A 53130-nucleotide genomic window follows, 5' to 3' on the forward strand; every position below is an offset into this window, starting at 1 on the left:
TGTTGAAGTTGCCTGTTTCTTGAAAGATAGAAGAATCAACTAAAAATAATACATCTGCAGGGGCCACCTTGCATCTATCTGGGAAGAACAATAGATATGATTTAATTACGTTGACCAAGTAAATTATTTTCTTTTAGGTAATTAATGTTGACATTTGGGTTACTGCACTGAAAGCATCGCATAGCCATAGATTTAGTAAAACAGAAGTCGTTAGAAGGAACAAACGTGGTTTTACTTGAGTCATGTGTGTGTGTGTGTGTGTGTGTGTGTGTGTGTGTGTGCGTGTGTGTGTGTGTGTGTGTGTGTGAGAGAGAGAGATAGAGAACTGTATCTGTGTGAAACGTCCGTTTGACGGAGGACCGTATGTGGCATACACGATCTGCATAACATTGGAAAGGCCCAAGTTCCCAATATTTTCGGAGAACAGAACTTATGTTGAGGCTCAAAGTTTAAAGTTTTGTTACAATCATAAATATTTCAGGATCTCCTTCGCCATTGTTCTTTATTTTGATTTTTAGCACATGTATGCCACATTTCAAGTACGAAGGTGTACTTAAGGCATCATGTCTGTGTATGTCTGTATCTTTAGAGAATACTTGGCCAGGTCCCTTATTCTCGAAACATTTTGTGCAGGAAGGAAAAGCTCAAAGCTTGAAACTGTGATAGGGCACTTATAAAACAAATACAAAATGAATACAAAATATGGAATCGATGCCTAAGATTTTCTGTGCAATCACAATGTCCCTTGACGAGTTTTCACATAGTTAAGGTCCGACTACGAAGTCGATATAACACGGGGAAGCACATATTTTATCGTGTATACGTTTTTCCAAGGTCACAATAGGTCCTTTTATGACATGTTCTATATATAAACAAAATCATCAAATGACAATCGATATGCAACTATTGACAATGTAGTACTAATTCAATGAAGTCGAATCATTTATTTAAAAATATTATTTTTTTAAAGAGGAAAGTAAAACACACATTTCCTAGCTCTGTAATATCGATCCATTACTTTATTTGCCCATTTTCAAATCCAGTGACATCACCCTGTCGTATGAAATTAAGAATGAAAATAAAAGTACACCCATAGTTCCTTTCTCTGAAATTTTGATAATGAAAACAAATCTTCACAGTCGATATTCAGGTATTGACAATGTTAAAGTAATTCAGTGAAGATAAATCATTTTGAAAACTCATTTTTTTTCTGAGAAGGAATAAAAACGCAAACCTATCGTTTCTCAGTTTTTGAGGATCATTCTCAAATCCAGTGGGACCCCATGGTATCCTGAGACTGACAGAAGGAAAGAAAAAGTAAGCGCATCCCTTTAGTGGATGTAGCTTCAGTGTGCTTGAATTTATTCATGTTTTTGCCAAACTAAGTTTGAAATGAATACATACCTGTCATATATAGAAAACATGCAGAAGGTAGAATATGATGTTCGTCCATTAGGTGTCGATGAGGACTATTCAATGCCATCGATTTACGGGGGTGGGTCCTTAGATAGCTGATCAGTCCGATCCGGGCCCGGATGAGCCTGTTGCAGTGAGGACATGGATGTGCAGGATGCTGACTGGGAGTTGCGGAACTGCTGTTCCTGGATTTGCGTAGATCACGTTTCTCAGCTGCGTCCAGCAGTTTTTTCTGCTCAAAGGCTGTCGTACCGGGATTGACTTAACTGCGCCAAGCAGATCGATCAGCAGTGACACTCTCCCAGCTGTCAGGGTCAATGCCTAAGTTCTTCATCGAGTCATTGAAGGTGTCCTTGTACCTCGTTTTTTGTTACCACCGTGAGATCTCTTGCCTTACTGTAGCTCTCCATAGAAGGCCTTCTTTGGTAGGCATTCTACCAGCATGCGGACAACATGGCCAGCCCAACGGAGTTTTGCCTTGCACAGCATGGTGTGGATGCCTATCCTGTTGGCCTGAGTGAACACCTCTGTGTTCGGTACCTTGTCCTGACATCTGGTTTTCATTAGTTTTCTCAAGGAGCTCATATGGAAGTGATTCAGTTTTTTCAAAAATGGCGGCTATACACAGTCTTGGTCTCGCAAACATAGAGGAGGGTAGGGAGAACAACCGCTGCGTAGACTTTGAATTTGGTGGCCAGCGTGATGCCTCTCCTATCCCAGATATTTGAGTGGAGTCTGCCATATGCTACGCTGGCTTTGGTAATCCTGGTGTTGACCTCATCGTCTATGTGGTTTGCTTGTGAAAGGGTGCTGCCGAGTTATGTGAACCTGTCTACCTTGTTTTAGCTTTTGGCCATTGACAGTGATGGATGGTTCCAGGTAATCTGCTCCAGGAGCTGGCTCACGCAGAACCTCGTACTCACTGGTAGAGATGGAATCCGAAAATGGTGCACGCTGTGGCAAAAGGTCCATGCTCTGTTGTATGCCTGTTTCAGTGATGGAGTTGAGGGCACAGTCATCTGCAAACAGGAAGTCGCGAATGTTCTCAACCACTGGGTTTGAGAATACCAATTGTCAGGTAGAATATAATAGACGGGGGAAGAAAAAAACAAAAGTGTCGTATAGGAAACTGGCAGCTTCAGGATGTCTTCACCTAAAAATGTCTCTAAACGCTGTAGATTACTATTAGAGACGTCTATTCTGCATATTGATGACTGTTGATTTGAACTAGTCTTGCTTGTACACAAAAAAGTCTTATATATCTTAGTCACGGAAGTTATGGCTGTATGCCAAATGATCTGTATTGTTCACTCTAGTAAGTGATTTGATAGAATAACTGGCTTCTTTTCGATGCGACTGATCAAACAGCAAATGTCATATTTAACTTTCTAAAGGTCTCGAAATAGTTATTTATAATCGTTTAACGGAGAGTTTCCTTTGCAAACCGAAGTTTATTCTGAACCGTGTATTGATTATTAGGCTTATTGTGAGTGTATGTTCGGTAGACAATTCGATTATCTAATACTTTGTGTTGGGCGGTAGTAATTTACGATAGTAATATATGACCGCATACAACTCATCTCTCTCTCTCTCTCTCTCTCTCTCTCTCTCTCTCTCTCTCTCTCTCTCTCTCTCTCTCTCTATATATATATATATATATATATATATATATATATATATATATATATATATATATATATATATATGTTCCTCTCTGATTGATCTTCCTTGTCCTGCAGATTAAGACTGGGACTGATGAATGATGTAAACTGTAGTAGCTCACGCTGGCAAGGAATGTCCATTTATTTCCCATCACACGTGTATCTTCTGCGGCTGTCTCCATGATGACCTCGCCTACCTTTCCTATCATATGCTTCACTTTGTCGTTTATATAAATGGGAACGACAAGTAATTAAAGTAGGAAAATTAATGGTTAAAGGAATTAGAAATGACACTTAACTGTTTGAAAACAGAACACTAAACGTGTACATACAGTTTTTCGAGAACTGCAAAAATACCAGCACGTAGCTCTTGAGGACACGCATATGGAGACACTAACGTAAAAGGTATACTTATGGACAGACATAATATAGATGTGTACATTGATAACCCTTTGACCAGTGAAGATGCATAAAGTAGAGCAAGATATTGATGTCACTCAGTTACTAGCACCTTCGTAATAGTAAATGTAGACCTCAAACATTATTTACATTTCCTAAGCATTACAAAGCCAGAACCAAAACTTTCCATTAAAAAAGCACGCATCCGAAACAAAAACATATGGTAATTTAACTTTCGATATCTTCTGGAATGGTAACACAATGCTTCGATACGAAACGAACATTCGTGTTTTCGATGCCGTTCACAAATTTATTGAAAAGTTAAAATATTTACTAACTCGCATGCGGTTTCGAAGCATGATGAACAGATGTAAACATCAATTTTCCCATTTTTCCAAATTAATATAAATCACTTCGCAAACTACTCGATCGAAAAGAAGTACTGTTCACTCTGATCTCGTCTTTTTCCCCTTTTTATTTATGTATAAGTTTATTTATTTAGTTAGCTTTAGTTTCCTTTCTTTCCTCTACTTCTTCTCCATCTGACATATTTTAATTTACAATCTCCCTTGTATTTTTCCCCCATTATCCTCGTTTTTCACCTACTCCCTCATTGTCTCTTTTCGTGGATATAATGCCTTGATTAACTGCTAAAGTTTAACATAACTTGCTATAAAAATTTACTATTGTCCACCAAATATGCATACACACACACATATATATATGTATATATATATATATATACATATATATATATATATATATATATATATATATATATATATATATATATATATATATATATATATATATATATATATATATATATATATATAAACAAAATCAAAATAAACCAAACAGGAAGCACACAAAGTACAATCTTCACTGTCTTGCAGCGTTGACTATATTGTTTGATTTTTGAGAAATACAATACAATACAATATCTTGTACGTGTTTTAAGGTAATGTGATGGGCTTCCAAAAAAATTGAAGACAACAGTTGCAATTTCAAAATAAACGTCAACAGATAATGTTTTTGCACTAATTAGGAATATTTATTGCTGAATCGTACAACTTTCAAACGTGTTTAACGTAATAGACTTTCCAGGTCCAATTAATATGGTTGTTATATAATTTAATACCTTTCATCAACCGCTGTCCTATGCAAAATAGCAACAGATATACAACAAACTGTCAGCGTATTGACTAAAATATTATGCCGACGTCAGGAATGGAATAGACGGAACCAACCACAAATTTTTATTTATTTGAAAATCTGATTCTTATTGTGGGGTTGTTGTCTTTTATATTTGGGCGATGGTCAAAATCAATTGGAATAAATAACATATATTCTCACCTACCTTTTCATATGAAAGGATAATAAAGGCAAAATAAGGAAAATATTTTATTAGTCCATGTTTTACACGACGCTAACACATTCGTATTTGAATAAAGCATGTTTCCATTGTCATCGGTTCAAACTTGAGCTGAAAAAGAAGCGAAAATACAGCAATGAAAGAAAGAATTAACTGTAATTACGGTGTTTTCTTGCAGTAAGTTGAGGCTCTGATATATCATATAGTTAACTCATTCACATTTATGTGTCAAAAGGTTGTACTCAACTTCAAGCACTGTGCAGAAAAATTGATTTACAATACTATAAAGTGGCTGGTATGATATAAAAGTAAACAGATGCAGCTCTGATATGATACTAAATAATGTATACTTTAAACTGCATTACAAAATTTAGTCGAGTAGACCCAAATTTTTTATACAATATATTTCCACTTTTCAGAAGCGGAGTTTGTGTCTGGATGTTAGACCTTTTGATCATGAGAACTAAAAATGACCGGTTCGAACTGCACTCGAACAGGTGAACCTTTGCAAAAGGAGGCTATTTTGAGATCTGGACTTAAAGGTGGAAGGGACACGAAAAGGATGGGTGTAATACGCAACCTGCCCCAACTTAAACAAAGCAAAGACGTTCAAATTTTACCCTTCTGCAGATCCAAGAGCGAGTTAGTAAATCGAAGACAATGCCTTTTATAGACCTAGGCATCCGGGTAAAAGCAAATATGTTAGAAGCAGATGTATTTGAATGTGTTAAGAAATAACCCCCGAAATGTGTTTCCTACTCCTATTTCAGACGAAAATGAAAATAATTTCTTAGACGTTAATGAGTTAATGCGTGAAGGTCGAGGCCATCAGCGAATTTGAATATTCCTTGCGACTGTGTTTTAATATTGCCAAATATAGACAATTAACCATTCCATGACAATTTGCACGATCTTTCTGAAACGTTTGTTAACGAAGTATCCAATATTTCTCTACTTACGTAGTGTATATCATGCGTACATCACATCTTTTTCGATGTTTTGTTTGAACATTCTTGTCCGTTGACCTAATTACCCTTTTCTGGACAAGAGTTATCAGTAATAGCAATAAGAACGTGAAGACAAATTTTTAACAAAATAACAGTCACACGCTGGTCGTCTATCGATACGTATATGTTCGGCGTTTCCTTTGAACTAGTCCGTGTAAGAGTGAGTTAGGTTCAGTGAATAGCTACCCCCCCCCCCTTTGGCAGTCTCTCGTTTGTGTGGACAAAGTAGCCTATGGCTAAAGGAAAATATAATATATCTGAAGTACCTAAAGCTATAAGGAGGTATTTGAACTAAAGCATAAATTGTTGCAACACCATGAAATATTTAACGAAAACGTATAACAATTACATAGCACTGCACCACACGAGCTGAAACAAAGGAGGACCAAAACTCTTGAAAAGATACCTTTATGAAAAGGAGACTGTAAAGATACCTCCACTTTTGGAAAAAAAGAAACAAAACAACATATTCTCTTGTAATTAAAATGAAAAAAAAATTGAAGCGACATTTTCTTTCCTAGTTTATAAATAATTAGTTTTGGTAATGACTGAGGTGCATAGGAGGTTCATCTTACGGAACCTACAGTATAAGGTCCGACGAGATAAGAAACAACAACAATCCAGTCAAGAGCAATTACAATGTTGATGTTCATGGTAGAGTTGTCGTGTAGTGCAGAAAAGAAAGTAGGACGCTGTATTTAACCCAGGTGTGATTCAAATTTTATTATAGCCAAAGACGATGTAAAGATCTGATTTTGTCTGTAAGTACTTACATCCTTCAGAATGTTTGTACGTCCGTCCATCCTCTCTGTCCAGCTGTAGCTTGGGACTTATTTGACAGCTGTTACATGTTGTACAATTGAAATGGAAGAGGGAATCATGTGCTATCCAAGTGTCGAGACTGATCAAAAGCTATACTCACCATGTCGACATTCACATCGATTATCAATGCAGTGGCGGGTAGTGTTGGGAGGGCATGTTACAGTATGGCAATCCGATCTTTGATGACAAGTTTTCAATGATATGACTGTAAGGAAAGAATATTATAACCTCGATCAAAACTGGGACTGAATCAAAGGAAAGGAACTGCAAGATGTTGACCTATATCACCATTCCTTCTCTTAGAGTGTTATAACATATTTAAACCACGCAAACCAACCTTATCTAGTTTTAAAATAGTCGTATGTGTAATATATATTGCATACAGCTCGGCCAGCGTCACATCTACTGGAGATGATACTGACCCAAAATTTTCAATTATCGGTTATTAGGAACATTGAAAAATAGTAGCATTATCCGGGACAACTTATGTTGAATGCTTTATATAATTTTAACATTAACCACGTAAAGTATACCGCATGACGTAGAATCAGCTTATATATATAGTATGTACGCTGTATCAATGATATACCAAGAGATGTATCATTTTTTCATTAAAAGGAAACGAGGCTTGCCCGAGTTTCCTTTTAATGAAAAATTTATACAACGAGTGGTATATCATTGATACAGCGTACATATTATACATATATTTTATTTATATCACATACAAAATACACATATTTGCACTTGAAATGGAGTTACGATATGCTCCTGACAACTGTGTATTGACCAAGTGAACGAACTCATCCATCCGCGTGTGTCCGCTACAAAATGTAGTTCTACGATTTTTCTTCTTGTTCACAAGCACATATGCAAATTGATAAGTTGATTATTTTCTTTTTCAGTTTCTAAATTCATTCATATTTAGTAAATCAATATAAGACACACTCATGATTTAAACATGAAATATGTTGTTTTTTTATGAAGAAAGTAGTGTACTGCAAGCACGGTTAGCTTCTTGTACACTGAACCTGTACTGTCAGGCATTCACGTAGTTGAGTATGGAAATTAGCGTCGAATAGAAACTAAGTGAAATAACGAACCAAAAAGAGGTAATTAAAATATTTTAATATATTGACAGTTCATCTAAGTCATTATACTGTTTTAATTAACATTTCTAAAGACTATAAAATTCTCTCTCTCTCTCTCTCTCTCTCTGTCTGTCTGTCTCTCTCTCTCTCTCTCTCTCTCTCTCTCTCTCTCTCTCTCTCACATTACCATCATAATAATGGTACGATAATCCAGAGAGACGGGTGGGGGGGGTCTATCATTTGGGCATTTTTATTTTTGATAATTACTAATCAATTTTTAGAACATTATAATAGGTTTAAGAACCAACAACAAAGGATTAAAACAAAATACAGTATGTGTGCCTCGTGACCGACAAATTTAACATATAGGCTTAGTGTCAACAGGCTATTGCAACTATGTATCATTGCTATTATGAACACTGTAGATAGATCCCAAGGAAAGCGTAAACATACCGTTACGACGAACCAGATTATTCTAGGTTAGTTGGTACAAGCTCACTTTGAATGTTTTCGTCCAGCGCAATATGTTTTTCTCTCTCACTCCAGATTTGTGCGTATTTTGTCATTTGTGCACGAGAGGGGAATGGAAAAAAGAAAGGATTCCGATGAAATTGTGTGCCATTTTAATATCATTTAGAAAACATGGACTATTAATACCTTTTATCGTTATTTTCATATTTCATTTATGATTAATGAATGAGTAGAAATTCGTCATTGATCTATAGGCCTGCGGTGGAAAGAATGTTTATATATTTGCATTATTGCGCCATTGGTGGATCACAATTTGATATACCAATAGTATTGGTATATACATTTTCTTTATACCAACATTTTAAGTGCCATCTTATTATATATATATATATATATATATATATATATATATATATATATATATATGAGGTTGTCTCCTAAGTTACTATTTTAAAGCAAAGAATTAGGTAAATATCTTACGCCCATTTGAGTCCCGACATTCGCATGCGCCCAGCCAGCATTGGACATAGAAGTGAATGTCAAGAGGGCAAGCGCACTCTAGATGCTCACCGCACCCTGCAGGTAAAACAAAGAGACAAATTAGGATATGGTAATTAACGTGACAATGATTCAAATGTTTTTATAACCATCTTCAATTACGGACGGTGTAAATATTTCATTGTGTGCATTTGAAGATGAATCTCTCAGTTTCTTTGTCGGTCGTCCTTTCTATATGTCCTGTTGTAACGTTGAAACTTATTGCATTGTTGTTATATGGTGTAGAATTGATGTAGATTGAGTGAACATTGTGTTATCCAAGAGTCATGCTGTCGAAAAGCTATACTCACCAGGTAGACAAGAACATACATTATCCTTGCAGACGTGGACGGAGAAATTATGACACTCTAAATGATCGCAGTCGTTGTATTTAGTGCAATGGTGTTGGGCAAGTGCCACCCCTGTAAAAGCAGAAATGTATATTAGTCAACTGAAAGCTGTTCAAACATGCAATATATCAACATTGCTCCACTTTGCTATAAAATGTGTAAACTACGCAAACGATGACTGAATTTTGTTTAACGGAAACCTTTAGTTTCATATTCCTCCATAGTCGTTACAAAATCGTCTTTATGTACACTCTATTTGTTCAATATTATCTTTGTGTAACTTATACAGGCTCTCGTTTTTCAGAATAGTCCACCACTCGATTCATTACAAAGTGTCAGTGAAAGCATTTCCTTTAGTATGATATCGATAAACGGGTTGAATGTCGACGAAGGATTTAAAATTCATGGAAATTTTAATGAACCCTAATTTATAAGTCTTGCTGCCAAAAGATTTGATGGAGAAAGAAAAACAAACAATAGCAGAGGATTCATTTTTGAAGGTATGAAATACTTCACTAATCGATATATCCATGAATATATCAATGTGCCTGCCCACCTATTCGAAGAAAGCATGCTTCAACGATGCAAACAAAAATAATTATTTTGATAGCATAATCTCAGTGCAAATTATTATTATTTTCAAATCGTAAATTATCTATGTTGGTAGAAGGAATAAATGTGATGGAAAGTATACCAGTAGAAACACACAAGAAAATCAGAATAGACTTCATTATGGACGTCTGTGATGTTTTCCTTCTTAGTCAAGATGTATGCTGACTGCATTTTATCCCTTGACTTATATCCAAATTTCGGAATAAGCACATCTGTAAATTCCCACCCTTCCTCGCCTAATCTCGATTTGGGACCTATGTCCACAAAGACGACCTTCATGAACAACAAGCATAAGGAACATGTGGTCAAGCTGTAAATGTATGAATTACCATTTAAAAAGTGTTCCAAACAATTCGTGTTAATTATATCCTACTATGAGAAATATAAACTTTTCAGACATAATTAAATTAACATAAGGTAACGCTTAGCTGACATGAGCACCATTTAGAGAAAATTTAAATCAAAAAGATCTCCAATCCTTATCTTTATCCTCTGCAACTTGTCCTTCTTTCAACACATATAATCACGTTTTTCATACGGAAATGAATTCTTTATTATTGGTGTTACATATTTCTTGAGCGGATTGATACAGTGACCTTTCGTGGGATGGGGTTGTTTTGGAAAGATGACAGACCGAACTTTAGAGGGTAACGTTTTCAAGGAAAAGATTTTAATGATTGCTAGTTTTGTTTATATCTTCATTCATAGTTGAATTATATGACTTTCACAGGCTTTTTTAGTATACAGGTGTTGTAAGAGATGTACTTCCAAAATGTAAGTACGTGTGACATTTGTTACTTGCAAACACTGAAAACACATTGAAATAAGGTGACCGTGTAATCAAGATATTATATATTTTGCACTCAGGTATAGATTGTACCTTTAGATGTTAAGAGTGCCTGGAGATTTGCATATGACCTGTAAATAAATGTTGTCATGTTTCTAATAATAAAATATGTAGACATGTTTGGGGTAATTTCTCATTGGCTGGTGAGATCAGATGGGTTCGTAGAAGAATTAAATTATTTACCATTGGATGGGCAGGTCACGTGAATAGATATTGTGAAATTTAATACTGAGTAGTAAGCACTGTCATGTGGAGTATTGTCCGACATATATTCATAATAGACCATCGGAGATGTATTTAAAGAGAGGAGAACAGAGCATATAATTCATCCATATTCGTATATTGGAGTCTTATTTCTTATGTACTGGTTATAACATCGGTATGCAGACGTATGCAATGTTCTCTTTAGAAATCATTTGAGAATAAGCATGTGTTTGGATTATTCATCGAATTACAAGGTGCACATTAGACTAAAATAATATTCTGGGACTATTGTGAATTATTCAAAGAAGTTCTGCTACTATAAGGTAAATACCACACAAAACCATCAGCACCACCCACACAAGGTAGCATATATTGATCAAAAGCAAAGCTAAACGAACAGCAAAACAGAGTCGACGTTTCCTAACTTAAAATAAAAGTCTAGGCAGACCCAGTTTTCGAATTTTTTATGAAATCTCTCCACTTGTATTTCTCATATCAACAAACTAAACAAAATAGCACATAGAACTCTATTCAAACTTTCGTCAAGACGACACCATTCAAATCTCGGCCCGCCACCCCCACCCCACACTCTGTAGTCTTTGAATACTGGATTAGCAAACAAAGGGGAACATTCTGAAAGTACCACGACGCAGCGGGTGTCCGTCTGGGAGTGTAGCGGGCCAGCAAAGAAGACAGAAGTAAATGGTGAAAAGACGTTTCCGGACGTGCGAATAGCATACCTATGGCGTGCATCAAAGGAGGAGAAAATACCGATACAAAGGTGAAAGGACCTCCTTGGCATTGCATCACACATGACGACTGGAATAGGATCATCCTGCCCGAAGGATATCTGGAGAAGATGCTGAGTCGGACCTCTTCAGTGGCGGACTGACCACAATTTCCTGACTTCGTGGAGGGGGGGGGGTCTTTTGACTTTCGTAAAACCGCTTTTGATAATATTCTTTCAACTCACAAATCTGACCGGTTTTGAGTCCCAGTCTAAAATACAAAGCAATAATTATGAACTTGTTTGCCTGATAATAAATTAAAATTATTAATTTTCGGTTACTGATTGGATATTTGTTTTGAGAGATTGATGTAGAGTATGTAGGCAGATTTCCAATTTGACTGTTAAAATTTAATCTTTTTGTAACTTGTATGTTTGCCCTAATAAAAATGTGGCTAACATTTTATTAGTTGTTATGGAATGCCCGATTTATGTAAAACTGGGCTGAAATGTGTAACTGCTTGAAGTATGTTTATAATCGCATCGGGTGGAAGCACCGGTTTATCTTTCGATGAGGAACTTAAACTGGAACACAATTTAGCCCCTGTCTAAAATGTGTAAAGATACACGGTCCAACTGCCGCACATGTCAAAATTAGTGGAAAGGATAAAAGAAACGTCTTGTCTTCTATAGATAACTTGAAGATTGGAAAATTAACCGAGGCCATGTTGCTTATGCAAAGTATAAGACACAACTTAATTAAGAGACAAATTGAGAAGAAGACCACAAGATTCCTCAAGATGGCGCAAGACCTCGTGGAAGATGCCCTGCGAGCGAAGATATTAAATGATAGAGAATGATAACTGGATATGAAGAAAAAACAGAAGAAGCAGAAGATAGAAGAGATATAGATGTTTGACGAGTCACATTTTAGACTCACCGTCTTCGTCAACCGTAAAACACATCACTCGGACGGTATGTCCCCATGTTGTCGAGCTGGGCTTGTCAGCTGTAGTTGTGCAGGATATAGATGATTAGCGATCCAGGACACAACCCACGATAAGAGGCGATCCTGTTCAAATGTTTTCCCAAATTTTGTTTGTATGATTCGTGGGTATTGTTTGCCTATACACTATTCTATACTTGCCTTACTTGTGTGCAATAGCGTGTGTGTGTATATATATATATATATATATATATATATATATATATATATATATATATATATATATATATATATATAATGCCCGTTCTTTTAACATCTTACGTTATACCCACTTCTTTTGTAGGATGGTTGGTTTGCGTACTTTTTGAAATAATATGTGTAAAGCATTCATGCGTGTAATTGGCCTGTAAGTGTTGGATGGAAGTTCTGAGAAAATACGCCCTGTTGGATAGCATGAAAAGGGTCCTGGCTTGGTACCAAAAGTGGATGTTATATACTAATTAAAAGGCGGTGTGTTGGATAGTAATTACAAAAGTTCAGTGTTAGATACTAATCAAACTTTGGTGTGTTGGTAGTACTCAAAATTGTGTTGGGTACTATTTAAACTGAGACCTTATATTTTTATATCATATCTCTCCTCAATGTGAACCTAAGGTGCGTGATGCTGATTTAAATTCTGCAGCTAAAAACGTCTGACATGTTTTAACTTATGGAGTACCGGTAGAGTAGAGGTTCCAAAAAAGAGGTGGTGGCCGAAATCAAGGTTGAGGGAGCTTCTCAGCAGCAAAAGGACATCAGAATACAATATTGTACTTATTTCCTTTCTTTGTATAATTCTGAAAATTGCCTTGTGGGTCAGGAGGTTCTGTTGATGGCTATATTAGGGTCGGGAAAAAATGGACCAGTATTAATGCATTGAAGGTTATATCGCTTTTTCATATTTCACTGATCTACATTTTCTCCAGACATTACAGAACTTGCCTTGCGTGTTCTCAGCTAAATGTTTGAAGTTCAACTGCCCAGTCTATTATAGTAACTCGCTGATTACCGTTTTTATTCATTTGTTTACTTTAGCGGGGCTTTTATTCTTCAATGTTTGAAAGCATAAACTCAATCATCACTTTTTAAAGTCTTACAGGTTACTGAGGTAATATTTTTTTCATAACTTTTTAAGGTCACTGAGCCAGCAGTTGCTGATAATTTCTTTATCGTCAAAATGTTAAACCTTCTAAAATTTGTCGCAAAGTTCAGACCCATTTTTCGACCGCATAACTAATTTTTGAAACAGCTGAAACAGTTTAACATAAATTTATCAACTGACAGAGTTTGACTGTAAACCATCTTAAGTATCATCATTGAATTATTTATTTTTTTAAAACCTGGAATTACTATTTTAGTAACTACGGCTGCACCAATAAACATTATTAATAATTTAAACACTATGAAGATATTCTGCTAAATAGGGTGCGCATATAAACAACAAAAAGGTTATTGCAGAAGTAAAGACGCGGCGCGTTTATATATTCGCAGACAAGGGTCAATATACGGTCGTTGTTGTACTATAGAGCCCGTATACTTAAAAAATGATTACGTGGATGTCATCTGATGGTCGCTTTGGGGCAGTCATTTTAAACTAATCTTCGGCGCCTCGATATTCTTACAATCCAGGGGTCTTTACTTGACCGAGCGGTGTCAACCCTGGCGCGATTAACGCTAGAAGTCATAAGTTTACCCCAAATTTCCAAAGACTTCCATACAACTTCAGTTGTAAATTAGAAAGCCCGACGTGTCTATTCTGTACATCAATTTTACTCTAATCAATGCAAGATCACTGATCTCACAACCTGCCAAATATATATCAACCGCACATCAGCATGGTTTCTCTTCGTTAGGTTTCCGGACCGCCAGCAGTTCACGCCGTAGAAACTATACAACTGTCCTTTAACACAGGGAACTATTTTAACTACGCCACCTTAAACCAGTAAAACTATGGTTTCCAGGCACAGTTTGCCAGTACAACTGCATCACATTTGCCACCATGGCGACATAAACGGTATCTGCCGAGTCCCTTCTAATTTATTTCATTGTGTAATTTACCGGTTTCCTACCGTAAATACTGAGACTGCAGTCACATCACCCATGTACACCACTAGATTTTAGTAGTGACTTGGTTATTCCAGGGACAGTCATTTGGTTTTAACCTGAATTCATAACTAGTGAACCATAGCATCATGGAAACTCACTAACACTTTATTCCGTGACGTTTGCTTCAGGTAACTGGCTAATTATTTCGGGCAAATGAATATTTATATTGTACCGAATTCCAATAATAAGACAATTATTCAGAAAAATCTAAGAATTCCTTAAAACGGAACGCTATAACCAAATACGTATACTCCAAATTTATTACAATATGATGAAGAAAGGAGACATATGCATGGAACTAGTGAGAACAGAATATATATGGAATAAGGTAGTCAACGCCTGATCTAGTAAAACCATTTACTTAATATGTATCGTAAATGACACAATTTGCTTTTGATGTGTCCATTTTGAAGTATCTCAAATTGCCGAGTCAGATTGTACTATGACAAAGCTTAATTAGAGTTTAATTATAATGCAATCAGCAAACTCTCTTGCAACAGACAGATGGCTAGGAAACGGAGGTTGTCCATGCTGTCTCATTTAATCTTTCTTCCAGCTAGGCAAGAAATCAAACGAATTGTGAATGAAGTGAAGACATAGTCATTATTACTTAAACAACAACAGAAGAAAAAAGAACATAATATAGCGACAGCTTTAATAAACGCATACACAAATATAGATGTATTCACGCAAGAGTATAAGCCATCAGAAACCTTTAATTAATTATTTTTAAACAAGTTGAACCATACTAATGGAAAATAATAAGCAAAAAAGAAAACAGAGATTCAAGAACAGTAAAAGTACCAATTGATTTATCTACTAAACTCCAAAGAGAGTTGAGTGCGAAAGATTAATTTCTGTGCTTTTTGTAAATTTGTATGGCAGAACAAACATTGCAAACACAATTAACAAAAGCTGAATGTAAATTTAAAGACATGTTGAATGAACCACAAACAAAATGTGTACAGGAAATATATGAAGATAGAAGATATTTTAAAAGAAGTAAAACATTACCTTTCAATTTGGACGGATTTAGACAATTACGACCAACATCGTAGATAGGTTTATTAAAATGTATAAAATATTTTGCAGCAGAAAAGCAAGCATTATCTACAAAAAAGACACAATATGTGGGTTTTTTTAATAGTTAATCGAGTCAGTAATAAACCTATGTATGGATATCTCATATAGGCCACGACATTAATCTTGATATATATAAATATTTTTAATGTCTGTTGAATGATAGATGTCAATATTGTTTAATATCTCTAACATGATGAACACAAAACAATTAAAATATATTCAATGATTTTAAATGATATAAGTGAAATTGAAAATGAATGAAAAATATGTGTCAATGTCCATAAACCATTAGTTCATGAGGAGTGGACAGGACACACTCAGTCATAACCTTGCCTTAAATCAGCGCATAAGAAGTAGGAGCCCATCTGGATTATGCCTCAAAATCAAATCACAAGGAGTATGACCCCGTCGGAATTGGGACTCAAATCAGCTTAGAAGAAGTTGGATAAAATCAGGGTAATTCCACCAATACATCTCATAACTGTAAAAATGAGAATAACGACAACGCCTGCTAAGAAAATAACGAAGAAATCTCGCCGACGTCCACCCTTTGTATAAACACAGTTGATAACGAAGTTCTTAATGAAGGCGATAAAGATATTACTAACAACATATAAGTGGTTACTAATACAATTGTACGAGATGAAACAGTTTCCCCATTAAAGAAAAAAAAGTTTCCAAGGCATGTATCAGTTCATAAGTCAATCATTATGCCAACTTTATAAAATTGTAAACGATTAACAAGTCCTGACGTCAATCTCAGGCGGCTATCATAGAAAATGAAACTTATTTTTGAAAAAACAAATATTCATCCATATGAAGATATGATTTCAGTGCGAAAGATGTCATGAACCACTAAAACCACCAATACAAAATTCTTACTCTTGTGTATATCTGGGGATAGAAAATTGGGTACAATAATAAATGAACTGAAATATTGTCACACCAGATGTTTAACAGTTTTAAAGAACAATAGGGGGTAATTCTATTTAACAATAATATTTCTTATAATTATATTGTGTAAGTTAAATTTCTATGTGAGTCAAACTCTAGACAAATCCAAACTTGCGACAAATGAAACTATTGTGAGCAAACTTAGGTAATTATAATAAACTAAATCCTGAAATTACAATTTTGGTATTTAATTTGCTTGATTTAAATTTGCCATTAGTTCTCAACTTCCTAAAATATGAAATTTTAATTTTTGATTCCGGTCGGAAATTATATTGAGAGAGGACTAGTTGTCCAATAATGCAAGTGTTGTCCGTCGGAAACTAGACTTAACTGTGTTTTGTTTATATCTCTGCACCCTTGAAGAACCTGATATTTACAGAAATATCTTAACAGCGACAACCAAGAATCGACAATACTGGTCATGGAAGCGTGGACGCAACCACCTCATTCCTATTAACGAAGTATGCCGGGAATACTGACAATATTACCAACTGAGCAAGGTACGTTCCGGAGGTAAATATTAGAAGCACAAGTATATTAAACAAAACTGGTGGTATACAGTAATCTTCATTCTTGAAGAAATTACTATAAAAATATTAATCGAAAGCTAGTCAATGAGTACAAAAAATGAGCTGGTTGATTAAAGGATCGCCAATTGATCTCGTCCAAAGCATCCACATGCTTTTATCGAAGACATCATAATACACCTGTATAAGCATTGGGAAACAAATATTAGTGATTGAAGTATTATTCAGTTATGAGACTTGCATAGTAATAGCCAAACCTTTGGGAATTGGTCCTTGATTGATGAGAAATAAATATGGTATATGCATATTAAAGAAAATATTGTTAATTTTCCGTTGTAAATGTGCTGTCGCACAATCACAAATCACATGTAGGATGAAATCTTGCATAGTTATCATTCCAATGTAAAATAGTAATCTCCCACATCAACTGAAGTATAGGACGTTATACGCAAGAAGCCGCTCCAGCGGGCACTATGGGAATGCACCCATTTTAGAACGTAATGCAATATACAAAAGCTATTATTGTCTTCTCCATTAGGAAATGTGATTATATAGAGTTTTCTCGTAAAATATAATGCCTGAGGCAAAGGAGAGGGAGTTGTGCTAATCTAAACAACACTATCATCATCAATAGCAGCATCAGTGCTCTCCGCGCCAGATGGTGCTTGAGACGACATCAAGGGAGCATGACTGCTGCAATTCACACGCTGCTCTTGATCCCAGCTCCCATGTAATGCCACTATTTTGTTAACATCTTTATCTGTTTTCCGACGCCAGGTCTCCTTTTACCAGCCTCTTTTTATGTTTCTATGTTGATTACATCGAAGGTTACCATGGTTAATGAAGTGGATGGCATTGTGCACACGTGCCCCATTATCTCGATCTCATCTGAGATAAAATGGTTTAATCTTCAGCTATTCTTCGGAGGTCTTCATTTCAGATGTTGCTGGCTCAAAATATTGTTTGAATCTGCGTGAGCACCGCTTTGGAATGTTTAAAGCATATTTTCAATGGAAGTTGTTGTCTCGTGCACTTAGAACCATACAATGACACCACGAGGTAGTTATCTTTTAACATCCTTAGCTTGGACCCCATGCTTAGATTAGTTCACCTCCCGATAAACCTGGTTTGCGTTGCTGATTCGTTTGTTCACCTCCGTGTCACAGATTTGCATATGATTCCTTGATGCAATAATAGTTGAATTTTTCATCCTGTTGCAGTGGGTTCTTGTTCATTGTAATAGGCTGATTAAAACAGGCGTTTGATCTTTACGGGTGTTGTCCTGATATGTTGACGAGACCAATGTTGCTTGAGTTTTCTGCGAGAGCCTCTTTGTTTTGCTGTATGCCCTGGAGTTGGATGGAATGAAAACTAATATTTACAAATTCCAGGTCTTTTATTGCCATGTTCCCACATTATATGACGTCATGTGATGTACAAAATCTATTATTGCTTTTTCCATTGGAAAATGTGAGCATCTAGTGTTATCTCGTGGACTATAATGCTCGAGACGAATGAAAGGAGATTGTATTCGACTAGACCATTTTCTTCCACGAAAGACAATGATTTCTTCAGTATATAAGATTAAGCTGTTTGACGTCATAATATGCTCGATGGAAGACATACCGCATGTGATCGCCTATATCGTGTTCTCCACTGCGAACAGCCTTGATTAATATCAGTCAGCCTGGACAAAAAGGTCGAAAGATCGTAATCCAACGGATGCGGGTAAGATATATTCCCACTCCATCCCCAGTAATAATATTGTAATTTAACTCACTCATCTGCTTCTCAAATTTATATAGATTAGACAACCAATTCCGAAGAAGATTGCGAAGAATGAGCAAAAGAGACAGAACTCTATCACCACACTGACAATTTCTCTCCATTTAGTTATGTCATACCATAATTTCAATGTTGACTTCAATTGCTGAATGCCTGATCTATGCGTACCTTGCTGGAACATTCCATACAACAAATTTGGCCCATGATCAGATTAGACAGATGTGGGAAAGCCAAATTGAGTAAAACTAACTTTATCGAAATGGTATTAATGTAATATTCTACAAAGTAATAGTGTCTGGGAATTTTGTAGACGCACATATTATAGTCAACACGTATTGGTTGCTTGACTTGGTCTTAGGTAAGGGACCGATACAGTCTACCGTTATTCTTCTAAATGGTTGGTCAAATGAAGTAACAGGTTGCAGATGAACCTTCTGTATCTTCTAATTGGATTTACTCACCGTATGACAAGTGTGACAAGAATTACAGTACAGGATCTACAGTATTTACAAATACCACTTTTAATCCTTGGCGAATAAATGCTAATTGTGTATCGTGATCTAAAGGTTTCGAAAATTAAAGATCAGGCAATAAAAGTAACATATATATATGGATAGATATTTGGAGGCTCTAATTTTCCTGAAACAAAAAGTAGAAGCTATGCTACAGCATGCGCCATAATAAACATTCTCTCGTTCTGCATTGCTACGCTAGCGATGTGCATACCTTGATCAGTGTTTAAATGTTTTAACGTGAATTAAATATATTTATTTATGTTACAATTCTTCATGAAGGTCAATTATATACCGGTACTTTTTAAATTTTTCGAGTAAGTTTTTAGTTTGCATGGGGCATTCTTTATTAACAAATTTCTTGAAAACGATCTGAACAGAACGGCAAGTTTAATAACGCATACATTCACTGATAACCTCAAATGAAAATCTCATCACCATCAAAATTTAGTCAATTTTTCATGCTAGACTTAGTTTTTGCAAGAAAGTAATACTGTTTGTCTTCTGCAATAATTCTAGTCCTAATTTCCGAATGCATTTTATGAATAATAACAAGAGTATTTTGTACAAGATATACCTATCAAAAAAGATTTATATATCGTCCGACAAGATAGACTTTTACAAAATAGGTTGATATGATTAGAGTTTATCCGAAAAGTACGCTCAACCTTTCTTGGAAGTCATACAACGTCACTGAGTCTCACCAAGTCACTAACGTGACACGGTTTCAATCGCGTTTTACCTTTCTTTCATTAAACTAAATTTAGAAGAACAAATGCCTATGATATACGACCGCCATCATTAAAAGAAGATGGTAGAATATACACACTAGTGTTTCAAAAGAACTACTACGGGACAGAGGACTGCTTTATGATCCAAACAGGGCTCATGCGATTTCCGATTCATGGACGAGTTGCTAGATCAAACAAAAATACAATAATGACCGATTGCAAAACCACTTAAGGCCAAAAGGTTTGCGAAATCTTCACATATCTCCAAATAGACAAAAGTAAGTTAGAATTCTCGAAGTGAGCGAACGTACCCACACAAATGCAGGTACGATTCATTCTGCAAATTTTCAAGATATCTCCATACAAATAGAGGCAAATACCATACATTTCCTAATTTGTCCATATACTTGTACGCTTAAAGGTGTATTTTTCTTCTTTGATTTATCTTCTTTTTGCCGGCAGACCAGGACTGAAGAGTAGTGTAAACAATAGCATGCTGAGGCTGCCATGGAATGTCCTTATCCTAACTACCCCATGTGACTCTCCCACTGCTGTCTCCGTGTCGGCCTTGTATAACCTATATCTACTTTATGTTACCAATTATATGAAGGAAGACTACGATTACATGAAGTAGGAAAATGGATGGGTAAATGAGTTAGAAATGACTTGTAACAGTTGATAACAGAAATACATTTAAGCAAGAACCGCAAAATCCAACACGTATCTCTATTAGACACGCATAAAGAAACTCTAATGTAACGGACATAATTATGGTCTGACACAATATCATGTGTATCGATGACCGTTTGACAAGCGAATATGCATAAGGTGTAGCAAGATACTAATGTGAATCAATCACTAGCACTGTCGTAATAATAATTGTAGACCTCCAACTTTGCTTATATTTCCTAATAATTACTTAATTACTTAATTACTTCATTATCCAAAACTTAAACAAAACAGAAGCAAACACATATACAATCACTGCTCTCTCGCAGCGCATAATATACTGTTTAAGCTTTGAGAAACAGGTAAAATACACTGGACATAATTCAAATTAATTTGATAGGCTTCCAAAATAATAAAAAGAGTGTGAGTCTCAACATAAAGGTTCATTTACAAGGTTTCTTTGCATAAATTAAAAATATTTAATGCTGTAGTTTACAACTTTCAAACGAGTTTAACGTAAGATATCTGCCAGGTCCAACTAGTCCGGTCGTTACATAATTTAATATATTTTATTACCCGGTGTCATAGGTAGAAAACAACAGATGTTAAACAAAATGTATGTTCAACCATTAAAATAGTATGCCGTGTTCAGAAAAGGAATACATCACTAATTTACATTTACTTGGAAATCCGGGTTTTCTTGTGGGGTTGTTGTCCTTTTTATTTTTGCGAGGGTCGAAACGCGTTGGATTAAATAGCATATTTTCTCACTTACGTTTCTAATATGAAATGATTATAAGGGTACTATTAGGATACTAATTTTACTGACAATGTCTTTTGTCCCTTGTTTACACGACACGTACGTATTAGAACGAAGCACGTTTCCATTGTCATCGTTCCAATTTTACACTGAAAAAGAAGGAAAAATAAAGCAATGACAGAATGAATTGACTGTCATCACGGTGTTTTCTAACAGTAAGTTTAGTTTATGATCAGTCATGTAGTTAACTCATTAACCTCGTATTTACTTTTACGTATCCAACGTCAAATAATGAGGTCAACAACATGCAAGATTCAATAAAAGTGGACAAACATAGCTTCTCAATGATACCCAATAATGTATACTTTTAATTCGCATTACAAAATAGAGCAGAGAAAACCTAATTTATGACATCAAATAGTTTTAGGTCAAACAGTTTTGTCTGCAGTTTAGGCTATTTGTTCTGGGATTTAAAAACGACCGGAAGGATTAGTTTGAAGTTTAGAGTAAAAGGTAGCAGGACGTTAAGTGCATGGGTCCAATACTCAACCTCTCCGAAACCGTGACAAAAAAAAATAAATTAAAAGCAATTCAACTTTTACCCTTCTGCAGATCCAAGAGTGAAATAGCGAATCAAAAACACACTTAGGCATGCGTATAAATGAGAATTTGGAAGAATATGTATTTTGGATGTCTTCAGAAGTAACTCTCAAAATACATTTCCTACTACCCATTTCAGGCGAAAATCAAAAGAATCCCTAGACGTTTATGAGGTAATGCTTGAATTTTTATGTCGTCAGCGAGCTTGAATATTTTTTGCAAACGTTATCATTTGGGCATTAATGTTGAAAAGAATCTACACAATTTTCCATTCCATGACAATTTGTTAGAAACTGCCTCAAAGCTTGTTCGCAAAGCATTAAATATTTCCCTACGTACGTCATGCATATTTTGTGTACAACATATCTTTTTCAATGTTTATATTTAAAGATTCCTTACGGTGATCCCAATTACCCTTTTCTGGCAAAAGCTATCCCAAATAGGTCTATTGAATGTCATTTGCAATAAAATGCAAAAGACATTTTAAACAAATTGTATACGGTTGTCGCTGCGCAAATAGCTGTCACACGCTGATCCATTTATATCAAAATCTTTCCGGCGTTTCTTTTCAGCTAATCTTGCCAAGAATGATTTATGCCCAAGGGATAAACCTCCCTGTGGCAACAATACCGCTATCATTCGCTCGCTTGGGAAGACAATGTAGCTTATGGCAGAATGAAAATAGACTCTCTCTGAAGCAATACAAAACGATAAGGAGGCGTTTGAACTACAGAATTAATTGTTGTAACGCAAACGGACAATAATTGCATGCCACTGCATCACACCAGATGAATAAAAAGAAGGCCAAATATATTCAGTTTATGAAACAACTCTTGAACATATACGGTCTCTGAAAGAGTATATGTAAAGATACCTCCACTGTTAGATGAAAGAAACCCAACAATATATTCTCCTGTAAATAGACTGAAAGCATTCAAACGACCTTTCCTTTCCTAGTTTGCGAATAATCAAACACGGTAATGTCTGAGGTGCATGGAAGGTTCTTCATACGGAAACAACATAATAAAGTCCAACGACATTAAAAGAATCTAGTCAAGGGCAAATGCATTTCAGAGTTATTGTGTTCCGCAGAAAAGAAAGTACGACACTGGACTTTATTATGTTGTTTCCGGTGTGATGCAGTGCCATGCAATTATTGTCCGTTTGCGTTACAACAATTAATTCTGTATTTAACGCGAGCATAATTCAAAATTTATTATATAATTTATTAAGACAGTGAAAAGGTCTGACTTAGTAAGTACTTGCTTCCATCAGTATGTTTGTTCTACACTCTCTATCCCTCTAAAACTTTAGGATTTATTTTATCATTTGCTTCACGTTAAATGGAAGGAGTGAATCTCTTTACTACCCAAGCGTCCTACTGATGCAAAGCTATACTCACCATGTTTACATTCGCATTGATTATTAATGCAGTGGCTGGTAGTACCGGGCGGGCATCTTACAGTATGGCAATCAGATCTTTGATGACAATTTTTGAATGATATGACTGTAAGGAAAGAATGTTGTAATCTCCATCAAAACCGGGACTGAAGCAACGAGTCTAACTGTAAAATGTCGACCTCTATAACCTAACATCATTCTTCACTTAAAGTGTTATAAAATATTTTATCCACACAAACCAAACTTATCTAGTTTTAAAACAGTCATATGTATAACGTATACTCGGCTCGGCCATCTTAACGGACACTGTGGATAATACTGACCCAACCTTTTCAATTAGATGTCATCAGCAACGTACATAGATAGTAGTATATCCTTCCGATATATATATATATATATATATATATATATATATATATATATATATATATATATATATATATATATATATATATATATATATATATATATATTGAATGCGTGTGTGGTATCCAGTAAGGTACTATTTAAGAGAAAAGAATTAGGTAAATATCTTACGTCCGTTGGAGTCCCGACAAACGCAACCGCCATACCAACATTCGGCAGTTAATGGAATGTCAAGTGGGCAAGGACAACCTGAACTGCATTGTTCTGCAGGACAAAATATGAGATACATTAGGACATTGCAATTAACGTGACCATGGCTCAAATGTTATGATAACCGTATTCAACAATCGTACACTGTACATGTTTCATTGTGTGCATAAAAACATGAATCGTTCAGTTTCTTTGTCGGTCGTCCTATCCATCTGTCCGGTTCAAACTTAAAAGCTTATTTTGTGGTTGTTACATGCTGTGTAGAAGTAGTGGACATTATGTTATTAAATGGCCATAGATGACTAAAAGCTATACTCACCACCTTGACAAGAGCATATATTATCCTTGCAGACACTGATGAAGAAACTTGGGCAATGAAAATGAGTGCAATCTTCGGACTTAGTGCAATGATGAAGTTGGCCCAGTGCCACCCCTGTAAAGGCAAATATATATGGTACAGGAACTGCAAACTTTCGAAACATGTAATATATCAATATTGTTTCACTTTGATTGGTGCAAAATGTTTAAACGATAACTAAATACGGTTTAACCGAGAACATTAGTTTCACATTCCACCAAAGTACGTTACATAATCGCCCTTGACAATATGAACTTATCTACACTCTGCATTATGACAGTCTGCTTGGTCACTATCGTCACCGTACAACTTTCAGATGATGTGGTTTTGTACGATTGTCCGCCACTCGATTCCTTGCAAAGTTTTAGTGAAGATATTTACTTACTGTGATATCGATAGGTTGAATGCCGAAGAGGAATTTCACATTCATGAGAATGTACATGCTCCTAAGTATATAAATCTTGATGCACAAGCTTTGATGAAAACTAATAGCAGAGGATTAATTTACGAAGGCATGAAATACATCTGTGCCTGTCATCTATTGAACGAAAGCTTTCTTCGGGGATGTAAACAAAATAATTATTGTGATAGGATGATCTCAGTGCAAATTGATGTTATTTTCAAATCGTAAACTATATATGTTGAAATAAATGTGATAAATGCATACCTGTGAAAACACACAAGAAAACCAGAGTAGACTTCATTATATTCGTCTGTGATGTTTTCCTTCTTATTCAAGTTCCATGTTGACTGTCATAATCTATCTTTACTTATGTACAAAACTGAGAACAATCACATGTGTGAATTCTCACACTTCCTAATCTCGGTGTGTGACATTTGACTATCCTGACGAACTTCATAACCAACGTGCATGCGCAACATATCGTCAAGCTCTATATTCACGAATTGACATTTAAGAAAGGGTGACCAGTGTAAGACCAACTCGTATTAATAATTTCCTACTATGAGAAATATAAACATTCCAGATATAAGTAAATCTACATTTAAAAAAATGCTTAGCTGAAATGGGCACCATTAAAACAAAATTGAAATCAAAGCGATTTGCAATCCATATCTTTATCCTCTGCGACATTTTCCTCATTCAAATTAGAACGAAATTTGTTTTCCAAATAAAAATTGGCAAATCGAATTGTCATAAGAGAGACGAATAAACATAATTTATAGCTGAATCTACTTTCTCAAAATCAATATAATATATAATTTTTTAGAGCAGAGAAAACACACCCGCTCCCGCCCTAAAATGGTATATTTATTCTGACGGATAGGAAAAAGATAATTTTAGGAAAATGCCATTTTGAAAATTAGCATCTTTTAATGCGAAATTGTGTTTTTTGACAAATGAATCACGTATATCATAGCGAAAGAAAGCGGTTTCATAGAATCTAATTTCGTGGGATGGTTTTGTTGTGGAAAGAAGAAAGCGCTAACTCCAGAGCGTAACAATTTAAAAGAGAAGATTGTAATGGTTGCGAATTTACATATAATTACTTTGTTCTGGTTTTCGTTTATGTCTGCTTACAAACGTAAATTATGTGACCTTAATGCGGTCTCTTGTATACGGTAACAGCAACCGTATATGTTTTGTCATTTAATTTCGGCTTGCAACAAAGTCTCATCTGTGCACGATTTCAAATTTGTTCTGAAACCTTTTTAAGCTTTTGATGAAAGTTATAATACGTCTTTAGGCTCGTACAAGAAGTAACAAGAAAAGAGTGAAGACAACAAGCTTTGTACAATTTAACAAATCCTTTATTTCCCTAGAAAAAGAAGGTAAAAATGAGAAAAAGACCTTACGGTTTTACGAATCAAATCCAAAAATAACCAATAAAATTTAAAAAATAGAAGTCCTAATTATTAAAATCTCCTAAATGAAACTGTGTTCGAACCCCGATGAAATTCAGAATGGAAGACGAGTTCTTTATAAATTTCTATAAATGTCATTGTCAAAGAAATAATTTAGAGCACTAGTATTTCCAGGGAAGACAATTACTTGAAATCTAAATAGTTTGAAGAAAATAAAAACTTAGCCTAAACTGGACACTACATAAAACACCTGGACGTCTCAATTGTTAAGGCACTAATGACTATTCTTTCTCAAAACATAAGTCTAACTACAACGCAAAACAGATTCCCGGATGGAAGTCAAGAGTTCATCCTCCTGGGAAAACCAAACGTTTGTAACAATAAACACATGTTCTTTGTCACGTCAGTATGGCTCTAACTGAAATCAATAATTTTTACTCTGGGAAAATTTATTAAAAAAATAACAGAAGTTGTTTACTACAACTGTCGCTGAGGTCTGAATCAAGGTCAGCGTTAGATACAACGTCTCTATAAAGTTGTTTACGTCAAAATTATTTTTAAAAAGACAGTCAGAACTAAACTATAAATCCAGTAAATATAAGTAAGATAACCAAGAAATAACAATAATACAAAATAATGATGACAACTATATTTCGCTTGTTTAGCATTTTAGGTTTGATTGAAATAACGAAAATAAAAACAAATAATGAAACCATAAAAGAACTATGTTTTCAAGAGAATTGTCCATTTATAAGTCAATCATTATGCCAACTTTCTACAATTTTAAATGATAATAAAGTCACAACACAATAACTTATTCTGACACATCAGAAGGAGACATAGATCAGCACTAAACCTTGACAAAGGTACTGGCGTCACTCTCACGCGGCTATGACAGAAAATGAAACCTATTATTGAAGACAAATATTCATCCATGCGTTGATATGAAATCAATTTGAAAGGTGTAATGAATCACTAAAACCACTAATAAAAAATTCTGATTCAAGTACATATCTGGGAATAGAAAATTGGCTACAAGGATAAATCAAAGGAAACCTTGTCAAACCAGATGGTTAATTGTTTAAAAAACAACAATGGCGGGTATTGCTTCATTTAATTATATCTAGCAGTATTATTTCTTACAATTGTTTTATGTAAGTCCGAAATCCTTTGTGACTTAAACTGTGAACAAACCCATAATCTAGACAAATGAAAATATTGGGAGCAAAGTTTCGTAATTGCAATCAACTAAATCATGAAATTAACAACATCAGGAGTTAAGCTGCCTGATCTAAATTTACCATTAGTGGTCTACTTTCTAAACAATGAAATTTGAAATTTTGATTCTGATCCAAAATTATATTCAGAGAGGAACAGTCGAGCGACTTCACTGTGTCTTATTTATACCATCAGCACCCTTGAAGAACGTCATGCTTACACAAATATACTTAACAGCGACAACCATATTTCGATACTACTGGTGTTGGAATCGGGAACGCAACCATCCCGCTCCTAGTAACAAAGAATGCTGGGAACAATGACGACAATACCAACTGAGCGAGACACGTTCCCAACGCAAATATTAGACGCACATGCACATTAAACAAACTTGGTGGTATAAAACAATCGTCATCCTAGCGGAAATATTTATAAAAACGTCAACCGAAAGCTAGTCATTGAGAACCAAAAATGAGTTCAGTTGATGAGAGGATTGCCAGTTGATGAGAGCATAACCAGTTGATGAGAAGATTGCCAGTTGATCTAGTCCAAGTCATCCATTGCTTTCCAAGACATTAACATTCACCTATACAAGCATTGAAAAAATATGAAAAATATATGACTTTGTTGTGAGACTTGCATAGCAATACTCATGCCATTAGGAATTGGTCCCTAATTGATGAGAAATAAATATGGTATGTGTATATTAATGACAAGAATTTTACTTTTCCTCTGCAAATATGCAGACGCACAGTCACAAGTAACATGCAGAATGAAAAGTTTATTGTTATCATTCAAATGACAAATTGTAATCTTTCGCATCAACTGTAAATACATTCCTTCTAAAACAACTAGAATTGCACTAGAATGATTTCCAGTTGACAACTTCCATTTCAGATCTTGTGGTATTTCGTGAATGTCTGATATCAATCGGCCCAAGTGGGATTTCAGCGCGACCAATTCTCAGGGGAAGTTCAAATTGTTTGCCTGTATCCACAATCAAATAATAATATTAATTTATGAAGCGAAAGAACAGTAGTAAATGAATTTAAATTTTCATTTGTGTGTATATATATATATATATATATATATATATATATATATATATATATATATATATATATATATATGGTTACACTTTACTGACAATATTCTATTTTTTGGACAATGCACATTCAATCAGGACCTTTCTTTAAATCGGCTCATAAGAAGTAGGAACCCATGGAGATTTTGCCTTCAAAACAACTCAAGTCAGCTTAGAAGAAGTAGGATAAAATTGTTATAATTCCACAAACATATGTCGTACCTGTAAAAAGGAGATTAATGACCAAACTAGCTAAGAAAATAACAATGTCTCGCCGACGCCCACCTCGTGTAGATACGCAGATAATGACCCGGTTTTTGATGCAGGTGATACAGCGGTTACTAATAAAATACAAGACGTTATTAACAAAATTGTACGAGAGGAAGCTGTTTCCCATGGTAACTACAAAGTAAGAAATCATACTCACCTAACTGGACAATGCAAAGTCCCGAACATCTAAACTGTAATGTAATTGATAAATATACCAAAGTTATTCCACTATTCATAATGTTTACTCTAATCTGATTATCCAAGCCTTAGTATAAAAATAGATCCAAACCAAGAAATAACAATAATACATATTAATAATGAAAAGGATATCTGACGAAAATAGAAAGAGAAGCATATACCATTAAAAAACAATACGTTTTTCAAGACAATTTTTAGTTCATAAGTCAATTATTATGCAAACAAATGAGCCGAGTTGATGAAAGGATTGCCAGTTGATCTCGCCCAATGTATTCATGTGCTTTCGTCGATGACAATTTAACACACCTGTAAAAACAGTGTCAAAATATATTAAAATGTTTTAAGGATATGACTCAGTTGTGAGACTTGCATAGTAATAACCAAAACATTAGGAATTGGTCCCTAATTGATGGGAAATAAACATGGTCTTTATATATGAAGGGAATTATTTTTAATGTTCCATTTCAAATGTGCAGTCGCACGAGTGAAAAGAAAATGTAGGATGAAAATTTGCATTGTTATCGTTCTAATGATAAATAATAATCTTTCACATCAACTGTAAATACATACCTTCAAAAAACAAATCTAGAACTGAACAATTCATTTCCTGTTGGCAAATTCCATTTTAGATCTCATGGTACTTTGTGAATAGTGAATGACAGATATCAATCAGCCCAGTGGGATTCGAGCCCAAACAATTCTCCAGGAAAGTTCACACTTACAGCTATACAATAACACACCGAAGTAGTTATCTTTGAAAATTCTTAGCTTGCTCGCCATGCTTAGATTTGTTCAATCCTGATAGAATTAAGCATCGCAAACACCTCCCTCTAAAAGCTCCCCATCTGTTGAAACCTTGCTGCCAAAATAGGTCAATCCTCCAACCTTTTGCATTGGATTGTTGTTCACTGTAATAGGCTGATTGATCCTAGAGATGATCTTTACGATTTTTGCTTTGCTATGTTGAACCTATGTCCTTTGTTGGTTTCGGCTGGAACGAAAACTAATATTTGTAAAGTCCAGGTCTGCTACTGACATATGCCAACAGTATATGGCATCATGTTATGTACAAAACTTTATTATAGATCTCTTCTTTGGAAAATGTTATTATATAGTGAGGACATTGTACTCAACGACAATAATTTATTCAGTATATAACATGATGCTGTTTGACGTCATATTATAATAGATGGAGGAGATACAACATGTGCTCGCCTATAACACCTACTTCACTGCGAACATCCTGGATTTATATCTTCGTGCCTACACAAAGGGGCTGAAGATCGTAATCCAATGATTGCGAGTTAGATACATTGTAATTGGTAAAGGTATTTAGCTCATATTGCAAGGTATTTTATAACAAATAATTTGCTTAAATGCTCAAAGTGCCGTTAATGATGAAGAAACCACCCCCATCCCCGCATATTTTGGTAAGCACTTTCACGCTCAAACTCTCTGAACTTAATGGTTTTTGAAAGATACCAGTTCTATTGTCTCTTAATTTGATTCACCTATATTGCTTGCTATCTTTGAAAATGATCTGTAAGTTTGATGGATATTTCGCTCAAAATGCAAATATTTATATGTAACTCATCTGGTACAGCATAAAACTCGTAATCCAATAGAAGCCTAGGGGTTTAATATAGCTAACAGTATGTTCAAAGTGCCATGATAAACCAACCAGCCCAACAACCAACAAACTTTAATCAAAATTTAGTCCACTCCAAATCTTACTGGAACATATTCGGACCATTCATAAAACTGCATCTGTGCATTTCGAAGAAGATTTACAAGTTTAATATGTATTGCTCGAGCTGTTGAACAAGGTTATTTGATTCATGGACGACATATATGGGTATGAAGAGTATACAGTTGGATCAGTACGCGGTAATTTATCTCAGTTAACTAAGCAAAGCAAAATACAACGTTCATTGATCATCTATAATTGCCAACATGTTTCCGGGTACACAGCCGTTGACAATAATCCAATTCATTAAATGAGATATTCGCATACCCGTTCAGGTAAAAGAGATTCCTAGTTGAGACCACCGATTATCTTTGGCAGCATCTGCAGCGAGCGAGACACAGAATAACACGTACAGTTCGAAGCTTGTTGGCTACTGCTTGTATATTCATCATAACCCTCCATCTACTTACGTAAATTTCTATTTACAGCAAATGAATATAACAAATTTCCAAGAAAATAGACGGGTTTTTCAATTTGAAAGCATGAGTCACAGATTCATTATATTTTGATGTACACTTGGGTAGTAGACAAGTATATGGCGCCGTATTTCAAACGAAATAGGAATTATCCACGTAACTTATGGTTGTTATGTGGCTAAAATGTTGGAAGTGTGGGATTTTGTTAAACGTAAGAACATGTTGGATAGGTAAAAGGAGAAATCAATAGCGTTATACAAATTTTGATAAATATAGTACAGCATTTGCAACAACAACACAAAAAACACCAAAACAAACTGATTTGATCGAATATTTTCAAATGATGTTGAAAACTTACATGGGATTTAATTACAGGTATATGAAACGAGGCTGCAACTTGATTACATACTCAACTCCTTATGCCATACATGAAGAGTATATGTCGAAGTCCGATTTAAGACAAGTCACTAAATGCTAAGCTCGAGAATAATAAGCTGGTATCATAACGTAGCTCTGTGCGATTATCTTATACACGTTTAAAAGAACACAGCATGCAAGTTTCATTATCCTTAAAGCAAACACTTTTTCTGGAAGCGAAACAAATGAATAATTTGTAAACATACAAATGAGTTATCACAACAGGAGAAATAGTATCCTGACTTTCTACACACATACGTGTGTACATGCATACATACATGCATACGTACATACGTACTTACGTGCGTGCGTGCGTGCGTGTGTTCGTACGTACGTACAGACAGACAGATAGACATATGCAAGTTCGAATTTACACATATACATATTATACAGTGCACATTTCCGTACAGATGTAGATACAAACAAAACAATTAGTTCAAAAAGGACTTTCATTCTTTCTTGTTAACTATACATAAACACATTTCCTTCCAAGATTCATGCTTCATCTATTCACAACGCCATGTGACAAACCTTGATTCGACAGCTATCATAATGAAACACAAATAACGAATACTCACAAGCGAATTTTTGACCAAGGCAGACAAAGGGTAATAAAGCCTCTATAGTTATGTGAATAAGAGATTGCGTGTGACAAGGGTTCTTAATTCTTGAACATTTGGGTATGAAATTTACGATCGAGTTAAAAATCCTAAAACCATAAACGACACTGGGGATGCACCCAAAGTCATTATTATATCATGGCACGGGAAGGTTCTGAAAATTTAACAAACTTCATTCTGATCAGAGTTTTAGAATGTCAACATCTTTCACCACCAATTTTAGTATCGTGCTCTAAAGGTTTTGAAAATAAAAGATAGGGCACAAACGTTACATGTATCTTGGTATACATTTGGATGCTCTCATTTTCCTGAAACCTTAAAACTTCATCGCTACACCTGTTCCAAACGTAGAAGTTACGCCATAACATGACCATATTAAACATTATCTCTCTCTTTCTCTTTCCCTATATTATTTCAAAAGCGAATTGCATACATGGATCTTTTCAGAACGTTTTACTGTGAATTAAATATATTTATAATAGGTTACAATTCCTGAAGCAGGTCGATTATAAAATAATACCCATTTACCGGTATACTTAGTTTTTCGAGTAGCTATTTTGTTTGCATGGGGCATTCTTTGTTAACAAATGTTCTGAATACGGCTTGAACACAACGACTAGTTTAATAAACCGTACTTTGGAAGATCAACTCAAATGAAAAATTAAATTTAATCACATTACCATCGTATTGAATCAATTCACAATTATGGACTTGATTTTCGAAGAAATATACTACTGTTTGTCTTCTGAAATAATTCGGGTCCGAATTACTGCATGCATTACATGAACAATAAATAAGAGCATGTGTACACTACTTACCATAGAAAGATTTATATGTCGACCGACAACATACACTTTTAACAAATAAGTTGATATGATTATAGTTTATCCTAAACGTACGCTCGCCGTCACTTGACGTCAGACCAAATCACTGGGTCTTTCCAAGTGGCAAACATGACATGGTTTGAATCGCGTTTTTCTTCTTTTTTCCAAATTTAGCAGGACAAACGCCTACAACACACGATAGTTATCATTGAATGAAGTGTGTTTCAACAATCCTAAAGCATTTAATATGTAACTACGCTACATAAAACGTCTTATGAGATTTCCGAATCATGGACGAGTTGCTGGATCAAACAAAAATACGATAATGACCAAAAGTTTTCCAAAATCTTCAAATATCTCCGAACATACAAAATTAAGTTTGATTTTCCAAACAAAGCCAACGTACCCACAATCATACAAGTAAAATTCATTTTCCAAAATTTCATGATTTCTCCATATTTATATTCCAAATTTTTCCATACACTTGTTTATTCTTCTTCTCTGATTGATCTTCTTTTTACCGGCAGACGAGTACTGAATAGTGGCGTAAACGATAGTCGCTGAGACTGCCATGGAATGTCCTTATTTTTTCCATATCAAGAGTCTATCCCACTGCTGCCTCCAAGTTGGCCTTGTATAACTTAATTCTCATATCCTTCATTATACGAATTATATGAAGTAGGAAAATGGATGGGTAAATGATTCAGAAATGAAAACAGAAAACTGACGCATCCATACATGTATGTAAGAACCGCAAATACAAGCATGTAGCTCTTTTTGACGCTAATGTAAAGGGCTTAATTATGGACAGACATAATATTGATATGTGCAACGATGACCGTTTGCGAAGCGAATATGCGTAAGGTATGTCAGCCAACGACTTAAGATGAAATGATTATAAAGGCAAAATAAGGATACTAATTTTATTTTAAAAAATGTCGTTAGTCTCTCTTTTTACACAACACTAACACATTCGTATTTTGAACGAAGCATGTTTCCATTGTCATCCGTTCATTCTTACACTGAAAAAGAAGCGAAATTAAGTCAAAAATGGTTCCAAATGGATTCGGTTTATGAAACAAGTCTTGAAAATAAACGGTCTCATAAAGGTCATATGCAAAGATTCCTCCACTATGTAAAAGAAAAGAAACACAACAATATATTCTCCTGTAAAGAGACTGAAAAAATTCAAAGGACCTTTCCTTTCCTAGTTTACAAATAATCAAATACGGTTATGTCTGAGGTGCACAAAAGGTTCATCATACGGACCCTACGAGCAAGATCCTAAGAGATAACAAAACATCTACTCAAGAGCAAATAGACGGCAGAATTACTGCGTACTACAGACAAGAAAGCTGTATTTAACTCGAGCATAATCAATGTTTAGCATAGCCTAAAACGAGGTAAAGGTCTGATTTTGTCCATAAGTATCGGCTTCCCTCAGTTTGTTTGTTCGTCTGTCCACCCTCTCTGTCCTTCTGTAACTTTGGGACTTATTTTATTGTTGCTATATGTTGCACAAATGAAATGGAAGGAGTGAATCTTGAATTATCTAAGAGTCGTGACTGATGCAAAGCTATAGTCACCATGTTTACATTCACATAGATTATCAATGATGTGGTGGGTAGTGCTGGACAGGCAAGTAACAGTATGGCAATCCGATCTTTTATGACAACTTTTGAACTTCATGGCTGCGAGGAAAGACTATTATAACCTCGATCGAAACCGGAACTGAAGCCAAGGAGAGGAACTGTAAGATGTCGGCCTATATAACCAATCATCATCCCTTCACTCTGAGTGCCATGAAATAGTTTAACCACGCAAACCAAACTTATCTAGTTTTAAAAAAGTCATATGGATAATGTGTATTCGACTCGCCAGCGTCACAGCCAATGATACTGAACCAACAGTTTAAATTAGAGGTCATTAGAAACGTGGATAAGTAGTATTATTTTTCTGAGATAATTCATGAAGAATAATTTATATAATTTTGTTATTATCCATGTAGAGTATACTTCAGGACGTAGAATCAACCCATGTCCGTCCGTGTTATATATATATATATATATATATATATATATATATATATATATATATATATATATATATATAAATGACATAAGAAAATAACAATAAAAAGTATTAATAGTCCCTGTTTTTTAAATGATATTAAAAAGGTACACAATAACATCGGAATCCTTTCTTTTTTCCTTTCCCTTCTCGTGTGTAAATGACAAAATAAACACAAATCTGGAGTGAGAGAGAAAAACATTGCGCTGGACGAAAACTAGCATCCTGAACTTGTGCCAAGTAACCTACAGTAATCTGGTTCGTCGTAACGGTATATTTACGCTTTCTTTGGGATACATTTACAGTGTTCATAATAGTAATGATACATAGTTACAATAGCCAGTGACACTAGGCCTATATGTCAAATTTGTCGGTTAGGAGGCACACATACTGTATTGTGTTTTAATCCTTTGTTGTTGGTTCTTAAACCTATTATAATGTTCTAAAAATCGATTATTAATTATTAAATATAAAAATGTCCAAATGGTCGCCCCCCCCCCCCATCTCTCTCTCTGGATTATCGTACCTAGAAACGGGCGAAAATCCATGAAAATACGAGCGTTGGGGATTTTCGCTTTTGTCATACGACGATGTCCCTGGACCTATGAATGATAGTAATGTTAGTCAAGCCGTCCAAAGGGGTGAGAGAGAGAGAGAGAGAGAGAGAGAGAGAGACAGAGAGAGATAGAGAGAGAGAATTGAATAGTCTTTAAAAATGTTTAATTAAAGCAGAATAATAACTTAGATGAACTTTCAATATATCAAAAGATTTGTATTACCTCTTGCTGGTTCGTCATTTCACTTAGTTTCTATTCACACTAATTTCCGTACGCTAGAACGTGAAAGCCTGACAATTCAGGTTCAGGGTACAAGAAGGCAACCATGTTTGTAGTGCACTACTTTCTATAAAAAAACAACATATTTCATGTTTAAATCATGAGTGTGTCTTATATTGATTTAATAAATGTAAATAAAAATAGAAACTCAAAAAGAAAACATTCAACTTATCAATTTGCATATGTGATTGTGAACAAGACGAAATATCGTAGAACTACATTTTGTATCGGACACACTCGCACGGATGTGCGGAATTCATTCTCTCGGTCAATACTGTTACCAGAAGCATATCGTACCTCCATTCAAAGTGCAAATATGTGTATTTGTACGTGATATAAATAAAACATATGTATATTATGTACGCTGTATCAATGATATACCACTCGTTGTATACCTCGGGCAAGCCTGGTTTCCTTTTAATGAAAAATATATACATCTTGTGGTATATCATTGATTCAGCGTACATACATACATACATACATACATACATACATACATATATATATATATATATATATATATATATATATATATATATATATATATATATATATATATATATATATATTTGTGTGTGTGTGTGTGTGTGTTATCTAGTAAGCCATCATTTAAGAAAATATAATTAAGTAAATATCTTACGCCCATTTTATGTCCAGACACATGCACCCGCCATACCAGCATGTGTTAGTGAAGTGATAGTCAAAAAGGCAATCAAAATCGGCATGTTGACTGCACACTGCAGGTAAAAACCAAGAGTCACCTCAGGACATTTCAGTGAAAGTAACCATGACTAGAATAAAATGCATTATGTAAAAAAAGAGACATTATATAGGGCCAAAAGTAGAGGGGGCTTGGGGTTGTCGAGCCCCCTACTACTAAAATTAACTAACATAATCAATAGATTAAAAAAATTACAATCAGACACGGCTACAGCGTGGGAAGCACTGTACATCTACTGGTTCGGTTTCACCTTGAGAAACCGACCAGAGATATTCAAAAATAACAAATTAATTTTAAAAAATTCCAAGTACCACGCAAATTTAAACAAATAAGAGAACTAATTTTAAAATATAGGGACAAAACAGATTTATGGAAAATAGAAATAAGTAAAAGTCACGCTTGGATTAGGGAGGAGGTAACCAAAAATATAAAATGTAGAGTAGAGCAGGACAACTGGGGGGGGGGGGGGGAGAGGTAAATTGGACAAAAAATTGGAAAAACTGGGAAAAAATAAGATCTGTCAAAACACAAAGTATAATTTTTAAATACCTGCACAACGCCTGGCTAACAGGCGAAAAAGCAATCAAACGTCGTATGATCAGGATAGTGCCGAAATGCCCTTTATGTAAAACAGCGAACTTCACCAAACTACATACGATTGCCCAGTGTGATAAAACTAAACATAATAGGTCAAAGTTAATAATGGAAATATGCACACAAAAAAATATAAGTATAACAAAAATAACATTTTATTCATAGATGTAGACTACGAAAACAAAATCGTTCTAAAATTATAGACTATATAGTAACTAAGATTATATCCTGTGGACAGGTGATAAAGATTTTTAAATAAGATATGTGGTACAAATAAGAATATTAACCACAGTAAGAACTCAGTATTTCTTACGACGAACAGATACTTACCGTCAGGCTGATATAAATCAACTAATGTTGGAACTGGGGGAGAGAGATGGAGGGAGAAATCGGTATTACAGACCGAAGGGTCGAGTAGCGCAAATACGAGCCGATGCCATACCCATACCCCATCCTCTCACCCCACAACAGCCATATTTCAAAGAAAATGTCAAATTATATATCAAATATTGTTATTTTAAAAAAAATTAGTTTTATTTACTTTTTATTTCTTTGCTGAAAGAAAATTCTAAAGACACATAATAATGGATACAGGGAAACTATGTGGGGGAAGTAAAAGGCGATGACATCATGGGGGTAAGTCACACGGCGCTATGCTAAGTGGACAGGCCCATGAAAGAGTCTTTGAAAACACCCCATGTAGAAGATAAACAGACAAAAGAGACACAAACACATACTGTACAACACTTAGTTTAAAACTCTACTAACTTTTTCTATATCTTAAAAGCCATACAGCTCCCGCACTGTATGGTTGACCACTATACAAAAATGTGGTCTCATTAAACAGTTTTGGATCTTTCAATAAAGAATAATCAGATAAACTAAATAAAGGAGGCCTAACTCGACCCAGGAGAAACACATAGAGAATAAAAGAAGTGTGGACCTTGGATCGAGCGTAACCTACCTATCAACATCTTTAAAAACTATTACGAGGAACGACACATATTATCACTCGAATAATACAATAGGAATTTTTTAATAACAAATCTAAATAGTACACCGTTCCATCGTCAAAATTCGAAAACCATAAAACAAATTAAAAAATAAAATATAATATGTCATAACGGATCTTAAATCCAAATTAGGAAGAAATACAACTGGGAAAGATATTTGATTTATACTTGCTGTCTCAAACATACAGAAAATATAGCATACACACAATATAGCACCACTACATATAGCAAACACTGAGACCTAGGCGACCTATAGCAAAGGTCAAAAAATTTCAAGGGAAGGAACTTCGAGCAAGGTAAGGGAAACCAGGCTCGGACGAACAACCCGTTAGATAACACTAAGGAAACAGAAATACCCCATCAAAAATTCTAAAAACTACATTTTTGATATAAAATTTTGTTTTAAATAAAACATACAACACATCTGAGGGGGAAACACACAAACATAAAATACTTTTATTTTTTGGAAATGGGGGAGGGGGGCATCTGTCTGGTGCCCAAAAAAGAAGTAAAAAGCTCCTATTTTGTTCTAGAAAGATGACCATGAGACCCTCATCCGGGCATCTGTTTTGCATTGTAGTTAGACTTATTACTAATATGTTAAGAAAGAATAGTCATTCATGCCTTAACACTTGAGAAGTCATGGTGTTTTATGTTGTGTCCAGTTTGGGCTAACTATTTTATTTTCTTCAAATTATTTGGATTTCAAGTAATTGTTCTCCCTGGAAATATTAGTGCTATAAATTAATTGTTGGACAAGGACATTTATCGAAATTTATACAGATTTCAAAAACTGGAATATTATTTTCTGTGATTCAACAAGAGACTGTTGACACTGCAGCACTTCACGGGTTACAACAGACGTATTCATCTTCCATTTTGAATTTCATTGGGATTCGAACTCAGTTTCATTTAGGACCTTTAATAATAGGACTTCTATTTTTAAATCTTGGATTAATTTTGGATTTGATTCGTAATACTAAGATCTTTATCTCATTTTTACCTTATTTTTCTAGGGAAATAAATTATGTGTTAATTTTTTTACAAAGCTTGTTGTTTTCACTCTTTTCTGTTACGTTTTGTAAGAGCCTAAAAACGTAACACAGTCCAAGGTGAATTTATTTTCAAATGGTAAACTATCTATGTCGGTAGAAGAAAATCAGAGAAAACTTCATTATGGACATCTGTAATGTTTTCCTTCTTATTCAAGTTGTATGTTGACTGTCACTATCTATCTTTACTTATATCCAAAATTCGGATCAATCACATGTTTGAATTCTCAGCCTTCCTAAACTAGGTGTGGGGTCTTTGACCAAGTTGACGAACTTAACGACCAACATGCATAAGCAAAATATGATCAAGCTCTATCTGTACATATCGCCATTGAAGAAAGTGTTCCAAATATACGACAAGATCGTGTCATTTTTACCTGTTATAAAAAAAATTAACTTTCCTGATATAATTAAATTTACATAAAGTAAAGTTTAGCTGAAATGAGCACCATCAAAACAAAATTTAAATCAAAAAGATTTGCAACCCTTAGGTTTATCATTAAAAATTGAACGATATATGCTTTCTAAATTAAAATTCGCCAGTAAAATGTTCACACTGGAGATTAAATCATATAATTTATAACTGTGTCTACTTTCTCCAAATCAACAGAGCACATAATTTTTCCGAGAGAGAAAATACACGCTCTCCTGTCCCAAAATGTTATCTTTCTCCAGACCGAAAGGAAAAAAAGGATCCACTAGAAGGTGATGTTTCAGCTCGTATGCTCTACAGGAACTCGTTTGCATAGTCATTTGGATATAAATTGCGTATAGATCAAAATACGGTTCACCATCTGGCAAAATTAATGTTATTACATGCCAGAGATCTCGTAGTTGCTGTGCACTTTACCGATGACAGATTTTATGTTGAGCGATTCGTTGATCGAATAAAGTGTTTCGTTCGACAAAACAAAGCAAAATAATTATTCTGACGCTTTTTGGAGGCCAGATACTTTTTCAAAAACTATCACGACGAAACTAACCCCGAAAATTAAATAATTTGTCCACGTTTCATGATCCATATCAAACAATTCTGAATCTTTGTGCCACTTACGTCAAATATTCTTATTTTCCTCTGTTACTCAGGTATATCTACTCCCAAGTGTCATTATACAGGTAACATTATAGATGGATAATAATACACAACAGAACATCGCCAGAATTTTTATACCTTTTTGGGGAGACATAAAAGTTATTTATCCGTTTGCATCGTACTGCTACATCAAAGTACTGTCAGTCTCACCATGAAAATCTATCAATTTCACATGGATTTTTCTTCCCCATTCTGTGACAATGCGAGTAATAACAGATCGACAAAAATGAAGATTCCAAATTGTATGTTCATTCTGCGACAAATGCCGTTAGACAATTAGATTCTTATAATGCGAAATTGTTTATTTAGGTAAATGAATCACTATTTTCGCACGGAAATAAGGAAAGTTTAATTTGCGTTACATATTTATTGAGTGGATTGATACAGCGAAATTAGGTGGGATGGAGTTGTTGTGGAGAGATTAAAGAGCGGACTTCAGAGCATGACGTTTATAAGTAAAATGTACTAATGACTGCGAGTTTACATGAAAGGATTTCGTTCTTGTTTTTGTTTATTTCTGAATTCAAACGTGAATTATTTGACCTTGACAGGCTCTCTTGTAGTTGGTAACAGCACCATTTTTATTACTTAAATTCGGTTTGCAAGAAAGAATCACCTGTGCATGATTTCACATTTATTCTGAAACATTATTATGAGTGTGATGAAAGTTAATATCGTTTGCTTGAGCAATGTTTAATCAAGTGTTTTTCCTAAAAACGTGTATCGTTTGCCGATAAGTGTAACAGGCAATTTATTTGTGATACTAAATTTATGGGAATTACAAAGTGCACATTAGTCTAAAATAATTATATAGGACTATTGTGACTTGTTCAAAGTAGCATATATTGATCACAAGCAAACCTAAATGAACAACTAAACAGTCTCGACATTTTCTAACTTGAAATAACAGTTTAGGCAGAACCAGTTTTCAATTTTTTAAATATAAAGTCGCTTCTCTAATATTCAAGTAGACATATTAACTAACAAAGTAGCACAGAGAACTCGATTCAAACAGTCGTCAAGAGGACACCGTTCAAATTTTGGCTCACCAATCCCCACCACATATACCGTGGTCTTTGAATACGAAAGACAGGACCATCAAGCAATGAGCAACCATCACATCTCAAAGCGGATGTCCGTCTAGCAGAGGAGCAGGCCAGTAAAGAAGACAGAAGTAACGGTGTTAAGACTTTCCCAGATCTAACTATGACGTGCATCAAACCTGTTGAAAATACAGAAACAAGGGTGAAAGAAGTTTCCTGGGATTGCAGCACACATGGAATTGGCTCACAATGAATGCTTCCAGTTCAGTACCCACAAATGTAGTTCTAGTCTATTTTTAGAACATTTTTTCCTCTCTCATTTTGGTGGTGATAGAAGAGTTCTATTTATGCATTTTTGGTAGGGATTTAAAGGTAACTGTTTATTCTTGATAATATGAACTCAGGGTGTTGTTGTCTATGTGTATTTCGGCGACAGTGCACAGTAAGTAATATGGCCTTGGTAATGATCCGGAAGTGAAATATGTGTTCTGTTTACATGCTGCTATGTTCACAGTCCAGCATCTCAAAAAAGAGCAGGTCAACATTCGACAAGAACTTCACCGTGAAGTCATCTTTAAAGGTATTTTAGATTAACATATGATTTGCATTGATCGTCACACAGTGGAAAGGTCAGTACTGAGAAACAAATGTAGAGAACATATAGTAAAATTGATTGTGTTCTTGTCCACATGACGACTGAACATGGATCAGCCTGTCCTAGGACTATCCGCATAAGTAGTTGAGTCGGATTTCCCCAGTGGCGGGCTAACCACAATTGGCTGACTGTATGGGATTTTTCTTTTCGACTATATGGAAACCGCTTTTGATAATACTCTTTCAAATAACAAATCTTGAGACCCAGTCTAAAATACAAACCAATAATTATGTAATTATTTGCTTGATACTAAATTAAAATGAGTAACGTTTTCTTGGTTACAAGTAAAGCATGGGTAGAATTATGAGTAGTGTTTTGCTTGGTTACAAATGAGGCCGCACAACCTTTGTTATCTCTCGTGACACCTTGTGATGCCAATCATTCTGCGGGCCACAGGATATGGCTTTGTGGGCCTCATACGGCTCGCGGGCCACATAGTTGACACCCATTATATACATGAACATCTGTGATCCAGGACGCAATTCAAGGAAAGTGTGATCCTATTGAACTATTTTTCCAAATTTTATTTATATATTTGTGGGTAGTGTACTCCTATAATCTATTCTAAGCTTGACTTACTTGTACATGTGTGTGTGTGTGTGTGTGTGTGTGTGTGTGTGTGTGTGTGTGTTGAATTGTAAATAAAAAGTTAAGTGCTAGATAGTAATACAAAATTGGTATGTTGGTAGTATTCAAAATGTTTTTTTTTTTTTTTTTTCATTTTTTATCATATCACACTCAATGTCAACCTACGGTGCGTACTGTGGTAATTTCACGCTTAAAGCTAAAACTATCTGACACTTTTAACATACAGAGTCCCTGTAGAGCAGAGGTACCAAAACTTAGATTGTGCCCTAATTCAGGGTAGAGCGAGCCTCTCAGAAGAATTCTTTTCTAATTCTGAAAATTGCCTTGTGGTTCTGTATGTCCAGCTGAATGGTCAGGTACGACCCAGACAAATAAGAATCAGAGCAGCTGTAATTAAAGGTCATGTCGTTTTTGATATATATTTTAAGTCATTGATTCAGATGTTCTCAAAAATTACACAACTTACCTTACGTATTCTCATCTAAATTTTTAAAGGACATTTGCCCATATTGCCCAGCCTATTATGACTCGTTGAAATTCATTAGATTACCGTTTTTATTTATTTATTAATTTTAGCGTGGTTTTTGTTCAAGTTTTGAAGACAACACAACTATTTTTTAAATAATTTATTGCAGGTTACTGAGGTAGCAATTTTTTCAGAACTTTTCAAGGTCACTGAGCCGTCATTTTCTGATAACTTGGCGTCAATGTAACCTACTTATCTTTGCCCCAGAGTCCAAATCCATTTTTGTTTTACCTCAAAACTAATTTTTGAAACAGTTTAGCACAAATTTCTCAATTGCCTACTTTTGACTCTAAACCAGCTCAATTCCCATCCTTGAAATGTTTATTGAAAATTCTAAAGTTACTATTCTAAACAAGCAGGCGTAATTATACGGTCATTGTTGTACTATGAGTCCATATACTTCAACAATTAAGAGGCGTATTTCGACTGTGTGTCTCACTGGGACAGACCGTTCCTAATAATCTTCAGCGCCTTCATATAGGAAGTAAGGAGACCTGTATGAATGAAACTAGTAAGATCAGGACATACATGAAAGGAGGTAGTCAGCCCCTGTCTGTTTCAGTAAAACCATTTGCTTATTATGTATCTTCAATGACACAATTTATATTTAATGTGTCTATTTTTTTTAAGTATCTCAAATTGCCGAGTCGGATTGTAGTATGATATAGCTTAATTAGCAGAGCGTAAGTATAAGTCCTAACACTAACCTCTTAATGCTGAGCACCTAGCGAGGCAGCTGCTAGTTTTTGTAAGTCTTTGGTATGACTCGGCCGGGGTTCGAACCCACCACCTCCCGCTTCTGAGGCGGACGCTGTAAAAGTGGAATTCCACAGTTTCAATATCGCTGCTAAATTCATATCTCCACATTTCTGACCCATAGCAAGCAATTGGTTTTATTACAGAAACAAAAGCAATACAAGCAACCTCTGCACTAAAACAGCCAAATCATTTGCGATGATTCATAATCCTTGAAGTAGCTTTATTTGCATTTCATCGACCATCATACCAGTGTTATCACAGAAACGTTCAATAACATTTATTTTGTTCTGGAGCGCTCTGTATTAACGAATTTTCTGAATGCGATTTAAATACAACGGCAAGAATAATGAACTGTAGTTTGAATGATCTGCTGAAATGAACAATTATATTCAATTAAGTTACCAGCTTGACTGATTCTTCGAAAAATTATAATAATGGTCATCTTCTGAAATAATTCCAGTCTAAACTTCTGAATGCGTGAACAATAATAATAGTATGTGTACCAAATATTCGTTTCAAAGAGACATTTAATTAACGGCAGACAGAACAGATTTTTACAAAATAGGCAGACAAGATTAAAATATATTCTAAACGTATGCTCAGTGTCATCTGGATGCTAGACCATATGACTGGTTCTACCCATGTCACTAAAATGGCATCATTTGGATCGCGGTATTTTTCTTTCATTCTTCTAAATTTAGGTGGAGATAACCTAAAAACATACGATTGTCATCATCAAAAGAAGATGGCGGAATATGATAATAATGTTTCTAATATAATAGAGCATTAAATCTGTAACTACATATTATGAAAATCCTGATTCACATGCGAGTTGCTGGATCAAATAAAAATACAATAATCATGGATAGCAAAATTTAAGTCCAGCACTTTTGCCTCTGTCCTTTCTGAAAATCTTTTAATATCTCGAAACAGACAAAACATTAAGTTTCATTTTACGAACATCACCAACTTACCAGAGATACAGGTACGTGTAATTCTCCAAAATTTCAGGCTTTACCCGTACACACCTGTAAATGTACACACCTGTAAATACAACAACAGGTGTGTATGGGTAACAAAAATTTCTAAATTTGTCCATGCACTTTAAAATGAATGTTTATTCTTCACCTCTGATCTATCTTCCTTTTACGGCAGACTAGGGCTGGGACTGGTAAATGATGTAAACAGCAGTAGCTGACGCTGCCAAGGAATGTCTTTATCTTTCCCATCCCATGTGTGTTTTCCGCTACTTCCTCCATGTTGGCCTCGTCTGCTTTTCCTATGATATGGTTCACTTTACCATTTATATAAAGGGAAACGACAATCAACTGAATTAAGAAAATGCATAAATAACGGAATTAGAAATTACTTTTAAATGGCTGAAAACAGAAAACCTAACGTGTACATATATTTTTTGCAAGAACCGCTGATACCAACAAGTAGCTCTCGTGGACATGCATACAAAGATACTAACGTAAAGGAAATAATTATGAACAGACATAATATTTACGTGTGCATGGATGACGCTTTGACACTCGAAGATGCGTAAAGCAAGGCAAGATATGAATGTGGCGCAATTATTATCACTGTCGAATTAATAAATGTGGACCTCGAACATTTTGTTTACATTTAGTAAGCATCACATGGCCAGCAAATAACAGATGTTCCACATAAGTGATCAATTTCCATTAAAGAAAACGTGCACACAAAACAAAACTATGTGGTATTGTAACTTTAAATACCTTTTGGTATGGTGACACAATACTTGGTTATGAGACAAGCATTCGTATTTTCGAAGCCCGTTCAGAAATTTAAGGAAAAGTCTAAATATTTACCTACGCGTACACCTTACAAAACCCTATGCATTTCCGAAGGTTGATGAACAGCTGTAAACAGCAATTTGCACATTTTTCCTAATGAATCTCAATCGCTTCGAAAGCGACTCGGTCTGAAAGAAGTACTGTTCATTTTAATCTCGCCTTTGGGTTTATTTTATGTATCAATTTCTTGATTTCACTAGTAGTTCAATAAATATTGTAGCGTCAGAGGAGAAAAACATTATAAGCCATTGTATTTCGTTTTTATCCTTGACCTTCTATATTGTACATCTTGTAATCTCAGCTACAATTTAATAAAATAAAATATATTTCTCAGAGAACTAAATCAAAACCAAACAAAAAAAACAAAAAAAAACAAACAACATACATAGATACAATCTTCACTGTCTCGCAGCTTTGGCTATATTGTTTAAGTTTTGAGAAATACATAAAATGCATTGGATCTGTTTAAAGCGAATGTAATGAGCATCCAAAATAATTTTTAAAAAGCGGCAGTTTGGAAATAAAAGTTCACGTACAATATATCTTTGAACAAATAAGAATATATATTGCTTAAGTATACAACTTTCGAACGGGTTTAACGTAATAGACTTCCTAGGTCCAAATATTTCGGTTGTTATATAAAATATCACTTTTTATTAATCGGGTTCCCAGGCAAGGAACAAAAGACGTACAATAAAAATATGTCTGTTTTTCGATTAAAATATGCAGTCGTCGGAAGTGTAATAAATCATAAATTTACATTTATTTGAAAATCCGGATTTTGTTTTGGGGATTTCTCTTTTTTTATTTAATCTATTGGAATACATAACATTTTCTCACCGACGTTTTCCATATGAAATGATAATAAAGAAAAATAAGGAGACTAATTTTATTGACATTGTCATTAACACCTTTTATTACACAACACTAACACATTCTTATTGGAAACAAGAATGTTGCTGTTGTCATCTTTTTTTCTAATCTTCCCAATCTTTCACTGAAAAAGAAGCGAAATAATCTGTCGAAAGAATTGATTAACTTTAATTACTGTGTGTTGTTGCAATAAGTTCAGTCTTCGAGCTACCATGTAGAAACCCATTAATCCCGTATTTAACGTTTACGCGTCATAAGGTTGTACCAAAGTTCAAACTCTATGTCGCCATGAATATGTACTATGCTAAGTGGGGGTTGTTACATAAAAATAGACAGATGTAGCTCTACAATGATACAAATGATGTGTACTTTCTACTCGCATTAAAAAATAGAGCCGATGATACCTAATTTATGAGATCCGATATTTAGGCCAAACATTTGTGTCCGGAAGTTAGATTTTTGTTGTTGTCTTGAGATCGAAAAATAGGACCGGTTCGAAATGCACGCGGACATGTGAAACTAAGCAAAAGATATGATCAGTTTGTGATTTGGAGTCAAATGTGGTATGGACACGAAATGCGATGGTCCAACACGCAACTCCCACACCCACCGGCAAAACACAAAACAAAAGAAGTTCAGCTTTAACCCTTCTGCAGATCTGAGAACAAAATAGCCAATCAAAAACAATGTATTTTATATACCAAGGCATCCGGTTAAACGAAAATGTCTTGGAAGCAGATGTATTTATATGTATTCAGAAGTAATCGTCATATCAGGCGAAAATGGATAGACTCTCCAGTTGTTTTTTTAAAGTTAATTGGTGAATTTAGATGGCGTCAGCGAATTTGAATCTTCGTTGCGAACTTGATCATTATATTGCACAGAAAATAAAAAATTAATCATTCCATGATAATTCGTTAGAAATTTCCCAAAAGCTTGGTAGCACAGTATCTAATAGTTTGCTACTTGCGTACTGTATATTATGCGTACAATTTTCTGGACAAAAGTTAACTGAAATAGCGCTAATGAATGCAATTTGCAAATAATATCGAGAGAACAAATTTAAACAAATATATAGGATTGTCGTTGCGCAATAGCGGTCACACGCTAATCACTTTGGATCCATCTCTTTTGAACTAATCCATGCAACAGTGAGTTATAACCAAGGAATAAATCAGCAAGTGCCAAGAATACCGCTGTCTGTCGCTCGCTTTTGCAAACAATGTTGACCATGGCTGAATGAAAATAAGCTTTGTCCGAAGACATTAAAATGATAAGGAGGGATTTAAATTAAAGCACAAACTGTTGCGACGTCCTGAAACATTTAACGCAAACGGAAAATAATTACATCGCACTAATCCACACCGGCATAAACAAAAAGAGGACCAAATGGGTTCAGTTTATAAAACAACTCTTAAAAATATATGGTCTCTGAAAAGGTATATGCATAGATACCTCCACTATTACAAGAAAGAAAAATACATTTATTCTTCTGTAATTCACCTGAAACAATTCAACCGACCTTTCCTTAATTTGTAGTTTATAAATAATCAGATTCGTTCCTGATGAAAATCTATACTCACATTGATTATCAATGATGTGGTGGGTAGTGCTCACATTGATTATCAATGATGTGGTGGGTAGTGCTCACAATGATTATCAATGATGCGATGGATGGTGCTCACAATGATTATCAATGATGTGGTGGGTAGTGCTCACAATGATTATCAATGATGTGGTGGGTAGTGCTCACAATGATTATCAATGATGTGGTGGGTAGTGCTCACAATGATTATCAATGATGTGGTGGGTAGTGCTCACAATGATTATCAATGATGTGGTGGGGAGTGCTCACAATGATTATCAATGATGTGGTGGGGAGTGCTCACAATGATTATCAATGATGTGGTGGGTAGTGCTCACAATGATTATCAATGATGTGGTGGGTAGTGCTCACAATGATTATCAATGATGTGGTGGGTAGTGCTCACAATGATTATCAATGATGTGGTGGGTAGTGATGGGCGGGCAAGTAACAGTATGGCAATGATATCTTTGATGACAACTTTTCAACGACATGACTGTATGGAAAGAGCGTTAAAATCTCGATCAAAAACGGGACTGAAGCCAAGGAGAGGAACTCTAAGACCTATATAACCATTCCTTCACTTTGAGCGTTATAAAATGTTTTAACCATGCAAATCAAAACCTATAAAGTTCTAAAATAGTCATATGGCTAATGTATATTCGACTCCACCAGCGTCACAGCGACTTTGGTTGATAAGGACCCAACATTTTCAATTAGATATCATTATCAACGTCGATAAGCAGTAATATTATCAGGAACATTCCTATAGAATACTTTATATAATTTTGTCATTAATTATATACAGAATACTTCTGGACATAAAATCATTCTTTATCCGTCCGTTATTGTATGTTAGGTGTTATATATATATATATATATATATATATATATATATATATATATATATATATATATATATATATATATATATATATATATATATCTGTGTGTGTGTGTGTGTGTGGCACACTTAAATTCTTGTATGCTGGCCCACTTTATTCAAAGATTAGATTTTCTAACATGCTATAAATGTATGAAAGCAAAGCAAATCAATTAAAACGGGATCGGATTTCTTTCTCAGTCAATCAATCTTATTTATTGTATTCCAGATTTAACAATCTAACATCATCCGACTGACATTCACATTTTTGAAGTTGTTTACACATTCACAAGTTATAACTATTAGGCTGTGTAAGTATAGTTCTTGCAAATCTACACGATATGCACACATTCGAAGGTAAACGGTGTGTGCTAGCAAAGTTCTAGAACTCCTACACTAGTTGCACACCTTCACAAATACAATGCTTGTGCTATTAAACGTTTCGTACTACTACTGCGTTAAGCATAATTACCCTCAAATCCCAGGACCTTAGGGAAATTTCAGTGGCAATTAATGGACGCCGAGATAAGCTGCATCATCTCTGACACTAACATGATGAAGACAGTGAAGTATGCATTGCACACATTTATGCTAGAATAATGAATAGTAAAGGACCCTATTCTAATACCAAAGGTGTGTAGAAGTTGCTAAGGAAAAACCTTTTCAGTAGAGCTGTGCACATATATTTTTTTATGTTTAGCATTATTAACGCTCATGACCATTATACTGCACAATAGGTGAGTTTTCACTTTCAAATTTGTCTTTTTAAAATAAACCACCATGTCCGAAATTAAATACAGAGTCGTTATTATATAGAATTTCATCTTTGATTAAAGAGATGTATTGAAATGGTATCAATACGTTTGATAAGTTAAGTAATATCACCAAACATTTCTTCCACTACAAATAAATATTTTTTTTAGTTCGGAAATGGCGTAAAAATGCAAAAAGCTTTTAAATATATTTGTGTTCCTTAGAACAGCTTCTATAGCTCACGAAGGAGATTACCATACCATCCTTATTTAGGCATGAAACACTTAGAGGTATCAAAAAGAGGGCAAAAAGACATGGTGATCGTTCTATAACAAACGGAGACGCGGTAACTCACTTGGTCGAGTATAGGACTTGTATTCCTAGGCCAGGGAGTTCAGCATATCTTGTTCGTCGAGTTAACTGGTTGTCTGCAAGCTGTACAAATAGATGTATCATTCCTGGTTGTCTGCAAGCTGTACAAATAGATGTATCGTTCCTGGTTGTCCGCAAGCTGTACAAATAGATATATCGTTCCTGGTTGTCCGCAAGCTGTACAAATAGATATATCGTTCCTGGTTGTCCGCAAGCTGTACAAATAGATATATCGTTCCTGGTTGTCTGCAAGCTGTACAAACAGATGTATCAGCAGGAGAGACGGACCAAAAATGAAGGATTTAAAATTCCACCCAAAAAACCCAGAAGTTAAAGGATAAATTAAATATTTACACCTGAACAACCAAGTGGGCATTGATATATGTACAGAATATAGTTTGGTTCATATTTGGCGAGAGAGATATTTTGGTGCAAAAAGACAACTGTAAAAAGTAATCCAATTAAGAAACCCAGGCTAAGCTTTGCCTTCTAATTCAGAAAATCTTTTTACAACAGTGGAAAAAACAGTCGTAAAACTCTGCCATAGAAATGACCCTTTCCTTGTAAAAATGTCTTAGTCTACAGAAAAACTGATTTAAAAAAATTCTTGTTGGACTTTCGATAACTCATTTGTAAAAGATACATGATACAACTGATCACTGCAAAAGTCAATATATTTCCCCTAATCAAAGTAATCAGTTCTAAGCAAATTCCGGCTTCGGATCGATATTATCAACTCTGTTTTCCAAATGATAATGTTAGAAATTAGAGGGAAACCCGTCTTCTACCCATCGTTTAAAAATACAAACAATATAAACGGGCTTGTTAATGAAATCAATTCTGTGAAACGAATTAATAAAAGTAATAACTTTCAAATTGTAGAGTGCAGAAAGAATCAGTTGGGAAGTGGAAGGTGTGAGAATAAGATCAAAGGCAAATGGATCGAAGAAGGGAAACACGTATCACAATACGATAATTATATCCGGTGATCAGAAAATTACAAAGCACATAAGTAAACATATGACTAATTTGGCAAAATCGAATGGAACGTTTAGTGGGAATCAATCAGGAAACTTGGAAGGATCAATATTATTTTGTCAAAAGTCCATTATTATCGTCAGCTGGACCCCGTTGATATCTAGTCCCTCCGTAATACTATTAATACTCCTAACCTAGACAGTGCATAGAAAGGGAGAATCCTTGACTGTCCCAATACCTTTTACCGAAGCAAATGCAAACTTAACAGTACATGCCAGATAAAATAGACACAGGATCAAAGGAATTTACAGTTCAAATTATTTTCAAAAATTGTTTTGGAGAGGTAATGGTCCATAACAGGAAAGGGCAATTAACGTTTCACATAATTTTGGGAAGTATCATAACTCAAAAGGAAGGTGTATTAACTTGTGTTTGGTAAGGTGATAACCCAAAACAACATCTGAAGAATTGGAGACTAATCTGCTAACCGTTCGAAGCTTACAATACAGTATTAGCATGCATTACGAATAGACACAACATGTTATTCCAGGAATAATTAGTAACGATCAGACTGGTTTCATCAAGAGTAGATATACAGGATCATATATTAGTATCCTATGTGATCGTGTTTTCAAAACAAAATACAATATGCTTGATTCTGATGCATTTAGTTTCATTGATTAATTTACGGAATTTGCTCAAATTTTATGCTGCAAGGTGTATAGTAGTATCCAATATGATCGTGTTTTCGAAAAAAAAAGAAGCAACATATATGGTGTTCTCTTTTTACTTTGAGAAAGCTTTAGATTCATTCTAATGCATGGCTTTTCATTTAAAAACGTGCACGATTTGTTAAACTTTACGCTGCTTGGCACAAAATACGCGCACGCTCGTGTGTGTGTTAAAGTTGTCTGATGGAGTGAGGTGTTTAACTTCCGGCAGTGCCTTTTATTTTTTTATATATGATTTATGAATTTCCCAACGCAGGACTCTTGGCTATTTATTGTGCTGAAAAAAGGAACCATTACCGACGAAAAGATTGAAGAAAAACCTATAGCTCTCACAATTACAAGGAATATATATTCATATGAGACTTGCTGACCAGAATTTCACTTGGTCATCAGATGATTTGAAGAAATCGGCTATATATTAGGTTTTTGTTTTTCAAGTTTAGGCTATCGTTACAAGCATGTCTACCGAAATTTTTCTTTCGTTAATAGTTTATTTACACTGTTTTCTGGTCAGTCTTCGGATTGTTTGCTTGTATACTTCTATAAATTGTCGGAATCAAATTGGATCCGCATCGATTCAATGGACATAAAAAGTCTTGAAGAGATATGTGCTTTCCCTAAACGATGAAATGTGAGCAACTGGTCCTCCGATGATAACTGCTGCTGTTGCCATTTCGAAAATCAAAAGAAATATAAATACTGCTTTCAGTGTCCACTGTACATTCTAAATTAAGAAGTCCTCTTTTGTGTTTCATGTCCTGATTAAAACATTTTTCTCTCCCAGACAATATGTACATTTCCCAATTACACTATAAACGTTAGTTACATATTTTGTTTAATCTTTAATGAGGAAGCAGCATATTGTCTTATTACCCCGTCATGAATGTAAATATCAACAAGAAAGTCCAGATATGTTATAATTAGTGGTTCAATGTGAAAGTTGAATGAAATCACGTTTAAACCAAATTTATTGATTTGACTGACATAGGATGTAAATCCATCTA

General features: G+C 34.9%; 2 protein-coding genes across 3 annotated transcripts; both read right to left on the reverse strand.

Moving 5' to 3' along the window:
* Positions 1-4885: 4885 nt before the first annotated feature.
* LOC149775398 (uncharacterized) lies at positions 4886-9934 on the reverse strand. 2 transcript variants are annotated; one of them, XM_089943383.1, is made up of 5 exons: positions 9821-9934; positions 9088-9198; positions 8720-8815; positions 6781-6885; positions 4886-4962 (listed from the first exon to the last, which is right to left on the reverse strand). In XM_089943383.1, exons 1-5 carry the CDS (start codon positions 9855-9857, stop codon positions 4952-4954), a joined length of 360 nt encoding a protein of 119 aa, XP_089799509.1. In that variant the 5' UTR covers positions 9858-9934; the 3' UTR covers positions 4886-4951. The 2 variants fall into 2 exon arrangements, with proteins under 2 accessions (XP_089799509.1, XP_089799508.1); XM_089943382.1 differs by lacking the exon at positions 4886-4962 and having other exon boundaries at positions 6753-6885.
* Positions 9935-21675: 11741 nt separating this feature from the next.
* LOC149775399 (uncharacterized) lies at positions 21676-25353 on the reverse strand. Its single transcript, XM_089944216.1, has 5 exons — positions 25231-25353; positions 24525-24638; positions 24167-24259; positions 23631-23735; positions 21676-21777 (listed from the first exon to the last, which is right to left on the reverse strand). Exons 1-5 carry the CDS (start codon positions 25265-25267, stop codon positions 21773-21775), a joined length of 354 nt encoding a protein of 117 aa, XP_089800342.1. The 5' UTR covers positions 25268-25353; the 3' UTR covers positions 21676-21772.
* Positions 25354-53130: the final 27777 nt, after the last annotated feature.

Source organism: Sinohyriopsis cumingii, chromosome 19 (assembly GCF_028554795.1).
Source record: "Sinohyriopsis cumingii isolate HCF-2022 chromosome 19, ASM2855479v2, whole genome shotgun sequence".
Lineage (NCBI taxonomy): Eukaryota > Metazoa > Mollusca > Bivalvia > Unionida > Unionidae > Sinohyriopsis > Sinohyriopsis cumingii.

Bases quoted from the DNA above. Each gene is read 5' to 3' on its own strand.
- LOC149775398 (XM_089943382.1), bottom strand. From the start codon at position 9,857: ATGAAGTCTATTCTGATTTTCTTGTGTGTTTCTACTG. The intron at 9,199-9,820 runs GTATACTTTCCA...CTGCTTTTACAG, and splicing joins TTTCTTGTGTGTTTCTACTG to GGGTGGCACTTGCCCAACAC. The intron at 8,816-9,087 runs GTGAGTATAGCT...TTTTACCTGCAG, and splicing joins TGTATGTTCTTGTCTACCTG to GGTGCGGTGAGCATCTAGAG.
- LOC149775399 (XM_089944216.1), bottom strand. From the start codon at position 25,267: ATGAAGTCTACTCTGGTTTTCTTGTGTGTTTTCACAG. The intron at 24,639-25,230 runs GTATGCATTTAT...TTGCCTTTACAG, and splicing joins TTTCTTGTGTGTTTTCACAG to GGGTGGCACTGGGCCAACTT. The intron at 23,736-24,166 runs GTAAGATATTTA...CTTTCCTTACAG, and splicing joins TTGTCGGGACTCCAACGGAC to TCATATCATTCAAAAATTGT.